General features: G+C 40.1%; 1 protein-coding gene across 1 annotated transcript; it reads left to right on the top strand.

The window, feature by feature from the left end:
• The first annotated feature begins 17524 nt into the window (after positions 1 to 17524).
• Positions 17525 to 46366, top strand: smad3a (SMAD family member 3a). The gene is made up of 9 exons (XM_014998651.2): positions 17525 to 18019; positions 18112 to 18382; positions 36505 to 36698; positions 36834 to 36968; positions 37626 to 37751; positions 38820 to 39032; positions 39120 to 39257; positions 40705 to 40849; positions 43878 to 46366. The coding sequence occupies exons 2-9, from the start codon at positions 18180 to 18182 to the stop codon at positions 43999 to 44001; spliced, it is 1278 nt and encodes a 425-aa protein (XP_014854137.1). The 5' UTR covers positions 17525 to 18019; positions 18112 to 18179; the 3' UTR covers positions 44002 to 46366.
• The last annotated feature ends 14052 nt before the right edge of the window (positions 46367 to 60418 follow it).

Genomic DNA, 60418 nt, shown 5'->3' with positions numbered 1-60418 from the left:
TTCACTCACTTCATCATTTGTAAGCCGACCCTGATGTTTATCCGGCGGGCAGGGGGGTTGTTTGTGATATATCTAACATTTAATGCATGAAATTAGGGCTAACTAATTACAAACCCGCGTAAACATCGCTTGTTTGCGACTCGCGAAACTAAGTAGCAATTTTAGCAGGGTTGTCGCCTCCTGCGACCTCATTAATTCATGGAAACGTGCAATATCATGACAAAACGCCGTCGTTATGGCTTCCAAGGAGCCGGCTTGGGTTTCGCTGGAGACCATTTTCTGTCTGCATTAAGCTGTTAGGAGGAAACTCAGCACTGTACACATCTCAGGCTCGCCCTTTCAGCAAATGACTGAGGTGCTGTTTATTTTCCAGCCTGTCTTTGTTTTGTTACTTTAAGCACCATGTCTGTCAGCCGTAGTGTAATTATATGGAGACAGAGGCGCAGGAGGGGAGGGGGACGGAGACAGCCTTCCTTTTCAGTGGCTGTGAGCCACAACCAGCACAGCCTGAAGCTGCTTGCCTTTTTGAAAAGCAGCCAAGAGACTCTTCAGCTCCCATTAAACCCTTTAGATCACCCAAAGAGTTTTCTTTTCTTCTAATTCACCTCGCAGTTTTCATAAGAACCGATCTGAACTGAGAGGAAGAGGATAAAGTGCGCATGGCAAACACAAGAGCTATAGCCGGCGTGTGATTTATGAGAGAAATCAGGCTCTCGCGCGAAGCTTGGCTTCAATAATTACCTGTCAGGTCTTAAATTGTCCATCACTGAACTTTTTAATAACTTGTGAAACATTTACAAACATTTCTGGCAATTATGCAGATCCGCCTTAAGGCACGTTAGTCCAGTCCGGCTCCAACACACTGCCAGTCTCTGAAAAAATAAAAAATAAAATATGTATATGTAACGCTCAACCACAAAAATGAGAGATGGTATCTACTGCACATCAAGCAGTTGTTGCTAATTACTGCCCCTAAAAAAGAGAGCTGTGAACCGCGTTGCTGCCGCGTCTGAAGCTGAGGACCTTTGAGTACTGAATCGCTGTAAATAAATGGTTTTGTTTAAATAGAAAATGTCATTTTTGTTAGATGAGAGATTATGAAATTGTTTGCTGCATAAAATACGATTTCAAAGCAGGTTTACAAGGATCTGGACTGACAGAATGTGCATGTGTAAATGTGCTCGATTAACTCATCACCAACAAGTGTGACTTCCTCTATAAAAGCAGGAGCTTAGACATTTTGCTGACGTGGAACATAATTTATGAGTTTGTTCAATTGTAAAATCAGGTCCGTGGAAAGCTTCACATACCACACTCATAACTTTCACATCATTTTATAACCACAAAGTTCAAAATGCCAGTCTGTGTTGGCATTTTGCAACGTCAGACCAAAAATTGATACAAGAGGAGACAGATGCACATTTTTACTGGATTCAGGTCTCGGCTTTGAGAGGCTAATTCTAATCCGGCAGTATGTTTTGGGTCATTGTCCTGCTGCTTTCTTGTAAAGTTAAAATGAGCCTCTTGGTTGCTTTTCTGATAATGAAATAACATTTTGTACAGCTTTGATCTATTCACCCATCACTTGTCTGAAAAAGGCAGCTATTTTCACTTAATTTCATGTAGGGGGATCAGAGTAAAATGTGTAAAAAAAAATATAATATGTATATATATATATATATATATATATATATATATATATATATATATATATATATATATATATATATATATATATATATATATATATATATGCATTGAAAAGTATTGTTTCAATATGAAACGAGTGCCTCCCGTTCTGTCTGCCAGGGCGAACATGGCACACAACGCGATGGGAACAAACTCAACTAGCTTTTCTTTAGAACCGTTTCCATTTTCCATGTAGTTTAGTAAACTTATGTCTCCTCTAAAACCTTTTTTATTTTTTTTTCAAACAGTTGTTTGAGACACTTGCGACGCTTTCTAAATTAACCTGCCAAGTCAAAGAGTTGTGAAGTTCAGTAGTGCATAGCCGGTGGCTCATTCCTTCAGATGATTCCTGTCAGTTTAAAATGCTGCACCAGTAATTTAACGCTGTGGACCCAGATCAGCGCACGGTATTAGCAATCCAAAACAACATCCAAAGCACTGTAGGCCTCGCTTGCCTCAGCTAAGGTCAATATTCATAAATCAACAATAAGAAAGAGCAAATTTTATTATTTTAAAAGGGACAGTGTACGTTGACAGTGCCAAGGTAAAAGAACAAACAAAAACACTGAAAATATTCTGTGGACTGCCAAGACAAAAAAAATGGGATTTTAAAATAAGCTTAGCCGCATCAGGCATAAATCTGACACAGTACTTCAGAAAAAGGCCATCATATCAGCAGCTGAACAAGGTGGTGGCAGTGTGGCTACAGGATCCCACCGACTTTCCGTAGCTGATTGGATGAGGAACTCTGCTCTCTGGCAGAAACAGTTTGTGTCCTCAAGCTCACTTAGAAACACCTGAAAGTTCACCTCATAATGGCCCAAACTAATAAAAAAATAGAAATCCTCAGGGCTTTACTTAAAAGTCGTAATGTAAGTCTGATTGAGATGCTGCGGCATGACGCTAATGCTCAAAAGAGTGACGTTTTCCTTTGATAAATGAAGACATCAGCTGAAAACTACATTTTGATCTTACTCAGGTTGTGCTTGTCTGATGACAATTTTCTGAAACATGTAAGTCTGATGATAGTTTGAGCTGCTTGAGCTAACACCTGTGGTTCTGATCTCTGCTTCAGTCGCAGCTTGACCCTCAACGTTGTTTTTTAAGAGGACAGTGACACTAAGAGCAACTGTTCCTCTGAAGAAAAGACCGACAGCAGCGTTTAGAGGATCCTCCAGTGGCCACCCAGAAAACAAAAACAGCACTTTATGCATGTCACTTTTCTCTGAAACGAGCTGACAGGACGACAAACTGAGCACACATCTGAGTCTGGAGAACCAAGACGGGGCGGACACTCCTGAACTATCCCCCAACGAGAGGAAACCCAAGCAGGGTCAGTACCGCTCTGGGATCGACCGCACTGGCATCCACCAGAGCCAAAACCTCATTCTGGAAGTTTGGAAAGCGGAGCGGAGTGACAGCATTTCCTGCATCCATTTGGAGTCCCACAATATGGAAAACATTTCAGCCTCTGAGAGGAGAAAAGTCAAGTCATGCGTCGGTTAGGTTGTGATTGCTCGTGGTGGTATTTTCTGGGTAAATCGGAGTTTGAGAAAAGGAAGCCTTTTATCTGTAAACAATAACAAATTGAACACGGGAGGGGCTGCCGGCTTGAAACTTGATTGTGTGGTCTGAGGAGTAGAATTGTTCTTTGTCAAATAAATGGCATTTAGATTTCTGTGAAAAAAGAAAAGAAAAACTCAAACATTCTCTGTGTTTCTGGAAAAAAGAAAGAAAGAAAAAAGAGCAGCAGCTATTGTCTGGGTGGCGGGGCTCTGCGCCAGCATAACCAGGCTTGATATTTACACGGACCATTGCCGAACCGCTATTTAACCACTGTATGTTGTATACATTTCAGTGGTTTACAAAAACTGTAGCTACACCTATTTAAAAATATCCCGGGAGAACAAACAGAACATGTGAACTCTAAGCTTTTGTTTAACCTCTGAATCAGTCCTGATCCTCTGTGAGAACGATGGATAAACTAGACTAAACATTTCATCAGCTGCATATGAAGGCCTTGCAAAGTATTTGTGCCTTTTTTTTTTCTCCACAGGGATATTCAGTCAAAAAGCTCTTGGTGACTTTGGAGGAGCTGCACAGATCCACAGCTCAGGTGGGAGAATCTGAAAGCAGGACATGTTTCAGTATTGCACTCCTCAAATCTGGATGTTATGGAAGTGTGACCAGAAGAAAGCTGTTGTTGAACGAAAGCTCCTTGAAGTTCTTAGAAGGTGGTGGTGGTGGTGGCATCATGCTGTGGGAATGTTTGTCTTCAGCAAGAACCGACAGATGCAGCTACTCACAGGTTAGTACTGCAAGAAAAAGTATCAGAGGCGGGAAAAAAATCTGAGACTTGGGTGGAGGTTTACCTTCCAGCAGGAAAATGACCCAAACTACACAGCCAGAACTACCCTCGAGTTGTTTAAATCTGAGTATGGCCTAGTCAAAGCACAGATTCAAAAGTGTTCATGTTGTCCATTCAGTCTGACTGAGCTTGAACTATTTAGCAAAGCAGAATGGGCAAAATTTTCAGTCTGTGAATGAGTGAAGCTGATAGACGGTTCTGTCATGCAAGAACCCACTGTGGTGAAAAATGAAGAAGTTTAATTAAAATAAATGACTTAAGAGGAGCAAATACGGATAAGGCAGGGCATGGAAGCAGACTGACAGGAGCCAGAGACAAACACTGGACATCCAGGAGCCAAACTACTGAAGGGTGAGATTGTTAACAAGAAGCAGAAGCATTTTCCTTTCATTTCATAATTGTGTGAAATGCTTATTTTTTGCTGACCTGTCAAACAAAATAAAATAAATAAAAAACTTGAGGGGGTACTCATATCGTTGAAAGTCTAGATGCAACACATACAGTGCCAAAATATTCGAAAGTACCTGCAATTTCTCCTTCGCTGTCATGTTTTCTAGTTTGTCTAAACTACATGGTCAGACAATGCCAAACTGTTTCCCATTCTCCAGGAATTGTTTTCATTTTCTTTTATTTTAACTGTTTTCACAAAACAAATCCCAGATTAAGCCACAGCCTTCATATTTGTCTGGCAAGAGAAAAAAGGGGAAAATGTCAAGTGTTATAGTGCGGTGTGAATGACTCAACAGCAATTAGCTTGTTTTTGCTGCGTCTCAGTCATTTCTGTCTAGAGGTTTATCACATGGCAATTAGACTGGAAGAGACACATTTTCCATGGTGATAAATTCATTTTCCCCACAAGATGCTTGACTGCAAGGAGACCTATTATGCTTCCTTGAACAAGTTAGGATAGGTCCATGGGTTGCACAAAATATGTGCAATGCATTTTTTGCACAAAATCATTCTCAGATAATGAGATATCAGTCTGCTCAGTTCTGCCCATTTTAAGCTCCTTTCACAATTAAGTTTTAGTGTGTCTTGTCACTTTGAATCCAAACGAGCCGCTGCTGGCCATGCACCCCAATGCGATATTTACGCTCGCACTTTATACGTGTGAAAATGGATGGAAACAGACAGACAGTTCGCCTACAACCGTGCATATTTGACTTAGCAGCAGCAGTTTCTGAATGGTGAGTCAACAACAAAACACTCGTTGTTGACTTGTTTTCCAGACACTAAAAAACAAAACCAAAACATTAATTTATTGCCAGAACATGCCTCTGTTGTTGTTGTTGTTGTTGTTGTTTTTTAGCGCTTAGTTTGTTTCTGGAAACCCAAATGAGACCCAAATGGAAGGATGAAAACGGACAAAAAGTGATTTTTGAAAAATAGGTCTCAGTTAAGGGAAGTCAGGAAAACAGTATACCGACATTTTTATCAAATAGAGCCTTTGACTGTATATGCAGTCATGGGTAAACCTCAGCAACAACTGATTGTGGTCCGCTCTGCTATAAAATATTATTCTTTTTATTATTCTGTTCGTTTCTGCATAGATGCTTTCTCCACAAATGATTCCCTGCGTTGTAAACCTAAGTTGTGCCGCCATACTACAAGAGGCTTTTTCTTGGCAAATCTTTGAACAGTGTGGTCATTAACGTTGACTTTTGACAGGCAGGTCTGCAGCGTCTAAGATGGAGCTCTGTTTTTTTCTTTTTCGCTTGTTTTGCTTTTTACAGTTCCGCAGGTCATCTGTGATCAGAAGAGAGAACACCAATTGGAGCTCAAAACCAAAGATTTTCTTTCACGGCAACTTTGGCAAAGAGAAAGATCATATCGGCAGAACCAGAACCCAGGTTGAAATGTTTGAAAGTTGTGAGCAAGCTTTCTCTCTGTGGGAGGCTGGACCTCATATTTTGGAAATAGTCTTGCAATTCTTCCCAGAAGTTCTCTAAACATCTCAAAGCGTTTCTGATCCTTTTCCATTTTGGCATTTTATTAAACAATTTTTGTTCCCTTTGCTTGACACAGACAACTGTTGACCAACCAGAATGCATTCAAAGTACTGTGGTATTAGCTTTAAAACAGATCTGTTACACACAAGCACTGGGAGTTTTCACGTTTTGCATATTTCCAGACGTTGATGGGAAAATCCATCCACATTAGCATGAAAAGCGCTTCAAAATTCAATCGCACAATGAAAAGACAATTGGCAAGTGAGGACAACTTCTTTCTTTGCTGTAAAAAAGACCACATGCTTGATCCCTGCGACTTTATTTGGCGACATGATTAAACAGCCTCTTGACATAAAACGTGCAGGCTATCATTAGAAAACCCCAAACTATTGGAGACATTAAACGTGACTCTTTCATCTTTTTTCCTTTCTTCTTTTCTTTCTCTCTTTTACACACGCAGACATTATTCCTCATATCAAAGCGCTTTATTGAACTTTGGCGGCTGGCTGAGGCCACAAAGCCTCATTGTCCGACCTCATCTTTTACCAGTCTGAAGCGCAGGGCCGTTTCTCATCCCGCGCCTTTTTGTCTCTGGTATAAGGTGTTAAAAACAAAAATAAAAGGGTGGAACCGAGAGGTCTCGTCTCTGTATCACAAAAGCGGCGTTTCGAGGACAGTTTGCCGAGGCGACATGTTTGAAGTGAAAGAGCTGATTTTCCCCTCCTTCATCGTTTTGTTAAAAGACAACAAAACTCTCTTGTTTTTCTGCAGCAGTAACCAGATAGTTTTTTTTGTTTTTTTTTTCAATTGTGTATGGCTGTTGAACAGCAGCAGCGAGGGGGAAACTGCTGCATCTGAGTTCGGCTTCGTGCTGTCAAAGTGAATTAATGGGGAGTTTGTTTTCTTTTTTCTTCTCCCTGTCAGTCGAGCTGGGACTGAGGTGAGAAAAATGTGACGGCTTGTCAGTGTGGCGATGTTGCAGGTACCAGCCTGAGCCCCGAAGGGAGCATTATCACGTCTGCTGATGTTCTGAAGATAGCAGAAGATGCTGTCAGCGCAGGCCCTGCAGTGCTGCTGTCGGCCTTTACTTTTACCTTAGGACCTCCCCTCCCTCCTCCCCCCACAGCCCCTCCGCTACCACGCTCTTTGCTCTGTCATGTTTTTCGTGCTTTTTAATTCTGCTTCCCTGGAAAGTCCAGAAAACCTAGACAACCTTGACACTTTGCCAGGTTTTTAAAATAAACAACCTGCAAACCACATAAGTGGGTTTGCATTACACCTAAAGAATGAAGCCATGTTGTCCATATGACAGATGTTATTTCAGTTTTTGTGTGTAATTTGAAATATGAATCCTATCTAGATCTATGGAGATAAGCGCACCTTTTTGTGCCACAGGTCTGAAATGGTCTGACATAGCCTTATAATTTTTTTTTTTTAATTGGTACAGTGATTGACTTTACTTAAAATGTCCTGAACACTTGACACAAAGTGGTTAAAGTGAAAATAATTCTGACCGAAAGATAATTTTTTGTGTTTTTCAAACTTTCAGGGGTTCAGTTTTTGTGACCAAAAGTTGCATTATTTTTTAAATCACTTAATTGAAATGTGTTTTATTGGCTGAAATGGTTAACACTATATCTGAAACCCATTATCTTTTCTTCAGATGGAGGTTTTAGTCTTATGAAGAATTAGTCAGTTTTGGTTAAATAAAAAAAAAGAAGTGAATTCAAGCAAACATCAAGATAAGTAAAACATTACCAACAAAATACAATGAACACAGAACTAAATCTGCCAGGAAACAACAGCACTGTGGACAAGGGGAGGATTTCTCTCGTCTGTAACTGCACCCACTAATTGTAAAGTCGTGGTCTTTTGAACTAAAACCCATCTGAACTATGAAAATACCCACTCATGTCTGAAGCTGAAAAAAAGTCCACACACGTCTAAAAGAAAAAAAAAGGTGATGTGATAACACACTGCATATGCTTATCTAAACACCGATCTTATAACATGTTGGCGTCATGCAAGCAGAAATAACAGGGATTCAGACACAAGAAGCTGTTAGGTTAACACACCCACAGTAATCTGAACATTGGAAATCGCATTGTGGCTCAAATAAAGCATCTAACTTTTCCTTCTGCTTTACATTATTGAATAGAGAGACATGGACAGATAGATGGACAGACCAGCAGGCAGACTGTCTGGCTCCAAAGGATGGGAGGGACATACATTCAGGCCTTCTGCTGCTGCTTTACCCTTCTTTCTTCTGTAGAAACACATTATTCAGTGAAGATATGTAATATGATAATACAAACCAACAAGGACACATACAAAAATTATACTTTGCAGAAAAATATGCGCTTACGCAGAACATCCACCATCACATTTGATAAATTCAGAAAGACTTGTATGAGTTATGACTTTCATAAGCAAAGATAATTAATTTTTCCAGCTTCTGTCTTTAAGCAAAATAAAATTATAAAGGATTTCTTGTCACTGGAGTGTCAATTTTCTTTCCTGTCAATTCCGTAGTTTTTGCTGCCCTCTTGTGGCACAGGGTGGTATTTTATTTATTCCGGTCTGGTGAGGGAGTTTGAGAAGTGTTGAGAAGTGATGAGCTACATGACAAAGCTTTCCAGATAAAAAGCTTAAGACGACATCCCGTTAACCAAAAGTGTCCAACTTAAATGGATCTGTTGTCATTAAAACAGCTTAAAGGCTTACAGAGACAAAAAAAAAAAAAAAAAAAAACTTCTATATAAATCATTTTACATGCTTTACACTGCCAATTTATTTATTGTTGTGCATAAAATGTGGACACATATATCTAAAATCACATACCTCTCCTTCTAAACTTATTTTAAGTGAAAATGTATTTTTAAAATAAAAATTTCACTGCAATAGCAAAATCTCATTTTAAAAATATATCTGTTAAAATAAATGTATTTAGAGTAGGGAAAAAAATGTAGCAATAGAAAAATAATCCATTATAGTGCGAATCTGTTTTTCTTCAAAAGACCCTCAGTATCATGTTAGACAGTTTGGCATCATGGACTCCTGGAAATATACGGTTCAAATAACAATCTGATGCCTTCTAATTACAAATAAAAATACGAATAAAAATTGGTCATCATGGTGTCATAATCCGAACGAGTGGGTAGTTTGCTTTGTATTCTGTGCCTCGCCCTTCTCTGTGCAGAAGCTCTCCTTCATGGGTGGGGTCGTCTCCTGGGACCAGTCACACCTGAAGCTTGTTCTGTAATCCCCAGGTGGGTACTTGGGCTCACCACTCCTCTCCTTCAGATGCCTGAAAGTCTGTCACAGCCATGATAATCAAAGTGTCTTGTTTCTGTCCCTAAGTTGACCTCGCTGTTTCCAACTCTTAACTCTTAACCCAGTTCGCTCATCTGAATCTGTCACACTCGCTTGCTGCTAGAGAGATAGCGACGTCTTTGTCAAAGTATTTGCTTTCTGAAAAAAAAAAAGGACAGTCCAGACAGAGAAAAGTGTGCAATGATACAAGACTAGGTCAGATGGTTCAAAACTAATGATTGTGAGAAACAAAAACGGTTTGAAGTTTGGAGAATGTGGTGAGGTATAGCACAGGATTTAGTTTTCTGTGAAACAGGATACTACTTTCCCTCTGTGGTAGCCCAGGGATATAATATGTCAAAGGGTGAATGTGAATCAGCTTTGGAACAATGAGAAATTACATCTACCACAAGAAGGGCAATGGTCTGTGACCGACGCACAGTCTTCAATGCCGTTTTAGTGGATTTGTTGTCTCAGAAATGCAAATGACTCACTGTTAGTGTTGCAGATGATGAATTGTGCAATTACCATTAAAATACCCAGATTTTCTACTTCTCCTCAACGGTATTTCGAAAACCTTGAGGTCTGGCAGATGGGATCATAAGGAGATTTCAGATATGATTAAGGGAATGACTGGTAACCCAGAAGATCATGGGGATTTGTTGTGGTTTATTTTCCTCATTACAGAGAAAAAGAACTTAAATATTTTAATGCCATAATGAGCGCAGCTCCTACTCTGTTCCGCTTTACATTTTTTATGTCTTTTCCAAAAGCCCAGAGGTCTTTGTGATCATTGTCAGAGATCTTAATGAAGGTCTCTGACAAAGACTCTGAGAGACTGGAAGGGGCTTCAGTAGATTTTTGGTCAAGGCCCATCAATTTTTATGAGCATTGTTTTTTTTTTTTGTTTTTTTTTTTGTGATGAGCAACATAATTGTAAGACGTTACTTTAAAACACTGTTTATCTGCGGTAGATTTAGGACTAATATATTACCTGACACCACAGGTTCAAGTCCTTTAAGTTTTAAGACACATGTCAGCACAATTCCTTAAAAAATATAAAAATTTTCTATGGAATATCAGCAATACTTTATAATTTTGAGAAACTGATAAGTTGGATGAATACTTTAAATGTAAGGCCATTCTTTACTGGGAGATCTTCAGAAAACCATCAAGTGATGTTTAGTTTAGTTAGTAGAACAGATAACAGAATATAGTTAAAGCTTCTGTTGTCAAATGTAATCTTGAGAGATTTGACATCTTTAAAGCCCATTATACTCCTTCATTAAACACAAACAAAAAACATCCATGAAGGTTGCATTGAAAACATCGGAAAGCTGAATTATTCTTCAGTTGATCTACTATATAGCATATTTTCAAGTAGTTTGTGTTTAGTAATCACCTATTTGGCCTATTTGGAGATAACATATTTTATTTCTGCCAAACTCTTTGTTTTTGGGGTCTTTTTTTTTTTTTTTTTTTAAATACAGGTTCAACAAAACATGTGAGAACAAACTGAGTCACCACGAACGAAAGTAACTGGCTTTAAATGTAACTTTGCAAAAAGTTGTAATACAGCAATATTTACTCTAGAGGGTGCAGTCGATGTGCGTTTTGTTTAAAAGAAGCGTCTTGCCAATGAGGAAAAACGACTGGACTGTGAGTCACCAGTGATTTTGTCAAACAAAAATAAATTTTGCATTTGGAAATCAAAGTCCAGTATTCTGACAGCTCTTCATGTTTGTCGATGCCAGTTTTGCTGCATGGTGGTGACAGTGAGCCAGACTTTGAGCAACTGGTCAATCTTCCCAAGATCCTCCCAAAAGAGTCAAATAAAGAATAGTATGAAGTTAGAGAGAGAGATGGAGAGAGGCCTCTAGTCCCTTATTCTATTTGATATACTGACACTGATTTTACTGATGACACAGCTCATAACTCTAAGCAGTTTATTTCTTTGTTTTAATAAGTCATCTTAGGTTTTTTGTTGTTTCCTTAAGTCAACAGCTCTGTGGGCTTTGTTACAAGCTGTGGGTGTGTGAGACAGGAAGAAAACTGGAGAGGCACAGAACCCTGAGGTCCAGTGTTTCTACAGTCACTGATTATTTGAGGAGTCGTATCCTTTCCTCATCTTAGTCCACAGTATCGACTAAGATCGACTTTACAATGTAGTCCAATGTAAACGTAGCCGACTACCAGAAAGCTTTAGAGCATTTCATGCTTCCCTCTGCTAATTGTTCTTGGTGGTTCCTACAATGGCACTGCCTGTAGAAAAGGAGGGAACAAAGTGATGATCCAATGCCAGAGAGCGCTCGCGGATTTTTCCCAGTCATCTCGGGTCTTGTCCACATTGTAGGAGGCTCCAAAAATTGGTATCTGAAAGTCTTGTTGCATCGTTGTGGTTGATTTCGGGAAGCTCAGCCACAGCAATGGATTCCCTCCTGTCTTAAACTCTTGAGCCTGAGGAAATATTGCATAATACCGCACAAATGTGTTAGGCTGGCAGCAAGCAAGCAAACAAATGTAGTTGGTTTTGACCTTCAACTGCATTAACCTGGGGACAATCAAATGTTCTCTCAGTACTGTTTGATTTATCTGAGGTGTGCAGCGGTGTGGCAAATCACCTACAGTTGGAAACGAAGATAACAGGCAACTATTTCTTTGCGAAGCTGTCTTCAGTCCCCTAAGACTCCAATGTCTCCACCACCTACTCAGTTCTGTCCATCCATCCATTGTCCATACCCGCTTATCATTGCAGGGTTGCGACAAGGTGCTGCTTATCTCCAGCAGTCATTGGGCAAGAGGCGAGATACACCCTGGACAGGTTGGCAGTCTATCACAGACACATACAAGACAAACAACCACACACACACACACACACACACACACACACACACACACACACACACACACACACACACACTTACACTTTAGAGAGACCACTTCACTTGACCTAATAGACATGTTTTTGGACTGTGTGACAAACCTGGAGTACCATGCAAACTCCATGCAGAAAATCCAAGGACCTTCTTCTTGGGGCTGAAGAATGGCTGCTCCATTCTTCAGCCCCTCTATGATGAATCATTCATTCAAATTTAAAATCAGTGTCATCAGTGTAAAGGTAGAATTGTATTGTTTTCTAAGAAGATCACATAACATGTTTTTTTTTTTTTTTTAATCCAATAATAATAACTGTATGTCAGAAACCATTCTTGGTGCAAGAGTCCTCAGATGATGCTGACTGTCATGCCTTCAACAGGGAACTCTGCTCTCTCAGGGTTTGACCAGCAGTCATTTACAGTGACTAGTGACTCAGAGGTGGATCATTCCTCAGAGTGGGCTGTCAGACAAACCTGGGTTTTTCTAATCAGTCATAGCAGGAACAAGAGGTTATCACTGGGATTATCTTCTTGTGTGGTGAGTCAGCGCCTTGGAGGTGGGATAAACCAAAAGGTTTTTTTGTTTTGTTTTTTCAGATGAAGAGACCAAGTTCACTTTGACCATATAAGGGGAAAGGAAACACCTGCCTGAACCATGAGTCATGTGTTTAGTACGTTTTCAGCTCATGCTGTCTTAGGGAGAAGTGGCATCAGCAGAGTCACACATTGCTGATGAGCAACAAACACACGGCTCTGTTGTTTTGTACTATTTTAATGGTTACTTCTTCTTCTTCTTCTTCTTCTGTTTCTTCTCCTTTTTCATCTTCTTTTTCTTCTTCTTCAAAAGGGAAATTTCTGGGAACTATGACAGCTAAAAGGCGATTTGAGCTGCCGTTTTTATTAGGTTGTTTCCTGCTTTTGCTTTGTCCTCTCTGTTTACGGTCACTTCATCCTGGTTTTAATTCTGGGGTGGGGCTGGGTGCATATGCGAGGTCGAGTCTGTTACAGGGCCAGAAAATAAACATTTACATTTGGAAATGTCCAGCCTAAACAGATACAGACCATGATTAAATTCAAAGGCTGTTATGTAAACAAATAAATAGAAATTTGAATAATAAAAATTGTTTTACTTCAGCCTCGTGATCATAGTTTCTAACCCGTATCTCTGATAATATTGTTATTGCTGCTCCTGCTTACAGCTTTACAGTCAAATTCAGATTGAATGAAAGATCAAATGTTATAGTTTTCATTTTTTTTGTCACACCAAAAACACCTGGAATTTTGATTGATTTATATTGTCTGGGATTTATGCCATAGATCCACATAAAGTAGTGCATCAATGTATGTTGGAAGGAGGAAAAAATACACTTTGCTAACTTTTGCATCAGTTTAATATTTGTTCTTCCAGTTCTGGTCAAACTGATTAGGAAAATCAGTTTGACCAGTAAAAAAGAATAATCTTTGCTTTAATTTTTGAGCACTTTCTTCAGCAGTTGGCAACAACGGAGACGTGTTCTAGGCAAGTCCTTCTGCTGCTTGGTTGTCTGGAAATGTGAGAGATGTTCCTCCCCTCTCAAGATTAAATCTGTTTATCTGAAGAAAGTCAGTGATTCATTGGAATCTTCCTGAAAAGCTAAGTTCGTACTTGAACTATATTTATGCCTAAGGTAACATTGTGGTTGCAGCTTTTACTGTCTCAAAGCTTTGACTATTAAAAAAAAATCTCTCCCAAAAGACTTGAACCATCATAACTAGACATTTATTACGTTTTCCATCTTGAAGTGTGACATTTATCTTTAAAATGTTTCTGGATAAGCATTTTCGAGGTGATAGTTAAGGCTATGATGTCTCCAATGTAAAACTAACGCATCTGTTAGGAGTAAAATTGAAAGTGCAAAACCTCATTTGCACTTTTTCCAAATCTGCAAGATTGAACAGACATTTCCTCATAATTTCATTCACTCTGATAAAAACAAAAGAAAACAGAAAACACCAGTCCCTTCTGAAGAGAGAGAGAATATGACGCTGTCACTCCACATTGCACTCCACAGTGTTATTTTAGTGTTGTTTTCTTACATAGTTTCTTTTGTCCAGACACGAGGATAAAACAGGAGTTCTGTCACCTGTAAAACACAACCTGTACTTGTTTGAAATCGCTGCAGCTCCTTTGGTGTTGACATTGGCAAATATGGAAAGGGTTTTTGTTGCTGTTGTAAAAAAAAAAAAGAAAAGATAACTGTCTTGCTTTGGATGCTGGTGTGGTGACTAAAATAGTTACTTCACTGCAGGATGTCCTCAAAATCTCAGCTGTGCAAGCCTTTCAGTAACATCTCTTGGAAAAGCATGCACTGGTTTTCTGTGCGCTGGCTGTGATTCAGGTCCGGCTGCATGTGTTGTTCTTTGTCCCTCGCCTCCTGGGTTTCCCCCTTGGCTCTCGTGAAGCAGGACAAAAGCGTTGCGGAGGATTAAAAAACGGAGACGAGGATTTTTGAACATGCGCAGGACGGTGTGTAGTTTTTAGCAGAGTTCCCGTTCATGTGCCTTGCACTTGTGCAGGTTGCCTCTGTTGATCTAGCTGGGTGACAGGCAATTAAACTCAGAAGAAAAATTGCCGTCTTCCTGTTATTCATAGCGCAAAGAGTTGTGCAACGGCTTGAAGTTTCAAAAGGGTTGTCGCTGACGACATGAACCAAGAGCAGTTTCCTCTGCTCAAGTGGATTATCGCTAACTCTTTACCAGGAACGATAAGAAATTTGAGGAAAATGTGTTTGAGAAAGGAATGCAAAGAAATTTAAAAGACAGATAAAAGAAGAAAAACTGTACAGACTCAAAGTGAAAGAGGAGGGGCTGCATTTGCAGGAGTGTGTGTGTGATAGTGTGTGTGTGTGTGTGTGTGCGTGTGAGTGTGTGAAGGATGGTTATGATGTTGAGCCTGTAGTACACTGTGTACTCCAACATTGCTGGAGGAGCTTTCATGAGCTGTTGAGCGATTGATGGCTGTCTCAGCAAGAAAACACTGCGTCCTGTTATTTAAGCAGCTCTGTGAAAACACTTTTACATGGTGACAGAAGCAGGAGTTAAAATACACATAAGCAAAAGTATGCACATAATTACATCCACAGCAATCTGACAAGTTAGGAGCTGGCACAGCCTGAATTTTAGACTCTAGGTTGAGTAAAAACGTGAGGTTTGTACTCAAGCTGGCATCAAACCTGTCAATCAAATTTGTTTTTCCTCCTCCTCCCAATACAATGTTTAGAAGTGTTACTAATATGTTAAACTTTCTAAAACCAGTTCCGTTAAATCGATTATCCAATGTTGTTGTGTTGTTTAATCTGTTGGACCCTGTAATAAAAGATAAATTCACATTATGCTTTCCACCTGTGTAACATTTGGGCCATGTTAGAGATTATATTTGTGTCAATTTAAAATGTTTATTTACGTTTGCAAATATTAAATCAGTGCCAAATGCTGTGCCTGTTATTTAAAGATTTTATTGTCTGGATAGTTTTTCACAGTTCTAGTAAACTTTGCATTGAAAAACTTTGATTTTCTTCATGATTTTTTCTTTTTAAACAATTTTGTCAAACACCAACCATCTACTTTCTTATCGGTGTCGTCCAAGGACCCAGAGATTCTGTTCTTTGGAATGCTTCTTTTCCACTGGGACACCAGTTGACATGACACTCACACTCACACACACACACTGAGTCTCCTGAGGTTCAGGGCAGCACAATGTCATTATCATCCACCGGATCGTGCGTGGTCACTGCCCATTCAGCACTGCTGACGTGCCTTTTGTGCTCTGTAATTCTTCTCACTGCTGCTCCCTCCCACCACTAGAATCCCCCTTAAACTCTGTCCTACCACCCAAACACCAACCCACCCGCCCCCACCCCGCCATCCCCACTACAGCACATATGTAATCCCTTCCCCCAGCCCCGCACCCCTACATCCGCCCTGCCTCACTCCGCACTTCTTCAAAACAAACCAGCTGTCCTGGCCGGTCGGGTCCCCCTGGGGCGTAAACAGGTGTCGAGAGGGCCGCGGGGCCTTAGCATGTATGACACATGGCAGCACGCTCCACAGTCCTTCTCCTCCAACCTGCTGACACACCACTGACCCCAGAGAGACTGAGTTTTACAGCTGGAGACTAGACTGTTTGTATGGATGAGGGTCTGATGATAAATCCAAACTATTCGTGGCACAGAAGCCGTCGAGTGAAAACAAATGTGTTCCGTGTTGCATGTAGAATGTTCAAAATGTCAAAAGATTTCAAACATAAACCTCGGGATTCATTGTGAAAATACACACTGCTGGGTTACCGAAATAGATGAAAGGAAAGGCATCTGTCCTGGTGGCCCTGAAATATTTTTAGCACAAACTACACCCTGTGTGCTGTAGGGAAGGGGTGACTGCTGGACACAAGCGCATACCAAAGCCACAGACCTGCCCTGCTATTCTTGGTTAACCTGGAGGGTTTACCAGATATCTGACGATCACTTGCACCCTTTGTGAGTCTGCCGTGTTTCATTAGCCTCCAAGAGGTGCACACGGAGAGTGAGCTATCACAACTTCTTTTGCAACTCTTTCAAAAGCTCGCTAATACGATTCCTCCTACGTTTGCAGCAAAGACTAACTTTTTGAAGACAGGCGAACTAAAGCACCGTCCCACTACTATCACTCTCTCTCTCTGCATGGTGAGCCCATTGCTGCTGCGCTCTATTGTACATCTGGCACTTGACTTCTTGACACCTCGTCTGCATGAGTGCATGGAGGAGGAGGAGGAGGAGGGGGTGTACTTATGCACATGAGAGCATGTGTGTGTGTGTGTGTGTGTGTGTTTCTGTAATTTAGAGGCTGAACCAAACTATAAACTAAATTGGCACCTTGTCGAGGCAGAAGAGTCTCTGTTTGTACACCCGACAAGCCGAGGCAAGTTAACGTGTCATCTTCTGCCTTGTGTGCAGTGACTTCTATCAGCTTGCATCTGTGCTGCTTTTCACTCACATGGAGACAGACAATCAGGGAAAGAAAAATTCTTGGAAAGTTCTGTGCTCAGGTGTGTGTTTATACAACAAACACAGTTAATTGGGTGTCTTATAATGCAACACCAACAGTGTGAACGTCTAAATTGTGGTTTTAGACTTCTGGCCCTCATTTCGCCTATTGTCTTGAAAAAGAAAACCGGCATCCAAGAGAACTGCGTGTCCACGCTTTTTGGAGCAATAAAATAAACACTTTACTCAGTGTTATATAAGTGATTCAAGCGGTCTAGCTGTGAGTGATTGTGACCGCATATTTAGTCAGCCACATGGACATTCATCAGCATGAGAAGAAAAGGCATGGATTGTGCAACATCAGCACAGCCCATTTGGCCAGCTGCTGCTCAGACTGGGCTGCCACAGGTCTGCAGTGTGCAGTCTGAAGTCTGAATGGAGAGTCTCAGCAGCAGCTCCCGCATTTGCATTTGATGCAGACTTCAGTCGAGCGACCACAACACCCGCGGAGGCTTCTGAACTTCACAAAACTTTGCCGTCAGCAGATTTAAATTCCCAGAGACGAGGTAGTGGTGGCAGTACAGCTTTCATTTTTGATACTCGAGTCGTAGATGTAGTGTAGATGCGCTTTCAGTTCGTATTTGTTCCAAAAGCGTAGTGTCGAGCGAGTCCAGACGGACTACTTTTTCTGGCGGAGGAGCAGTAAGTCCAGGGCGCAACAGACTACCGGTGCACAGTCGGCTGTTTAGCTCGATTCAGGGCGAAGGAGTGTGCAGCAGCCGGGGAGTTTTAACTTAGAGATGCTCCACAGCTTCGCTTCATAAAGTAAAACTGCTTTTCTTTTTTTTCTTTTTTTTTTTTCTTTTTTCTTTCTTGCTAAGCAACGCATTAAACCTTCGCCGTTTGGACCGTTGTAGGGCCAGGTGGTTTTGGTCCAAACCGGCGGACTTCCCGACACTGGACGGACTTGACTGAACTCTGAAAGATGTCAATTTTGCCTTTCACTCCCCCCATCGTCAAAAGACTTCTGGGCTGGAAGAAGGGAGAGCAGAACGGCCAGGAGGAGAAATGGTGCGAGAAAGCGGTTAAAAGTCTTGTGAAGAAGCTGAAGAAGACGGGGCAGCTGGACGAGTTGGAGAAAGCCATCACCACGCAGAATATCAACACGAAATGCATCACTATACCGAGGTAAGAGGGGAGGTAAGGAGATGGGGTTGTGGGGATGTAGACCGTAAAGTTAGCAAGTCGGCTTTCAACATTTACTAACAGGCTCATTGCAAAACATGAAGGCTTTTTTCTCTTCAGGCTAAGCGAACTATTCCACTTTGAACGTCACTTCTTGTGAGAGAAGTTGACCTCTCCAGCTCCTTTCTCGAGTCGATATTTCAAACTCTTGCTTCCTCCATCAACATGGAGCCTGCAGAGGAGCTAACAGTGCTCTGTGTTTGCAGATCAGAGCCTAAATATCCTGCTTGTGGGCTCTTTGTGTATCAGTGTAATGCAATCATATGCACAGTGTATCTTCATTAAACTGAAACTGATTCCAGTTTTACCTTATGACATGAATCGTGTTGCCCAAACACGTTTTTGGTGTGTGCATAACCGGCCAATAGGACATGCAATGCAAAAGCACCGATGTAGTCCAAGTTATATAACTTGGCCTTAATCTGGGACGCTTTCTAGCGTTGCTAGTGCGTAGGCGAGTCTGTGGAGATGGTTTTATCTTCTCTCCTTTCAGCGTCTCCCTGCAGCTATTTGTCTGTCAATACATCATTTATAATAAATAATAGGTGAAGTCAAGTTACTGCTGCTGGTGGTTCAGTAACAGGTTATAAATCCCCTACTCCAAAAGCTGCCACAGCCATATATTATCGCTCAGAGTTATGCAAAGCATGACACATTATCTCCATGCCAAAATGTACAAATAATATATAGTTTTCATAATCAGACGGTTTTAGTTTAGTTACATGGGCCACATGGATTGGGGCAAATGCTGTTTTTTTGTTTTTTTTGCAATTACAGTGTAAGTTATAATAACAAACATAAGTCAGCAGAGTTTTTTTTTTTTTTGCGTGGCTATAATCACCACTGCAGACAGTGCACAGCCTCACAAACACTCCAATTAAAACTTCCCCATTAATTTACTTCACCAATTATGTTAAGTACTGCGACTGAGCAAACAGTACACAATAATCATTGTGTTCAGTGGTGTTTTTTTTTTTTTCCTGGAGCAGAGCGTGCCCAAGTAAATCAGCTATTCGTACTATAATTTTAGTGTTTCGGGTTTGCAGATATCATCAGTTAATTTATTGTTACTGCTGCAGGATGACAAATTGTTAGGTTGCATTCAGTATATTGCCATCAGTGCATTGTTGCTCACCTGTAGTTGCAACTGGATGAGCAACAACAAGTGAATAATTCGAATAATAATAATAAAATAATAAAAGTTGAAGGTCGCACCAGATGAGTTAAAAGAAAATTACAAATTGAGGCCAAAGCATAAGTCTTATTCATTTCAATTTCCATTTTGTTCACAGTGTTGAGGAAAGCAGAGTTTCTTTCAAGCTCAAGTTGTCCTAATGGCGGAAAACATTACTCTGCATTTTATAAGTATACGCTTTACTAAAACAGACACCCATAAAGTTTGGAATAACTGTTTCATTTTGTATGACAGCAAATACAGTATAGGGATCTATAGATGAAGGCCGAGAAGGGCACTAGTGCTGCGCAGAAAGTTACAGAAAGGCATGACCAGGCCTTTCTGCTGTGTTTACAGGCTGAGCAAATTTAGGGACTTTCACCACCCTTACAAGCTGAATAAAGCCCGTAAAGATGCTTCTAAAAGCATCCTAAGGTACAGGTTTTACCACATTGCTTATGTTTACGAAGGGAGTATTAAACAGTTAGAAAATACTTATTATACAAAACACATTTTATATTTTTGCTTTAAAATGAGACACCCATAAACACAAAATAACCATATATCTTGTGTCTTAATGTAATCTCAAACTTTGTTTCAAGCAGTGTTGAAATATAAAGTTGAACTGCAGCTAATTAAAACGAGAAAGTCAAGCTTTGACTCTAAACTACGTCTTCTCAAGGATTTTTGTTTCTTTTAAGGTCTCCTTGTAATTATTTTAATTATTGTAAAAAACAAAAAAAGTCCAAACCTTAGCTCGGGTCTATAAAATCTGGTTTGCCTGGGTGGGCCGCTCCTTCAGGATTAATAGCATACTGTGTCAGATGAAATCCGAAGCCCTAATAGGGCACTCCTACATTCTCGACCACCACAAGTGTGCATATCACAGCTACCAGCAGCTCGTGCCAGCATCCTGAGCTAAGCCTACCCAAAAAGTTAAACAACGTCCGCTATGGTCCAGGTTTCATGTTTCCCACTGCTAATGCGGAGAGGAAGAGGCAGAGTGCATTAAGATGACCTCAGACCAGAGCCGACTGTCACTTTGGGCCAACAGGGTCCCTGGAGAACTGCTGTTTCTATTAATTCCCCAAGCCGTGGCATGCTGACAGCAGCTGCCTGCGTGTTCAGGCCTGTCCGCGGGGAGGTCAGCTCCTATATCTATGACACATGAACTTTGTGTCGAGGCCAATGCGCTTTGTGATGGTTTCTCGGTGATGCTGAGTGCGGAAGTAAGCCGGCGCTGCGTATCGATTGGGTCAATAAGCTGTATCAGGTGGTGGAACAGCAGAGCACGTCTCGTATCACATATCATCACAGGGAAGTGAAACATTTAAAGGAACAAGATGTGGAATGCGACGGAAGATGTCTCGCTGACTTAGTCGTTTTATGTCGCACTCACCAAACGGTGATTAGTTTTAACTTTAACTTTTGACGTAATGACTCGTCTGTCTTCAACCAGCAACTGGAGCATCAATGTGGGTGGTTATTATGGTCAATGAGGGTAGTTTATGTAAAAATACATAGGCATATCGCAATGAGCAATAAACTAGTTAATAAAATTTCCATTTGCATCATTTATTGTGTTTCTCTTTTCTCTTGTTTTCTACCAAAGACTGCGTAACCAAAGTTTTCAGTCTGGTGCTTTGGTCACAGCTAGCTCTGTTTCTTTTGAAGGACAGTTTTGTTTACAGAGACTTAATAATTAATTTTATTTGTTGATTCTGTTGTTTTATTTATTTTGTATATTTAAAATGTTGTCAAATGTTCATTAGAATATAAAGTTTATCGATCTTTGAGAATGTGTTCTTGGATTATTATGCCATTACCATTATATTACTTTAAAATGGTCTCCAAACAACAACATTACTACAATAACGTCTGGGATAATTTATCATCCAGCTAATTTGTTACAGTGACAGAACTATTAATAGGTTTACATAAGAGATAAGGCACTCATGGTATCTCAGTGTTTTACTCTTACTTTCATTTAAAGCTGGAACACGGTGCTTCAGACTTTGACTGAATCTTGCACAGGGGAGCTTATTTTCTTGCTTTTTACATTATTTGAGTCTTGACAGTGAGCATTTTTACTTTTTTAAGACATCATAGGAAAAAAAGTGAAAGCCGAAGCTCTTAACAAGTTTGAGTCCTACTCATTGGGGATGGGGTAATGTTGGCATTGTGGCGCTTCCTACTCTCCCTCCCGCTTTACTCTGTTTCTCCTCTTGATTTCTCCTTTCCTCTGAGTTGAAAACATGTATGAGTAACAAAAATAAGTTTGTAAAATGTGTCAGTCTGTGGTAATCTGCTGCTTTATCACAATTTAGGATTAAACGTGACTAACGTCTTCCTCCTGCAGTTGATTAGCTAAAGCACTGATTCACAAACACAAGTTACACAAGCTGCTGAGTATTTGTAAATCGGAAGCAGATGGAAAATTGACCCAAACTTTGTTGGACTAGTCAGCAGCTGGTTGATGTTGATCCCGTACCTGCTTTATAAAATCTAAACGTGTTTGCTTCTTTTAGCTCTGGTTTTGATTTTTGTCTAAGTTTAAACTTGGAAGATGAGGATCGTTTAGCCTTAAGGAAGTCATTTTTTCTGTCCAAACCAAACCACAGTGTTTTCCTAACTTTGGCTGGGGAGTTGTTGTAGTTTTGACTTCTCACCTTTTCATAACCCTCGTGGTGTTACTTTTGGGCTTAAACCTGTCTAAACATCACCACTGTGAAATTACTGCTTTAGAGCAGTCAAACATTTGAATTCATCATACAGCGAAACAGCATCATCATATGCACTGTTTGGGTTTTATTACCTAACACAGATTTTTAAGGTTTTCTTTGAGGTCCTTTTTAGAAAATGTTAAAACTCATTTAAGTTTGATTTGCTTCAATAATAAACATTTACTAGTAACAAAAAAAGTGCTGCAAAATTGTGCTGGAAATGAAAGATTTCAAAAAGACGGAGCTATTAGTTTGGTTGAATTTAACCCAGAAGGGAAACAAATCCAACATGTCTAAGTTCAACTATTAAGAATGGCAGAAATGGACTTAAAATTTCTCTAATTTATTATTTTTTGCTACAAATGTATTTCTGCTTACAGGGGGAAAACAAACAAGGACTGAATGTTTTTGGGTGAATTCAGACATTTTATTCAGGTGTGTTGGGTTTAGAAATGGCCAGATACCACAGACGACTTGGACACCTCATTAAGTAATTCAGTTTTACTTTTATAAGGCATGCAATAATTTCATTTACTGAGTATGTCACATAACCAACAGAGGAAATAAAATGTTACTTAAGCCAAACTACACTGTTAATCTGGTCATTTTTACAATAGATCATAATTTTGTCATATTTTTCCCCCTGGTAACAATAAGTGATAGAATAATTTCTCACCCATGTCTATTCCACCTGATTTCTGTCACTGGTTCATCATTTATCATAACAATACATTATTCTATAAGGTTATAATGTTAAAATAGATATCTAGAGATATCTAGAAAGTTTGAAGTTTGCAGAAACTCATAATTACAAAGCACAGATCAGTCTCACAGTTGAAGTGGTTCTTTCTAAATCGTTTCACCCTGGTGCTAAATTGTTAATGGGGTGGGCAGTTTGGAGATCTAGCAGCAGCTTATTACAGCAGGACTGGTGTTTTAATCATTTTAAAGAAAGTTGTCCTTTCTCAAGTAGCCTGTGGGAGCAGATTCCTTACTTCTGCCTCGTTGAAGTTAGTTTGGGTTTAGCCCCTCAGGCTTCGCTGAGCATTTGTTGTGTTTGTATATATTTATCCTGGCAACAAGTGTGTGCAGTCTGATTCACATGGCTGCATGTCAGGACAGGAGGGAGATGAAGGGGGTGAAGACTAGAAAGAGTAAAGGAGTAAAACTGATGAGTACATCTACGAGAGAGATGAAAGTTGACCAGAGAAGTGAGAGACTTTTTCCATAAACAGGGTGTCTGTGCACCATTAAGAAGTCTTAAATATATATATAGCTAAAATTGAAACCTTAAAATTGTCTTAAATTTATATTTTAAAAAAATGTAAGTTGGCCTTGAATAAGTTAATCATAGATATTACATTTTGTCATGGAAAGACTATTTACTTTTGTGTATAGGTAAAAGTTTGAGTTGAGGCTATCGCTAGCTGTGCTGAAAAACCTTTGCTTACCAGCTAGCTTTTTTTGCGTCTATTATCATAATTATGGTTGTTTGTCTTTGCCACAGGCTCACATAAAATCTGGGCCCTTTTATATAAAATATGCAACTTGTTTTTGTACATTTTGCTGTAATAAAGGTCTTCAAAAGTCTTAAATTTGAGTTGGTGAAACCTGCAGAAACCCTGATGTCAGTGTTTACTGGTCAAGTGTGTCTCAGCCGCCATGTTTCTTTACTTGTTGGTCCACTTGTTAATTTCTTGATTTATGAATGACACTGTCTCTTTAAAAACAAGTTGGGGTTCCTAATTAGTCCTGATCGACCCAGAGAAAACTGTACAAATCTTGGGGATAAGTTGATTTTTCTGTGTCAAGGAATCATGTTGCAGAAAGCACCGTCTGCTATGTTTGTGGTTATTATCTTTGATGCTGATTCAGACGGGGAACGAGCGAAAGCATGTAAGCAATTAAGGTGGAATGCAGAGTCCTGACGAGCAGCTCGGGATTCCCATGGTTCTGAGTGGCGCTGGAGGGGCCTGTGCATCCTTAGAACTAGGAAAAAGTGCATTGAACTGACGGAGATGAGACAGTGGGGATCGTCAGATGAAAATAGTGCAAAGAACATGTGAGGAAAGGGTTGAGTTAGGAACATGAAAGAGAACTGTGGAGCATAAAGCCATGTGGGTTAGGATGAAGTAGACAGAAGCAGTCTGCCTGGCAGCAGGCAGTGCCTCGAATTTCCAGCTTATCAGACGGAGTCTGTGGCTGGAGCGGTTTGCGTGCAAAGAGAAATTAAGCTACTGATAGCCGAGGTAAAACTGGTTTGTTTTCCAACTAGACGGCAGGTTGACATGAAAAGAAGCGTGTCTGCGTGTGTCTGGGTGACTACCATTAAACACACACAGACACACACGCACACACACAAACGCGCACACTGTGGCTATTGAAACAAGGAGACAACACATATATACCTTCATAGTCTGGATGCCTGAATGGCTGATGCTTATTAACTGTGCAGCACTTGTCCTTTAAAAGTCTGCTGCCTTTGTCCACAAGGTAACTTTGTGATTTTCATTTGCACATCATGACGTTTGAAGAATGTGTTAGATATCCAATCGGAAGCAACGTTTAAGGAATGTTGTCGGGTCAAGCTTCTGCAGAGAAAACATTTCATTCAATCTCTATTTTATCACTTAAAACACGTTATTACCGTGCAATGTCTCATGACGTAGCAATCAATCCACAGCGTGACCTTTTTGGTTGCTTCAAGCCTCAGTCACTCGATAACAAGTCATTTTGGCATTGTGGTATTGACCCACAGTTCCTCTCTATTTCCTCTGTTTCTGCTTTCAGCATCCTCGCTTCTCGTCCCCTTTAATTTAAGGTCAACACAATGAAAAGGAGAAGTTACAAGCTGAAGAAAATAAGATGCTTTTTGACTTGAAAAAGAAGTAATTGACGGAATCCACTGAGTCAGCCATAAGCATAGTCCTCTTAAATTGCTTCTTAGGGTATTTCAGTGTTCACATACCTTTACAGTTGTAAAATCTGACTTTAAAATAAACATTATTGTTGTTGTTGTTGTCGTTATATAATGAATAATGTCGTTTGATTTATCAATTTACCTTACATCAAAATTGTCAAGCATAGGTTTGGTAAAAGTGGTCAGTTCGTCTACCTTTCCCAAGCACTTTCCGTCAACACTTGTCAAGGTTTCAGATCAAGTCTCACACCTGAGTCATCCAAGACGGTGATGTTCGATGTAGACGTAGTGTGCGACGGGTCACGGAGAGTTTACGTGTGTTTGTCTGCCTCGCCTGCGTGCGGCTCGCTGCTCTGATGATGACGGTGATCTGTTGGCCTTTTCAGTCTGATTTAGGATTTCTTCCATTGTTTGATTTGCTTGACAGCCGGCAGATATGGCTCTGAGTCAGAAGAGAAGCATAAACTGTCTGTGTTTTTGCTTCTAAAGTTTATTTCAAGTAATTAAATTGCACTTTAGCATCCTTGTGCAGCTGCTACAACTCCAATCTATTTTCTTGTGACTATTTTTTTGGTGCACTAATGTTTAAAAGTGGGTATATTTATTTTCTTATGTTATTTCAATACAGACAAAATTATCTGAAAAAACGTTTATTGGAAGCTGTTGGGTAAACATGTGTGAAATCTGATTTACTAACAACATTTAGATTTTTTTTTTGTGATTGTACATGCTTCTGTGTGTGTGTCTGTGTATGCGTGCGTGTGTTTGTGTGTATGTGTGTGTGTGTGCGTGCATGGGGTTAGTCAGCTCAGAGGAATGCTCTCTGTGCCTGCTGGGGCTTTGAGGAGGGCGTGGGCTGCTGTTTGGTTTGCGGCTTGAAACCATGGGTGGAGGGGTTAGAGACAACTCTGCCTCGACTTGGTCCTGGCCGTCTCACTATCTGCGGGGGAGTGCACATGCATGAGGCAGAAGCACGCACACACACACGTGCAGTCACAAACACACACAGACGCGTTCAGCAGACAACAAATGCGCCTTTGTGCTCCACTGGCTGCTACTGCAGCTGCAGAACCTGCAGGACTACAGCTGGATATGTGTTACAAAAACAAAGTTTAAAAGGAGGAAGAAAGTTTAGAATGGGTTGGACGATAAATTGATTTTGTTAATTAATCTTTTTTTTTTTTTTTTTTTTTGAAGATTTAATTTTTGAGAAATCTGGACACCCAGAGCTGCCATCTTGCTTAACAAGAGCTTTTAATATTAAATTATGTTACTATTACTTTGAGTTCAAGGCAACTTAATGACTTCTAAGACTATTTTGTCATAATTTTAAGACTTTTTTTTTTTCTTGTAAAATTGCGTCTTTTATTAGGACTGCATTCTCATAATTGAACAAAAATGTTCTGGCCCTAATATTCTTGTTGTACAACTCACAGAAGGGATGATTGAAATAGAAGCCACTTTGTGGACACTTCATTTTCAGAAGAGAAAGGAAGTGAGAAAGAAAAATCAGTTGAAATCGGATGTGCTATGAAAAAAAATCGTATTTTTTTTTAAGTCATATTGTACCGACCTTAGAAACGGATCAATTTAGGAATAGATTGTCGGAAAAGGCTCGTAAATGTCGCTGAGAGTCGACAATAGGAGCCATCTTTCACTGAAGATGAGATAGCGGGTCAACGCTAACCTAAACCCTCTTCAGACGGATCAATGCAGAACTGCTGGCATTAATATTTGATGGAAAGATGTTTAAAAAGCCCTGTTTTGTTAAACTGAAATGTATTTTTAAGGTGAGAGCAGCACTTATCTGTGAGTAAGAGACCTAGACGCGTAAGTAAAGCTGAGAGCTTCCTATGCACTTAACCATCAAGGACATCCATTAGCTGGAGAGAAGAATCGAAACGTGTATGAGTTTTAGTTGAGAGGAGGTCACCTGCGATTAGTTTGGTATTTCGGTGTAGAATTACTTTTTAGTGCAGCAGAAAGAATAGTCAGAATGAAGCAATTTGTTCTTTTAGTAGGTCAATACTAGACGTGTTTGGCTTATTTTTTCTGGACTTCTGGGAACCTGGGGCTGCTCTGGTTTCCTCCCACAGCTCTGCAGCCTGCAGGCTGGGTGGAGTAGGGTTTATTCTCAGAGGTCCGTGAAGGTGAACAGGCCGCTGTGTGTGTCATTCATATAATCAACATCGGCTGAGTGCTAGTTCCTTGCTTGTAATTAGATCAGTGTTAACTTTTACCCCACATTGAACAGATTAGAAATTTAATCTTATTTTGCCATCTAAAGGCAAATGTTCTTCTTTTATGCTTGACATGTAAGATCTGCACATCTTAGTGGCTGTATCAGAAAAAAATAAATATTAGCTGTTTGGATAAAGAATATGGAATATTTGAGAGATTGATTGACTGATGATGAGTTTCATTTACACTGGAAGTCGGATCTTGGATTGACATTACACTGTTGCAGTCCAGTCTGTCTCCTAAAGTCTCAGCATGCTCTAACCGGGCAAAAGCAGCAGAAGACCAAACTACCTGCCACCCCATCCGTAAATATTAAACTAAGGCTTTAGTATGCACAGGCTAAACAAAACTGTACAGTTACAGATTGGAAAGCCATTACCTGATCTAATGAAAGCTGATTTTCAGCAGCAACATTCAGTATTCGGTGTAAATAACATGACAGCTTTGCTTCATCAGTGGTTCATACTGGTGGTAGGGGTGTAATAATGTGAAATATGTTGTGAGCACTCTTTGGAACAAGCATTTGAATTCCCAAGTCACATTTCTAACTTCTGGCTTTCTGGGTAATTTGACCAATTTGAATCTTTAAAATCAGATAAATGGAGAACATTATTATACTAGTCCAAGAAGACTTATGATTTTCTTTTACTTATTGATTGTCAAAATTGTTCTTCTTTTGCTGTATAATTAACTGCTTCCTTCCTGATTCAGACTGACTAAGTCCTTCTGGCATTCGCTTCACATCTCTGTTAGCTCAGAAAATACTCTGTCTATGATGTAAGCTGTGCAGCAAAGTAAGAAAATGCTTGATTTTATCAGCAAATATTAAAACAAGTTAAAAATATGCATAATTCTCGATTTTAAATCACTATGTCAAGGGATAGTTGTGACAAGTCGTGGGAAAGCAAATATCAGCTGAGTAGTTACACTCATAATTTGCAACAAAGTCTTTTTTTTTAGAATGCATTCACACCAGCCCTTTTTAGTCCACTTTAGTCTAATGCCAGCTTGTTTGTCTGTAAACTCAGACTTGGACATGGGTAGGTGTGAATGCCCAATCAAACCAAAGCGGACCAAAAAAAGCTAACTCTGGTCCTCCTAAAAACTTAGGTCTTGGTTCAGTTGAAGTGAGCTGCGGCGCTTTTCGAATGCATATGTGGATGCAAGCGGACCGGAAACCGCTCCAAAAGCAGGAAGCAGACTGTAGCGCAGGGCATTCTGGGTAAATACAACCAAAACAAATGCAAGAGTCTAGTGCTAGAGAAATGGCTTGCGATCTTTTACCAAAGACAAAAGGGAAATCTTCCAACTGATAAAATCTGATGCCACTCCATTTTTGTTTAGATTTCATGAAGAAGGAAGTTGCTCTCCGCTCATGTCTTCTTCAAAGGTTTTCATGTCATTTCTTTCAGTAGTTCTTGGTGCAGCGCCACCACAGGCGAGGGGGTAAACAGGTTTTTTATAGTGTTTGGTTCGTTTGACCCAGTCTGAAAGCGAACCGCACCAGCTGAAAATGTAACAAAGGTTGCAATTTTGGTCCCCGACTGAACCGAGTCTACCGAACCATAAGGTGTAAAAACACCCATCAGTATTTCTGAACTTTTTTGTGCTGTGCTTCGCACTGGGAGTTGCTGACGGAGTGTGGATAACGCATCACTTCAAATGAATGAACAAACATTAATTACTGGGAACCAGTAGACACGGCTCCACCATTTCCAGCTGTAGGGATAAAACTTAATGTCTCTGCCATCTGTATGGAAAGATGTATGATTTGTATCCTCAATATAACTAAGTAATTTATCATTTTGTTCAGATATTCTGCTCAGCTCATTGACCGTTTGCAATAAAACGAATGGTTCCCTGCCCTCCTCTGCCTCCCCAGTTTTTGCGTCCAGACTGTTATTTGTAGTCTAGCCTTGCTGATCGTCTGTCTCCTGGTTTTGTGTTTCACATTTGGGCCTCCTTCACGAGTCCCAGCACACTATGATATCACCTATGTGCCACAGTCAAACTTTTCTCTCACAGTCTACAGTTGTCCCCCTTACTCCCCCCACCCAAATCCCCCTTTGTTAGAAAAAGAGAAGTCTGATGGGTTTTCCAGAGAGAGTGGGTGGTGTGTTTGGAATATGTTTCTCTGCTTTCGTCTCACTGCCGCTGGAATGCTTTCACCAGCCAAGGTTCCTGCACTTCCTTTTAGCAGTGATGCTGATTGCTGCGGGTTAGCGGTGACAAAAAGGCGTTTTCTCTAAACTTTCTAATTGGAAATGTGATTTGAAAAGGAAAGGCCTACATGTTGTTTCCAAAGCGCTCAGGTGACACTGGCGTTCTAGACAAAACATCTTTCAGATCGTATGTCTGTGCACGATGAAGGGAGAGGCTGCTGTAATACGAGTGTGTGTCTTATTTACCCAAAGACAGAAAGAGGGTCTGACTCATTGCTCTGGGATATACAGTGGCAGTCAGAAGTTTACATACAGTCATTATCTTCATGAATGCCATAGTAATTTGGGACTTTTACTGATTCTATTAAGCTATGTTTTTTTTTTTTTTTGTTTTTTTTTGTTTTTGGATGAGATGTTTGAGTTGAGATGAGTTTAAAAAAATAAATATATGTATAAATCTGTCTGTGCCAGGAAGCCAAAACGTTTAAAACTTAACTATTGTTACCAAACAGAGTCGTTGAATTTTCCTGTCAAAATTATGACCATCCACTGCTTTGTCAGAAACAACCAATCAGAACCAGGAGGTTCTGATTGTACACTTTTTAACAAATATGTATAAAAAAAAGAATTTTCTTTACATACTGCTGCATTAAATTCCATTTCCTTTTTTAAAAAATATTTTTATTACGTGTTGTATAGTTCCACCCAAACATAGGAAATGCATCATTAAAAAATATGAAAGTGATGTTGACTTCTTTATTGTGACAGATTATGCTACTGAATTATATGGTTTAAGATGGCTAAGTAATCATATTTCATAATGTTCATTAGTAGATCCTGCACATGATGAATCCAAGTTCCTCTACATGGTGAAGACGGTTCAAAAAGTTCTCTATGACGTTTGTAGAGATCCAGGTGGCATTACATGCACTGTATTAGTGAAAGGATTTTTTGTTTTAATCTCTGGCATTATTTGTTATTGTTGTGATCCTGCTTTGTGATGAAGTTGCCATTACTCATGTGCACACTTTGGAAAAACCTGTTTACACATCCACCACTTCTAATGGTTGCAAGATAGATATGATGCTAAAATACAATTAAAAGAATAACTTCAATTATCCCAGAAGAGTAAAGGAGAAGACTAACAATTTCAGAGATCCTCACAGTGGAGAGACTCTGCTAATTCTCATATTTAACATTTTGTGAAGGATGTTAATGAGTATATACTTCGGTTGAAGTTCTCTGAAGGATCGCGCTATGCAGGGTTAAACTTTCAGTCAAATAGGGGTCAGTTTATCTTCACTGACATCAGATTCAGGGTTTCCCCCAGTGTATAATAAGCCTGGTGGGCCACCAGGTTTTAAATGTTTGCATTTTTTAGGATGTTAGAGATGGTGTTCAGGTGTTGATCTTTCAATAACACATTGTTATCAAGTGATATTTTCAAATTTCCTGTCAACTACAAACATTTTTTAACTCAAAAACACAACGTGCCACTGGATGAATGACTGCTCAACCACCCAACCGTCGGGCTTCGCATATTTTCTGGGGGAAACGTGGAGATTGTTATTAGCAAATGGAGGTTCAGACGGAGAGACTTTTTAGAGAACACGAATGTTGCGAAATAGCCGCTGAAGTGCTTTGAACATCAGCGATGAGTTTAGTTTATCGGACCCAGACTGTCATTTCATGATTTATCTCTTCACATCTCTGAGAAAACCTCTCTGAATTGCAGCTCTGTGGGTCATAACTTGACCGACTAATCAAAGACACATAAAATTCACAAAAGACACTCCAGCTTTCTACCCCCACCCTCGTCCCTCAGTCGGGGGACAGACGGCGCGCTCTGGAGGTGGGGGTCAGTCACAGACACTCTGAGCTGCCCTGAGCTGTTCAGAGTTATTGTCCCTCACCCCCCCCCCCCCCATCCACCTCCTGCTGTTTCCCTTCACCCTTTTTGCTCTTATGGGGCAGAATGTGACTAGTAGTGATGTTGATGTGATTGTAACAGTTTTAAAAATCAATTTTACCCTTTGAATTACATACATTTTGTTCAGATTGAGCCCTGAAAGACTGCAGAAAAGTTGCGGATCAGAGTTTGTCACCGGATCCTCTGTGATCTTTCAGGGATCTGGGAATATGATTTGTGCATGAAGCTTGGCACAGTTGTAAAAAGAAAACCTATGTTAAAAGGTCCAAGCCCACGGGGAGGTGTGCGTTTCAGGCGACTGCCAACCCGAACCCACGAACGCCGTGTTTCTATGTTATGCCTCTGAGCACAACTGAGAAACACCCCCTCCCCTCCTACCCCTCCTGCCCCTCATTTCCAGCTTAGTGAAGCTCAATCTGCTCTGTCTGAGTCTGATCAGTGTGTCAGCCAAAAACATGAAAAATGCGTCCCTCCTCTAATCTTTATACGTCCACATATTTATTTTCTGTTTCATTTTTTAAGAAGTCATTGAAATTGACGAGTTTCATGTTTGTTAATTAATAAAAACAATCCTAGTTATTTCATGTCACTCTCACCATTCACTCAAATATGTAAATGTTGATGGACTGTGAGGTCAGGTTGACCCTCAGCTTCAGGTCATGAAGCACACAGACAATGGTTTAGTTTTCCCTCTGGCAACAAATCTATATCAATTTGCTGCTTTCTGCGTTTTGGGCATCAATTTTGCTCTCGCTCTGTCTCTTTTGACAGCAGCATCAGAGCTCCAGCTCTTGTTCTCTCAAAAAAAGGGAATCAGGATGCTCTAAAGGAGAAGTGACGCTTGTATGAGCTTCCGGGCTTCGTTTCTCATTTCAGCACAAGTATCTGTGCAGGGTACAAATTTAGAAGTTTTGAAAACTATGAAACTATGAATGAAAATTCTCCAAAGGGCATTTTTGGTTTCTTTAGTTGTTGTTTTGTTTTGTTTTTTTTCCTTAAACAGAATCTGAGTGCTCAACTCTAAGTCTAGAGAATTGTGCATTGTTTATATCTATTTGCAAGAGCTATGTTTAATATTTTTTATCATTTGCAGCTTTGTAGTTTTGTTAATTAGTCCAGTTTCTGAAGAGTCTTAAGACTCTGCAATTCTTAAACACAGTCAGTACAAAAGCATCAACATGTGCAAAACTTTTATTCAAGTCTAGAAATTGTTTGATAAAGCAAGTTAATGGATTCAGTGTTAACATCTTTAAGTTGGAGGTTGTTGCATGCAGTGATTCCTCTGTCTGATATCCTGAAAGCACATTTATGAATCATCTGGACTCCAGTCTCAGATTCTATCTCATTGTTTCTAAAGATATTATCTTATTGACAATTCCTTCACGAAGTCAGACCTGGCTAGCTCTCTGCATTTAATTACATAATATTCAGTCACTGGTGCTTCAGCTGCTCTCTCCTAAACCGAAAGCTGGTCTCATGACACCACAGACGGGAAACTGCAACAACCAACACAGTCTTTCATTTGAGTGTCAGTGCTACGGTTGAAAAGAAAAAGATTTTTAAGTAAAATCCAGATTTTTTAAGGTCAACAAAAATGTTCACAGCCTTGAATTTTTTCTTTTTCCAGGGTCAAATTACGACTGGGAGGATTGCTGAGTGTGTAAAATCACAGACGTGGCAACAGGAAGAATTGTTTTTCTTTTGAATCATTTCATGGCACGAGTGGATGTCATTGACAGCAATCAGACTGAGGATGGTCAGAGAGAGGAAGAGGGTAGACATGCAGAAAATGTCCCACGGTTGGGAATTGAACCCCAGGTGGTTGCCTTTGCACATGGGACGTCCCTGGAATAGAAAATTGATTTTGGTCAATGACCTCAATCATTTAAAAAGACAGCGATCAGGAAAAGCTGATTGGATTGGAACAATACATTCCTACAATGTCTGCTGCCTAACTTTGTTTCAACCATCTGGATCCCACGCAAATTATTATAAAGTGAATCGTCTCTTGATCTGATAACCTTGTTTTGTTTGTGTTTGGGGGCTTTATACCTTTGCCGTGGAAATCTTGAGTCTGAAAAACATACAAACACACACAACAGAGGGCAGCAGGGAATTTGGGCTCACAGCCACCCCCTCCCCTTTGCTTTCCCTTTTTGACATAGCTGGCAAACAGGGAGCCTTAAATCATCCTAAACTGTTTTGCAGGATCTGAATCTGTTTCGTTCTCTAAACAACAGAAGTGATTAATACTGTGCTGGAGGTGTTTCTCAACCAGGTCCCGTTCAGCCTGTAATTATATTGTTTTCTGTGGCTTCTGGTTGAATCCAACCAACCAACATATAAGAGGGTAAAGTGACTGTGCAGAGTAAGCAGCTGGACTCTTCAAGTTCATGGTTTCCTGTGTCGTCTGCTGGACATACCTGAGTTTACTCTGTTCATGCCTTCGAGGGGTTATAAAGACATCTCTGCTGATCAGTGCCGGCAGCTCAAATGCTAAATTTGAAAGACTGTCTGCACACAACTAATAAAAGTAAACAAAATGGGATATTGTTGTCTTTGTGTCCTGGAAACCTAACTACTGCTACTTAGCACTTCAGAAATGTGCAGCCTTTGTAACGCTGACTGTTTCAGGCCCACAAATCTCTCCTTGATCAGCACAGACCCAAGACATGTAGTAATGACAACAGATCAACACTGTGTGACTAATGTTTTTATCATAACAGAGCGAGAGCAGCTTAAAATATGACTTAATGCCTCTTCTTTCCCCTTTTGAACTTTCAGATGGTTTGAGTTTTTTGACTTAAATTTTTCGTCACTGCCTTTTATACGTGTTTGCTCTCATGTCACGGTGACATTTGAGGAGCCCTCCTCAAAGCCGTCTCATATCTGCATCTTCTGATTGAAGTAAATTATTTTCATAAGCTGTTACAGACTCGACTAACCACGTTTGTAGATATGGTTTGAAATAAACTTCCAGAGGTACGAAAAGGCCTGAAACTGTGTTGCAATCGGTCATAAACAACACAAGGTTATGAAATCTGGTGAAAGGAAGCAGACTCAATTATTCATCACAAAATATGCCAAACAGGATCACTGAAATAGAAAAGAGGAACAACAGTCACAAGAGGATTCAAATTAGCACTAAAAAAGTGTATTTTTTTTACAACATATTTTTTAACTTTAGATGTGTTACCACTTTCTTTTAGCAGTTTTGCAAAGGAAACTTTTATTGCAGAGTTTTGCACTTCAGCTCAGGTTGGGGGTATTTTACCAACTTGGTGAAAGTTTACAGATTGTACTTTGCGGAGCAAAGGAACAGCCACATTTATCACAACGTCTACCACAAACTGTAATCCAAAGCCAAACTCTGCATCGAGCTGAGTTGTTTGTCGTTAAGGTTCTGTGAGCAGAGAGCAGCCATATTGTCAGCCAGATTGTCTTATCTACCAAATCCTAGACAGAGGAAACTCCTGGTGTTGGTATCATGATCCCAGAAAACATTTTCTCGCTGCTTCCTCTGCTGCATCAAACACACAGCAGTGCTGGTACACAAGAGAGAGAGAGAGATAAATGAAGGTATTGTTGTGTTTTGGTGATGAATTAGTAAATTCATCACCAAGGTGACCAAGAAAGCAGCCATAGTTAATTTAGTGACTGCATGGTTTGATTCCTTTTTTTTTTTTTAAATTGCCTCTCATAATCTCCTACTCCAGGACTTGGTTGTAAAAATCAGATCTCATTCAGTTATATTTATTTGAGAGCATATTTTTTAGCTAAAGCTCCACAGACACACATCTTTTAAAGCATTTTTAAAAAACACGCAGTGTGAGTAAAAGCTTTTGCCATGAAAAATTTAAACTCAATTTTACAGCATGGATTAAGTAGAAGTTGCCAAGCTTGGCAGTAGAAACTCAGAAAATGTCCTGGTCTTTGTTTGGAGCTGATATTTGTCCCTATAAAAAGGTTTTAGTTAAGGCCGTTGACCCTTGGTCATAGTTAGTCTGCAGTGGGTGAGACAGTGACATGGATGCGGTCGTTGACTCTTGCATAACGTGACGAGCTTAGCGGCTATTTCATTTATTTATATTTTCTGCCACAGGTCATCGTGCTCAAAGAGGCTGTACGAACCCATTGTGTCAAACAACAGCCCGATGATATCTGCTGACCTAAATCCTTCTGCCAGTAGCTTTCTATCCCAGATGAGGGCAGATGTTTTACAAGACAATGAAATTCCTGTTGTCCATACTGTAATCTCATTTCCACTCTTTTATTATTAGACGTTACGTCACATCAAATGTACTGAGAGCCTGTGTTCTCATCAGGGGTAGGTCATTTTAGAGCGCTGAGCACCGATTCAAGACTGGTGTTTGTTTTGTTTAAAATGACAGACGTTTGCTTTATCTGGCACTTTAGTGGACTATACAAGCTTTATCTGCTAGATGGGAGGAAGAAATATATTTCAGTGCTCTGTGAGTAAGAGGGATAATTGTTATCTGAAGCAACTGCATTGATTTTTTTTTTGGGGGGGGGGGGAGGGTGGAGGGTTCAAAAATCATAATGCAGCAGAAGCAGCATCCAGTTTCTATACACCACTAATCTGGAACAAACTTCCAGAAAACTGCAAAACCGCCGAAACACTGAGTTTCTTTAAGTCGAGGCTGAAACCCCATCTGTTTAGATTTGCCTTTGATTAGTAGAATTGATCATCATATTTGATGTGTAGTTGCCTGATGACTTTGACAAAATGTAACATTTATTGCTTGTTTCAAACATGGTGGGAGTTCAATAGCGCTCCTTTTAGACCCCCAACAACAAAAGCAGCCAAAGTTTTGCTTTTCTCGTCAACGTTTTATCTGAATTTAGCTCTATGCAGGACGCGTCATTGACGGACTCCTTTTCCATCTCTCTGCAGGTCTCTGGATGGCCGCCTGCAGGTGTCCCACAGGAAGGGACTGCCTCACGTCATCTACTGCCGGCTGTGGCGCTGGCCCGACCTACAGTCTCACCACGAGCTGCGAGCCGTGGAGCTGTGCGAATACGCCTTCCACACGAAGAAGGACGAGGTGTGCGTCAACCCATACCACTACCAGAGAGTAGAGACGCCAGGTATGACTGCTAATCTTAAAACAGACCTGTGTTACAAAACCGTGCTATGCATCCACTTTATTTTTAAATTTTCGTATATTCTTAATGCAACTCTTGCTACGTTCTAATCCGCATGTTTCTCCTTTTACGTCTCAGTCCTCCCGCCGGTGCTGGTGCCCAGGCACACAGAAATCCCCAGCGAGTTCCCGCCACTGGACGACTACAGCCATTCAATCCCTGAAAACACCAATTTCCCTGCTGGCATTGAGCCCCAGAGCAACTACATACCAGGTATCAGCGAGCTTCCAAAGTTGACTCACACCAAAGGCGGGTTTATGGTCTGTCTACACAAGCTTGTAAGATTCAGTTTGAGACAATCTGAGGAATTTCTTGAGTAGCCGATTCCCGAAGAAGTCTTTTAGGACCTTTTACGCACACGAGACATTAGTAGTGTTTCCACCATAAATTTTTAGCACATTTGAAAAGCTGTGATTACAACACCTTGATGATATCTTTAATTTGAGACAGAAAAGTGCAAGGGAACCTTGGCGCAGGGAGAAACCTCCTTTAGTTTAATCTCTGTAAACATACTCTACAGGAAGTTGCTCGTTTAATTTTTAGAGGTTTAGTTAATTGAGATTAGCTCTGTTTGCTTCGGAGATTTTTTTTTTTCCCCTCTGTCGTAATTCACTTAGAAGATCTGTGCTGTTCATGATTGTCTGAGCGAAGAGGCAGAATGCATTAAGCTGTAGTTTCTTCACATCATCTCTGTTGAACTGTAGCTGCAAAGTTAACATAACTGTTAATTAAAAACTTAAATTAAATCTGTTTGTCTTGGTTTTTAAGGAATGATTATCCAGAAAAAAATGTTGCCTCCCCTGTTAACTTTTGAATGAAGTGCATTAATGCCTCTGCGTCCACACGTCAACCTTTTCTCCTGTGTCTCAGAAACGCCGCCGCCAGGCTACCTCAGTGAAGATGGAGAGACCAGTGATCACCAGATGACACACAGCATGGACACGAGCTCCCCAAACCTGTCACCTAACCCTGTTTCACCCACACACAGTAACCTCGGTGAGAACCGCCTGTCTGTGTGTGTGTGTGTGGGTGTGTGTGTGTTTGTGTTAGTGTTTCTTACCCCCCTGCAGGAATTGTCTGTTTGGTTTTGGTAAGAGGAAATGAGGTGATGAAAGAGTCCTTTGTCTTTCACGCCCAAGCAGTTGCACAGACCAAGGCAGTGTTCGGTCCGCAGTAAAGATACCCGATGTTTATTCTGTCGGGATGAGAAAACATCAGGGAGCCTGCCCTACTACTTGATTTGGCAGGACACATTGAAGCTTTCAGAGGCTGCTCCGCGTTGCAATTTTGCCAGAAATAGTTGACTTCACTGAAAACAATCAAGGATGAGCCTGTAATCTTACTTTTTTTTGTCTCTGGCATCCCATCTGTGAGGGTTGAGTTTCCTCGCTTTGTTTGGACAAAGTTTCTGGGAAGCAGCGTATGACTCCGAGGTTTTTTTTTCTTCTCCGTCTGCAGCCAGCTAGAGCCATTTTTCATTTCTCGGGATGGCCGCACATCCTTAAAAATTTTTAAATACATATATCTAAAATTAAGGCCTTAAAATGTCATGAATTGGTTAAAGAAAATGCAAGTTGGCCTGAAGTACATTAATCATAGGTCTTAAGTTTTGTCGTGGCTTTGTACTGTTTTTTCTTACGGAACTTTTCAATCAGGGAAAAGTTTGAGTTGCGTGCAGATCTCGTCACTCACTGTCTTGAGGTGGTTAAGGCCAACAATAACAAGCTACTAACGTTAGCTAGCTACCGTTTAGCGCCTGTCATGGGTGAATGTAATTTCATTGGCAGGTGGCTAAATGCTGGCCCAGCCTTAAAGCTTAGTAAGGCTTTAAGGCTGTGGAAAAAAGTTGCTGCCAAAAGTCACAAAAAGACCCCAGGAATATCAGTTTTAGGCCCCTAAAAATGCATTTCTTTTATACATTTATAGGTGTTTTATTTGTATAAACTCTTTAAATTTGAGTTGGCGGCCTGTTTCATTCGTCCACCTTCTTCTCTATCTCTAAATTTGTGTAGCCATCTTCCTGGCATTGCTTTACTAAGCGCTCTTCCTCTGCGTCTGTGTCAGACCTCCACCCTGTGACGTACTGTGAGCCGGCCTTCTGGTGCTCCATCTCGTACTACGAGCTGAACCAGCGGGTAGGAGAGACCTTCCACGCCTCGCAGCCCTCGCTGACGGTGGACGGATTCACAGACCCCTCCAACTCCGAACGTTTCTGCCTGGGACTGCTGTCCAACGTCAACCGCAATGCAGCAGTGGAGCTGACACGCCGACACATAGGTGGGCCTCATCGCTCCCCTCTAAATCAGTCCAACGTCTGCTGCCGCTGTTAATGTCGCCGTGACATCCGTCTCTGTTCCCTCTAAGGTCGTGGCGTGCGGCTGTACTACATCGGAGGAGAGGTGTTTGCAGAGTGTCTCAGCGACAGCGCTATCTTCGTCCAGAGCCCCAACTGTAATCAGCGTTACGGTTGGCACCCCGCCACAGTCTGCAAGATCCCCCCTGGTGTGTGACAACTCCACAGACTCTGTGGAAAAACTAAAGAGTGAATGGAGTGTGTTGAAGAAAACCAGGAGGAGGTGGATGGAAAAATTCACTCGTCACAGATTAGATCACAGACGCTGCTGCCCAGGCAGCCACGAACCTTTCACAGGCGCGCTCTGCGCTTTTAATTGTTCCCAAAAACTCTGCAAAGGCCTGGAATTTGATTTAAGTGTTTTTCAGATCTATTTAACAGATGTTTGGGAAGAATTTTAGATATGGAAACTTCTTTTGTTTTCTGGACCTCGTTACTGGTCCATTGTTTTGAAATTCCGTTTGGTCCGGAATTTTGTGTTTCAGGCACAAACAGACTGTTTGGTCCGTTTGTGCCTGAAACTAATGATTATTCTGACGATTAATTGATTATCGGATAAGACAACTGGCACATTTTGCAGATTTTTCATTTAACCTCTGAAACATTTTTATACAGTATTAAAACTGTAGTAATGATGCAATCAACAAATAATTAAAATCCTTTTTTTAAATGAAAAAAAAAATTGTTCCCAAATGCAATAACATAGAATTCCTTTACTGAAGCTAAGGCTATGCCACAAGTTCTCTGTAATACATATTTTCAGACAAATGTGTTTATACATCACATGCAGAATGTATTTGTATTTTGTACAGTTTTGTCTTAATTACTCCGATTATGTTGTTTTTTCCTAAAATAAACTTTTTAGAGTTTATTTGAACAATTAATCAACTAATAAATTAGTTGAAAATTCTTTCAGTAATCGATTCATTCTGATTAATCTATTAGTCATTTCAGCCCATCTTTACATCATGTTTGTTTTGCAGGTTCTCTATTCAAAGTCTTGACGACTGCAGAATTACTGGCCACAAATTTATAGTGAAGCTTTAACATTTCCAATTGAAACAGCAAGAAGTTTACACAGTTCTAATTGTAAATGTCCTTTTCTAAAACAGTTCTCAGTATCCATAGCAAAGCCGACAACACTGCAGCGTCTCATTAGTGAAACAGTGATTAATCTAATCTAATTGTGTAAACTGGATGATGCAGAACAGACGCGGTGTGTACACATCACCCCCACTATAAAAGTCCAAGTCCAGAGCAGCACTAATCCAAAAGACCCTCTCAGGTTTCCTCTCGTTAAACAACATTTTCCGTTTCACTAGTGCCTGGATTGAGCCTGGATTTTTAAGTGTTTCTTAATACGTCAAAGCTGAACTTACTAGTTATTTGTCTTACTGGTAAATAGAGCACAGTCAGGAAAAACAAAAGAATAAGTCAAAAGGAGAAACACTTGTCACTGCCAGTTTTATGCAAAGGGCGGCTTCCCACATACCAGCTTGTAATTATTTTCTGAATTTGAATCAAGCCAGCTGTAAGCGCTCGGGCTTTGGCTGCCTTTGGTTCCTCAACGTAACTCGGCTTGTTGTTTGTCTCCAGGATGCAACTTGAAGATCTTCAACAACCAGGAGTTTGCTGCCCTGCTGGCTCAGTCGGTCAACCAGGGATTCGAGGCCGTCTACCAGCTCACCAGGATGTGCACCATCCGCATGAGCTTCGTCAAAGGCTGGGGAGCCGAATACAGGTGAACCAGAGCTTAACCGGCTGTTAAAATTGTTTCTTGTCTGAAAAGCATTCATGAAAACATCAAAATCACAAGTTCAATTGTGCCGATTTTGCTAAAAACAGCTAAAACGTCTGAAAAAAGGTCAGTGAAACTCATCTGTAATATCTGCATTCTTGCTGAAAATGGAAAAATTACTATTAAGGTAAAAGTTGCCCAAATGTTTTGCATTTTCTACAATAGGCATTAAAGGTAGGAACAAAATACTTGGGTTTATTAAAAATGAATACATGGACCGAAACTGGATTTTTTTCATTTTTATTTTCTTGAGTTAGAAAAGTTGCAGTAAAACAAACATATTGTGTTAACAGTTTAATTTTCACAGATGTAAATATTAGACCGGTTTTAATTACATTTCCCACTTTATTCTAAACAAACCTCATCTTTGTCCCTGGAGTTTTGTTGATAGTTTTATGGCGATCGAGTTACTGAAGTGATAAATCATCTCTTATTTATTATCTCAGCTCTGTAAATGCTGCAGAGCGAGGATTAACTCCCTGTTAGAGCCAGCCTGTGTGTGTGTGTGTGTGTGTGTGTGTGTGTGTGTGTGTGTGTGTGTGTGTGTGTGTGTGTGAATGGAGACAATAGGAACAGACTGTGAATCACACCCCACAATCCAGCCACCCCCACTCACACACATCTGCTCACACTCTGGTGAATCCGGTGCATGACATCACTGAGGCCTCGTCAATACAGCCAGGCCCCTTGCTGGCACGCCCGACTATTTTTAAACACACAAGCACACACACACATGTGCTATGTCAAAAAGAGATGTCAGACTTTCCCCTCCTTCAGTCCCCTCTCGTTTTTCCACACACTCTGACTCATTGATAGTGGGACGGATTGGTTGGAAATTGGCGCCGACAGAGACGGTTTCCACCAGGGAAAGACCTTGGTGCTGCGAGCGACTGCTCACCACTCCTGTCCCGACCAAACGCTGACATGTGGAGACACTTAAAAACAGGATTCAGGTTACATGATCAAGCAGGCCTGCCTTTCTCTCTCTGCCTCCTACACACTCTCTGTTTTTACTGGTCATTCATTTTGAACCCTTCTGTCTCTTTTTGTTCCAGTTAAAAAAATTTTTTGAGGGGGTGAGGGGGGGAACAATTGAAATAAATATTGGAAGGAAATTAGGAAAAAAAAAACATGCAAAAATAATCCTTTTTAGCATAAAGATTGAAAAAGTATCGAACAGAACAAAGAGCTAAAGAAAAGCAATTCATAAAAACCAGAGCGAAATGCAAACGACAGGAAAAGGAAATGACACGTGTCAGAGTTGTCACATCTCTGCGGCGTCTTAACAGAGAGGCTTTTGGCTGAGTGAGGAAGCAGGTGTGGTTCTTCCAGCACTAATAGATCAAACTTTTATATAACACACACACACACACACACACAACAGATTATTGCAGGCGATCTTTTCTTTAAGCGTCTTCAATGCTGAAGTTTTCTCCCATCTAACTCCTCTTGTGCCACATTTTGGTTTGTGCTTTAAAACACTGGCTTAGTCTCTCCTCTCACACTAAGAAAACATTTATTACTCCAGCCTTTAAAAATGTGTGTAAATCTACCTGAAGTGATGACTGATGCCTCCTTTTGCTACTTTTTCTTTCTTCAGTCATTCAGAAAAAGATCTAAGCATCTGCACTGAGTTTCTTGTAGAGCATTTCCTGCTGTGATTCATAGCTGAAGATCTGCGTAGGCTTTTAAGAAAATCATGTCGAACAACAGAAGCAGAAACAAGAAAGCTGAAGCAAAGTAGCAAAGGAAGTTTTCCGCAACGTTATTGGACGTGTCATCGACTGTTAAGACGTAATCAGTGTGCATGGACTGTGGATCTGATTTTGAAGAGTGTTTGTCTGCAGGTCACAGCACATTAACACACTTTTCTATTATGTAAAAAAAAAAAAAAAAAAAAAAAAAATATATATATATATATATATATATATATATATATATATATATATATATATATATATATATATAATTAAATGATCGCAGGCAACCTCCCAACTGTAAGTGCAATAAGAACATTTATAGCTCAAAATCTTACTGCTTTAGGCTGGCCCAGCCTATGCAGGGCTATTCCATCATAAACAGGGATTCTTTTAAAACCTTCACACTATTTGTGAAGTAAATTAAGACCTTCTCAGTTGTCAGACTGGGACTAAAATGTTCAATGTGACAACAGATGTTTTAAATATCCATCTGGATCAAAAGGAGGATTCTCAGTTTTCTCAAACAGTACATTTAAAAAAACATTCATCCAGATCAGTTATATTTTTTAGTGCTTAGTGTGTCTGTGAAGTAACACAGTAAAAATGTTTTTTATATAGATGCTGGTTCATGTTTCTTACTTTTTCAGGTTTTAAAGTGTGAATTTAAACATTCATTAGTATTTTTTTTTCTCACTAACAGACTAAAAAAAATGTGGCCATGTGCTTCTCAACCTGGTTCTAAAATATCAAACATCACTTAAACAACTCTTTTGGGGTATTTTTACAAACAAAACGAAGCTATGAAACCCACAAGCATGCTTAAAATAATCAGTATTTAGTTTTTGACTCACCATTTCCGATTTGACAAAGTTATAGATGTTGAAATAGATCGGAGGTGTGCCACTTCTGTTGCTACAAAGGCAGCATACACGGTCTGGAAACACATTTTTGGTTATTGTGTTATTTCATAATTTGTGGAACCAACAAATAATAAGACTCAGGCACTATTTAAGCAGGCTTAAACTCAGCACTTTGTAAACTCGTCGTTCGGCCGTGTGTTGGGGGCTCGTCCAGAGCTCCGTTCATGCACTGATCCCAGCTTTGTGACTTTGGGAATATGCAGCCATTCACTGGGAGAATAGATCACGTGTCTCTCTTATCTCTGCGCAGAACTGAATAAAACTCTCTAGATTGTATTTGACTTGCCTCCAAACAGCTGGATCTCCAGGGCTAATATCTGTCCATCCTCTTCTTCCCTTTGTGTCCCGCAGGCGGCAGACAGTGACCAGCACCCCCTGCTGGATCGAGCTGCACCTGAACGGCCCGCTGCAGTGGCTCGACAAGGTGCTCACTCAAATGGGCTCCCCGAACATTCGATGCTCCAGCGTCTCTTAGGGACGTCCTTCGTCCACTCATTTCTTACACGCCACGTCCGCAACTCCCCCCAATCCCAACGTTTCATTCAGTCCCTCCCTTCATTCAGACACTCCTTGTTCCTCCCCCCCACCTCCACACCTGCTGTCAGAAGCACTTTTTTTGAAACACTTTTGTGTTAGTGGCAAAAAGGGGACGAAGTGCATTAAAGTCGTTAATAGGATCTCAACACATTGTCCGAGTTAATTTGATGGTAGTTTTCATCCGCAAGCCAGAAACTTTACATTTGTTTTTTTTTTTTCATTCTTTCTTGCTTGATTGAAATTTGCTGTTCATATTTTTGTACAGATTTTAAATTGAACAGTAGATTTGATAAATAATTTTTATTATTATTTTATTATTATTATTATTACTGTTGTGTCCCAAATAGGAAAAAAAAAAACGTGTAAGATCATGTTAAATACATTTCACTTGACTTTCTTGTTTTGGGGCATTTCTTAGATTATGAAGACTTCTATAGATGTAAAACAATGAGACAGACTGAACGTGATTTATTTAATACACAAGTTAGCACTGTCTGTAGGAATGTACTGCAAAGAGGGTAGAAATATTTGTTGCGGTTTTATACTTTCATTTTATGCTGCAGGTCTTACTTTGGGTAAAGAAACAAATGGATTTTTGGTGTAAACAGCATCAAAAATAAAATAAAAAGGAGTCAGCTTTGCTAGTTTGAAGATTTACACCAGCACAGAAAATGTCAGTCAGTCCAGCAACAAATAAGTCAGATTGTGAAGGATTCATGAGGAGAGAACAGGAAGTAAAGCTCTTTAAAACATTACAGGAGTACTAAGAGACAGCGAATCTCACTAAAGGTCACCAGGAGGAAAAATGCACTTGTGTTTGAAAAAAATATTTAAAAAAATAAAATCAATATTCCAGCATGTAGAATTAGAGATTAGATGTTTAACATGCGTTACTTTCAGGAAGCCTCTCCACGTTGCATAATGTTTGCATCATCTTCGATTGTACATGTAATGTGTACCGAAACGGGACTTGAAAACGACAGACATTGTGTTCTTCACACTTTTCAATGACAGAGCTGCACACTCGTAAGTGTGATGTGAATACTCTGCAGAAAGCTTTGATGTGTTCAGAGAGCAGGAAGAGGCCTCTGCTTTGTTGGCGATTTAACCTTTGGTCGTATTTTTAGCCACGCTGACTTTTTGCACATTCAGGACTGGAGAAAAACAGAAACATCTGGATCATAAATAACTGAAAGAGAAGTTAACCAACTCGTGAGAATTTCAATTTATTTTTGCAAATGTTATGTTTTTTTGTTTTTTTTTAGCCCAAGTCCAAGTTGTGTGTTGGAGGATAGAAAACACTGCAGGCAGGTCTGGGTTGTAGTTTTTGTTTTTATAAACATGTTAACATGAGGCAGATTCATTTTTAAGCTTTTTATAAAGGGAAACGTGTAGTTCAACAGCAGCGTGTAAATAACAGTAGTGTCTTAATTTTTTTTTTCATTATTATTATTATAATTTTCAGGTCTGTACATATACAACGTTAAGGTGTTTAATTGTGACCATTGACCTTCATAATTTTGATGGATTTAGAAGCAGGAGAACAAATAACGAAAGAAAAACAACAAAAAAGAAACCTTGGTAAAAGCTGTTGCTAAATTGTAAAAACAGTCACAGCTTTGAACCCATTTTCTTTCACCCACCCACTCAAGTGGAAGTGGATCAATTTCCTTCTGGTTCTATAACACTAGACAAAGACTCAGTGGGCGTGCATGAACAATATGTTGTTTTGTTTTTTCTGTCTTTATTTACATGAACCTGGCTCTTGATGTTAATGGCACCCCATTGGTGCTAACCTGCAACAGCAGAAAAAGCAGCGACATAGTGCCATTACACATACGCGGGCCGATCCTAAGCGATCATTTTTAATCGTGCAAACTTTCAAAGTGTTGGGTTGTTTCAGAAACAGTAGCATCTACCAGTCTGGAACAAGCCAGCTCTCCGTAGAGCTTCTCGTGTCCTTGAACGCAGCAGCCCTGATTCTGTTGGGATCTTAAAACCCTCGTGGTTGATGTAATTACCCTGTAGGGAAAGTTTTGAAAGCAAATTTGTCCTTTTTTTGTTTTTTTTAACACACTCTGAAGGTTATAGCTGTCATGTTTGTTTCTTCCATTTCAAAGTTTCTGTTGTAATCATTAGAGGCAATTTACGGTCCTGAATTGGTCTTTTTAGATTTCTTGTATAAATATTTCCTTTCCATTTTTTGCCCCCGCTTAAAAAAAAAAAAAGTAGATGTGATGCTTTGCATTTTTATGTATTTCTGTTGATCTACAAATAAAATCTCAAACCTGAGCTGAAACTTATTGCGGATGCAGCATATTTTATTTGTGTTTTTAGTTTATTTCTGAACTCAATCTAGAAATGAATTAAATATTAATAATCAGAGCTACCGACTAGATTGTATCACTCTATGTGCTGTGGGTAGATCCTGTTTGCTCATAAGGGCACAATAAGACGTTTACAGCCACTCATTATGGACTTGATGACTCATCAGCCCCACCAGCACCAGACAACAGCCTGGGTACAACAAACAGCGAATTACTTCAGGTCCAGATCGTCCTGTTAAAGATCACACTTGTCAAAAGCTCCAAAAGCAGCGTGTGTCCACCGTGAAGCTAGTTTTGCATCATTTACTGAGTTGCTGACCCCCCAAAAAAGACCCTTACTTCACAATGTACACATAAAAGCACAGTTGAAACCTTCAGCTGCTAACATGGACAAACCAAAAAGTCTAATGGAGAACGGTTTTATGGTCAGATGTAGCAAAGATTGAGCTCTTTGGTCACGACGAGGAGTGTGTTTGGTGGAGTCAAGGTTTTGCTGCCAGAGTTGTACAAAGTGGACAGAATAATGACAAAGAAGAGCCACCTAGAAAGTTCTTCAACTTTGCCTGAAATCAATGACGACGTTTTTGACTCAATCAGCGCACATGAACACTGAGTTTGGAATGGATAAAGTTTTATAAAAAAATATGTGGATTACGCTTAAAAGTCCAGGCTTTCCAGTTCTTACTTAAATTGTATCTTGTTTGATCCTGCCACCATGGAAACACAAAGGCTTGAAAAATGTAATCAAAGCCAAAAATATAATCTGGGAAGTCCTACCTTTAAACACAGTAAGTTAAAGACTGAGTACAATATTTCCTCATCTGTGGTGAATAATTTAGTCTCCAAGAATAAAAAAAACCCACTTATTACAAACCCACAGCAGACACTATTGTTTCTTATGTCTGTAGAGCTAGTCAGTTGAATGCATAATAGCTTGTGTCACAAAAAAAAAAGACTGACTTGATGTGGAACATAAAGGCTGGCTTTGTTTTGATGCCCTTCAGGTATAGACAGTGAAGTGCACTGCCAGACACGGTTTGAGCCAGTCCACCGTAGTCACAGTTTGTCTGCATGAGAAAATCAAATGAGAGAAAATAAATGAATGCATTCCTTTATAAAAAAAAAAAAAACATCAGACCATGTTGTCTCCATTAGTCACGAACACTGACAAATCCGTTGGTGCCTTTCCACAGCAAAAACAGATGCAGCATTGAGGGCCTACCCCTGCAGCCCATGTCTCACGTTCTTTGAATCGTGTTCAGGTATCAAGTTCTTTCCTTTGAAAAGTTTTTATTTTATTATTTTTATTGTGACACGCCAACAAGCACCCACTTCGTGTCATCCACACTCACCCAGAAACACTGCAGTTTGACAGAATGTGTTTTTGGTCAATTTCGGTGTTGCTTTCTGACACTGATGATGTGTGGTGCAATCAGAAAGTAATAAACATGGCTTTTTTTTTTACTGTACTTACTAGGACTGGGCAATAAATCAATAAATATATATCGGGATAGACGCATGATCAATATCACATGTCTATGAGCATGTGGGTGAGTATAATGACTTAATACGAGCTTGTGAAAATCTGCCTTTAGGAAAATGCCGAACAATAAATTTAAGCATAAAGTGCTTATCATCTTCATCTATCGTGTTTTTCCTGCGTTGAGCATTGTATCGACCATTTTGTTGTACTCGTTTGTTACCAATTTTCTTGAACTCAACCGTTGACTTAAAAGCCTTGAGGACTTGCTGCAGGAAGTACCAAACCACATTTCCTGGTGTCAGCGTCAGAATCCAGTCCCATTTCCCAATTTATTAAAACTCATCAATCTCCGTAGATTCTGGTTCTTTTGATCCATCTTTAAATAATATATTTATTTTTGATTATTTTATGCAAAGATAAGCCATTAGAGCTCCATGAAATGTTCGGTTTGGATTTCATTTCAATGTAAATCGTGAACTTCCTGTTGTTCTGATGTTTCTGCTGCACAAAGCTGAGCCAAAGCTCTATTTCCTCCTCAGCATTCAGAAACCTGCAGATCATTACCAACTTCAGCTGTAATCTTCAGAGAAACGGGGACTATTGGAACGTTTTTTGTTTTATCACATTTTTTTTAAACTTTTAAATCATTTTTTAATTCGTTTTGCACAAGTGCTGCCTCACACCGTCTGTTTTTAGTTCTCAGGGCTTTTTGCAGCAGGTTTCTCCATAGCAGGCCTGCTGTACGGTTCTTTCTGTCCTCATGCTAGTACTTTCAATAGCTACTAAGGTTAGCTATCGAAGCTAACATTAGCATTGTTGCTAATTTGCAGCGTTAAAAACCCCGATTCGAGTCAGATCAGGACGCTGTATTCCAAAAGACATACACACTTTTGCAAGCCACTTTTACACCTCTTCAAAAATGTTGTAGTTAAAATTTTAATTTTCCGTGCATTAATTTTAAGTTAGAACTAAATCATAAGGAATATGCAGACTTCTTTTATTGTGCTCTGAATAGCCCTTCTCAGACAGCTTTGCCTTTTTACTTAGCAGCTTTTCAGAAGAAAGTTTGTGTTAAGGGCTGTTAGTGTGCCTATGAATGTATCTGCTCTCTTTTTATTTCTTACCTTTTTTTGCAGCCGCAGCAGCTTTGCCTGCACTTTCCGCCTGCACCACAGATTCCTGCAGGATTTCTAGCTCGAGCGTCAGACAGTCCTTCAATAATTAACTCCAGTTTGTGGAGGTCAAATGCAGGGCAATTATGAAAGATTGACTCAGACTGTAAGTGTGCAATGCAGAGCTTTTTTAACAGAAACAGACTGACGGTCTTGGCTGTTAATATTTTACATTCCAGTAGCTCTCAATTATAAATGGGTATCAAGTATTTATTTAAATCACACTAAAGCTGTTTGACTTTGGGGATTATTCAGGACCCCTTTTATGTTTTTTGTATTTTAATAAGCAATTTATCTAAGAAGTATATGAATGTGACTGTTTTATGAACACTTTAGTCAAATAAAATAGCAGCATAAATATGCACATAATTTACTAAATGCACAAATAAATTTGTAAAGCTATACATTAAACTTCAGTTGACGGTATTTCTAATATGGGTTGGTATTTTATATTTTCTGTTCTACAATGGATCATAAAATAACTTAAAATACTCTTTGAGTTCTTATGCTGCTAAGCAGTTTGCCTGCAGACATGGAACATATGTACCACAAACGTATAAATTTAATGTGTGTATGTCAGTTTCTTTAAATGATTCATTATTATGTAAAAACACATTTATTAAACAAATTGATTGGCGAAATTGAGGCTGCTCTGGTCCTAAAACTTAGCATTACTAATATAAATGTTTCCAGTTGTTAGCAGCTTATTCAAACTAACTGGACCCGGTTTGTTCTCTCATGCAGTCGGTGATATGAGTCCTTTGATAATTAGGAACCTCACAGATTTAGTCGATTACATTTAGGCACACGCTATTTTAAATGTAAAAAAAATTGAAAAAAAGAAAAAAGTCTTCAGTCAACTTAATTTGTATACCACATATTTCAGCAACAAGGCCATTCAAAGTGCTTCACATCATAAAAACACAAAGTCATAGTCAAGGTTATAAATTGCAAACCCTTTTTATTTTATCTGTCAACATCTTTATGAAATCATTTCTCTACTGAGGCTGTGAAGAAACTGTTTAGTTGTCTTAGCTCAACACTGCCATCTGTTGGCTGGTGTCAGATATATTCAATTACAAGATTTTTTTTTGCTGATTGTAACATTCAGGCCTACATATATAATATAATATAATATAATATATCAGAAAACTCCAAGCTGAAGTTTTTTTTCACTGATGCCATTTCATGAACTTCATTTCATCACCACACGTGTTGGTTATTGAAAAAAAAAGTCAATGATTACATTTCCCCAAAGGGTTTTTGGTCAACATAACTAATATATATGTAAAAACATAATCTTTCACCATAATCTTGCTTTAAAACTGTTGAACTGTCTCTTTAAAGTGACCGTCTTTATTAAATCAGACATTTTGGTCTACTTGTTGTTGAGCCTTTGTTTTCTGAAAAACTTTCACATTTTTTGAAAGATTTTTAAAATGTAATGAGAGAAAAACTGTCCCCCAATCAAAGTTTTAAATGATTTCTTACGGTAAAGACTCACCGTGTTTCATTTAAAAGGGTTCTGAGAAAGTCATTCCTGCTTGTGTCTCTACATATATAGACAGGATCACGTATCAGACATCTCTTTATTGTCTGCAGCTTGTATTTGCTGCTGCTGCTGCTATAGACCTTTGACAGGAACTATAAAAACAAGCTTGTAACTCCACCCTCCATCTGTTGGTTTCCTGTCCGTTACTGGGTGGGTTTTAAAACTTCATCGTGTGGTTTTTAGTTTCTTTTTCTTTTTTTTTTTTTTTTAATGGCTTGGCTCACCTTATCTAAAAAATCTTTCATGACGCCAAGATACTTCTCGATCCTAAACAGATGCTTTTAAATGTTCAGACATCAAAGCTGGAAAGTAGGAGGTCTTTGCAGTTGCTGCTCCTGTTTTGTGGACGGACCAACACCCCGGACACAAACTACTCTGGGCTTAACGACTTTTAAACTTCCTTTAGTATCAACTGTGCTTTATTGCATTTAATGCTCTAACTTCTTTTTTTTTTTTTGCTAAGTTAGTTCTACTTATTCCCACTAATTTCTCACTTTGTGGTTGGATTGTTTTGCGAGGTGTTTAATCATAATTGTATTAAATCAGTGTTTGTTTGGTTGCCATATTATTTCTTAAAACAGACGTTGATTAAACGACTCAGAAAAACTCTCAGCTTGTAGTTCAGTGAGAACATTCTGACCAATTCAACTTTCGGGAGGATCAAACTTCCTTTTTTTCACTACTATTATCAGTTTATTAGGTTTTAACAAAAATCAAACAGAATACTTTTAATTGCTTAGCATTTAAAACTAAGATCCAAAGAATGATCGTTGTTGTTTGGTTGTTGTGTTACCACGGTTACAGTCTGACGCTACGAGTTCAATCCTGACGTGGTTTGCGTTTGAGCTCGGTATGTTCACAAATACATCTCGGCGAATAATAACCTGCTATCCACAGGTGCTGTTAAGCTCAACCAGTTAGCCTTTGACCCCCTCATCCCAGAATCCACCAAGTCTACAGTGAAACATTGCGGGTGGCGGCGATGTTCTCAACAGGAAGAGGAGCCCCAATCTCAACTTCAGGGAGAAAATGTAACAGGAAGCAAACAAATAATCTGAAAAGTTTTCCACCACAAAACACTACAATGAAATGTTGGTAAAGAATGACGCAACTTTACTGCATGCAGTTCGAAACCCTCCTTTCTTTTTTTCTCCATCAGTGTTTCCACTTAGCACAGCAGTTAATGGTAGTAAGGCTGTTGACGTGGAGCAGTTTAGGTAGTAAGGCTGTTGACGTGGAGCAGTTTGGTCATTTGTTCATGACTAAATGAACATGCGCCGCTAAACTGATGTGATAGGGTTCCATCTATTGACAAGACGGAGAGAAACATTCCTCGGCGGAGGTGGAGGGAGCAGACGCGTGGGCAAGAAGATGAAACGACGAGAGCCGTCAGCTCCGGCTTCCTGTGAAGGTCAACTCAGAGTAGCCGTTTCTTGTTGGTAAACAAATCCATCTCCGCAAAAGGTCACCAGTCGTTTCGCGGCGTTTCCTCTCACTTTATCTCCTCGTCGGTTCCCCGCGCTGCCTCCTCCAGTCGTTTGGCTCCGTCTCTCACTTACTTTCCCCCAGAAACGCCTCGTGTTTTTTTTTTTTTGTTTTGTTTTGTTTTTTTTTTTGTTTTGTGTTGTTTGACTGTCAGGGGGCGCAGACTGCAGCATTATCAGCAATCTGTAGCCTCCAACCTGATTGCACGGCCGCGGGTGGCTACGCTGCAGCTGTCTCTGGGTTTGCCAACCAAGATGGGCGCCCAGTTCCTCCAACTGGCTGCTGTTGGCCCCGCGCCCGCGTGTCACCCTCTCTCACACACACGTAAAGGAGCCACAGAGCTGGCCACAGCCCATCCGCCTGTCAGCCGCACAGGCGCAGGAGAGGAAATGTCACGTTGTGAGAAAACATTTTGTGTCGACAAGATTCATAAGCACCTGGCCAGCGCTTATGTTCACCACAAAATATGCATTTAAAGCGTCGAAATGTAAGGGAGGACGAGGGAATTTTTGCCCCTTGGGTAGTTGGCGTCTCCCGTTTCGACAATATGCTGCAAAGCGAGCTTTCCAACTATACTTTCTATATCTGCTTGCTTCTCTATCACTTCCGTTTGCCAAAGCCCTGAAGAACAAGGAGACCGAGTGTAGGGGCTCTGAAAGCACAGAAAGTGTGAAAGAAAAGTGGAGGAAGAAAGAGGCAGCGAAGGAAACATATTTACTGACATCCATGGGCTGTCACCACTCTGATTAATGGCGGCTGGAATACCTGGCTGGTGAAAAGGTGTTGTTGGGGTGTGGAGAAAGCCCGGGCGCTGACCCAGAACTAATAGCATTCGACTTGAACAAGCTGTCCAACCTGAGAGAGTTGGAGCTCCTGCTGGCGCCCGAGCTGCACCGGGCTGGAAACAAGAGAAATAAGAAAACTTTCAAATGGGGAAACAAAGTAGGCGTTCGGGACCGACCTTTGAACTTCAAACACTTAGCCTGAGTTGACGGCTTAAATCACTTTGTTCACCCATCACACTACGCACCTGCACATGCAATACTTACTCAACTTTTGAGCTTTAAATTACCATGAAGTGTTGGCATCTTTAACAGGCAGGGAGCATGGAGGAGTGGGAAGCTGTGGGCCCAAACAAGATTCACCTCGCTTCCCGTGCTGCGGGTATAAACACCGGATGTTTGGATGTTACAAATACACTTTGTTATCATTCTGGTTTTCAACAAAAGGGAAATAAATATAACTTTAATTAAACATTTTAGCCCATCAAGGGTCAAAGGTCTATCTATTCAGTTATCCATTCATCTACAGATGCTGATCGTTTCAGGTTTGCAGGGAAGTCGGTTCGTTTCTCCAGCGGTCGTTGGACATCCTGGACAGGTTGCCACCCTCCTGCCCCAAATGCCCCACTGCTCCATCCGTTTATTTATTTTAATTTTATTAAAATCTCTTTTTAACTGCTTAAAGTATTTGTTGGGAAAATAAAACAAACTTTTGCCTTTGCTGTTTCCGTCATGCTTCCCCGTTTCATGGATCATATATGAATATTAAGTCAAAGTGTTGACTGGCTCGTGCCGGTTCTGTGTCAGGCCGCTGATCTGTTCGTGGTGCCGTCACTTCCAGAGCGCTAGAACAAACTCCAGCTTTTTATTCAGAGGGTTTTGTTCCTCTCTCTCTCTCTAACTCCCATGTTCCACACTTCTGTTTATCTTACCTTTCCCAACAATTTCCATGCAGCGTTTCAATGTATTTAAAAATGCAATGAACATATCTGTCCCCCCCTCCCCCCCACTTCCCACTGTGATGATCACTAAGAGGCTCCCACAAGCTCCTCCTCACATTTCCCCACTAAAAAACAACAAAAAAACAAAAAAGAAAGAAGAAGCCTGGGTCTTGCATGAAATAATCTGCAGAGTGCTTGCCAGGAACATCATCCTGCCGAGGCTGTTTTTGCTGAGGGCAACAGAAAGCCCAACAGCTGGGACATAATGAAGCTTTCAGGCACTTGTTCTCCCATCATGTAGCGCCAGCCCCTGTCTGCTTCCACCAGATGTTCCGTGTTTTCCCTCCAAAAGCCTCTCCTGCCAGAATCACGGGGACAATCACGAGCATTGCGGGAACTAGCTAACTCCACAGTCAGTTCATGATCATAGGGTAATAGCTGGGTTAATTGCTTGTTTCGTGTTTACTGGGTGAGGCCCTGTCACTCGCTTGTCATATTTTGTGCTGTTGAGTTTGACACAAATCAGAGGTGTTTTTCCTCAGCCCCCGGTCTGGAGTCGGAGCGGTATAAACAGGAGGTTTCTTTGAATGTTGCACCTGTGACGATGGAGGACTGCATTTTTAAAAGCCATCTTAGATTAGGATGTCATCCCAGATTGTTAGGGAGCAGATTATTAGCTAATCAGAAATGACCTAATTCAATTGAGCGGAACCCCATGCTAGGCACTTGAATTTATCACTTTAAAACTTATAATTAAGAAATAAATACCAACAAGCTACAAATTGGGAAACAGGACGGCGACTCTAAAGATGCTTATCCAGTGTTTTTCTCGTTAATCCGTGCACACTGGCAGTGGAAGCACAGCTGGATAATGAAGAGTGGATTTCCACTGCACCGTTTCCCAAAGCAAGTTTTAGGAAAGTATGAAGGCTGAAGGCAAAATAAAAACTGCTTGCGTGAGTTTGGGTCGATGACATCACAAGAGGCTCAAGGACGGAGTCGACCAGCCGGCGTCGGCCGAGTTGATGCGTTTGGGTTGAAACGGTTTTTATTCTGATAACTGTAGCGGACAAGAATCGGTTCGTGTTTCCGCTTGAATATTTCCATCTGAGTAGCATGAGGAGCGGATGGCACAGCCCTACGGGTAAAAGATGCTAATGGAACTCATCAACACCTTGTTAATTTTTTATTTTACGACTTTCTCAAGATCAAGAATGAAATACTGCCACTTCACTTTGCTGTCTGTGTTTCACTGTTGCCATATTTTCCTGAAGTCCATTCTGTTTTCTCTGGCTAACACTGTTTTTTTGCAACCGTACAGAACACCAGTGGACACCTTTGAAGGAAGATCAGAAACGTGCAAACATGGAGGAAAATCTTCACGAAAGACACAAACAGACGCCCTCAAATGAATCTGGTCTATTGTGATGACACAAGAGGCAGCAGAAGCTCGTTATTTACGGGGCAGCTTTTATCTTGATTAAATAATGACATCGCACTGTGTAAAGAAAACTGATTATCACATGTCGTTGCGTATGTGATCAACTTTATTTAACGTGAGCTTGACTGACTCTACAAACGAGACTGCAAAGTTGGAGATTTACAGCTGGGATAGAAGAACTCAAGTCAGTTTGTTCTCCAATCCGGCATATTATATCTTCTACCTGTTTGAAACAGCTGATATGAAACGAACAGATTTTACGTTGTTGGGATATTTAGGGGATCACGCCAAAATTGAAACATCCTCATAAAGACATTCTCCAATATTTAGGTTTTAGGTCCGGTTGTGTTAATTCATGACTGAATTATTTATATGTTAAAGTTAAGTGTCCGGTGAAAATATTTGTGTCTTGGACTGAAAATAAGGGAATAATGAGGGGAAAAAGTCCAAATCATTATTTTTGAAGGATCTTCAGAAAGCCTGAAAATCCCCTGATCCACATCACCTTTAGAGGTCCTACTAAAATCTGACTCTTTAAGTAAAAAAATATAGTTTCTAAAATGGAAGGATGACTTTTTCTGTTTGTTTTAAAATGTACTTTCCATCTAACCAAATTGGCCAGACTCTTCTATTCCTGTGTTGCAGACTGAATTAATTGAAACTTTTACATGTGTAATTAAATCATATCATTTATGTTTCTCCCCAGTCCTGCAAAACTGATCATAGTCAAACCTTGTTTTTCTCCCAGGGAAATAAAAAAAATAAATAAAAAATATCACTTTGGGCCATCCTGTCACTGATCAATGCACTATTAGCTGTTTAACATCTGGCGAGCCACTGGAAACTGGCTTATATGGCAACACTGTGTTGCCATCATCCTCCCGTCATTAGCTTCCTCCATTGCCCCGGGGTTCATGATGTCGTTAGCTTACATAGAGACGCAGTAAAGTGGCGTTACATGACGTTTCGGAGCCTCTTTTATTGGAGTAGCCTGCTATGCAGCCGGCTTGTCCTATTTCATGGACACCACAGGGAAATAAGACCTGATGGGAGTGAGGGCTTGATGACATTAGGGTTTAAATTTCTTGCTAACTTAATTTGGGGATTTGAAAAATAAAAATAATTAAAAAAAACAATAAAAAATGATGATCAAGCTTGCAAAATCTTTCCTGCTGGTGGTCTAATGTTTGTGTTTATGAGTGGATATGCTAAAACCAACTTGTTTGTTAACTTAATTAGTCTGAAAATGTGTGTTGCGCACATGGCAGATGAGCCATATTTTTGTTTTTTTGCAGCATTGACCCCCAACGCCTCCCCTCCAATGTGACACAGAAAGTTTAAATGAGAAGTGGAAACTTGCACCGTTGCTGCAGTAGTTTTAATCAAATGTGCAGTCAAAATAATTAGACTCAATGACGGAAATTATGTAGTTGTAATTACAAACAGATGGGCGCCTTTATTTGCACTTAAGGCGACAGTGTGCATGGGAAATGCGGTGTGAACAAGAATAATTAAGAAGTTTAAAGTCCTGTTTTCCCAACTTGTGGTTTAAATAATCAAGAGTATGATGTACATTTGTTTCAAATTAATTATACAAACGCTTTGCCAAGAGCGGCCACCGCCTTTAAAAGTGTGAGGACAGAGGAAGGCAAACTTTTTTTTTCTTTTTTGTTCTTGTTGTTGTTGTTTGCTTAAATGTATAGAGACTTTGTTTGTTTTCCGGAGGGAGGCAGAGTGTAAAGGCTGCACCGCCTCATGCTGGGACGTTTCACAACACCCGAGGGCTCACTGGGGAGACGGTAACTCATCAACCGAGTCGGACGCTACTGTCAGCCGTTCTGCTGGTGTTCACACAGGAAAACATTCTGCGTTTATGAGCATTTTAAGGCGATTTTGTTTGTAATTTGTTGGTAATGACAGACGTATGATACGATTAGTAGAATTTCTCCAAATAGAACCAAATTTTTATCTGATGAGCATTACCTGGGATGAGACAAAAAGATTTATGTAGGGTAGAAGCATGCTTTAATGCCATTCTAGATATGCACAGGCACTGAAACAAAGGCAGGGTTAGAGGTGCAGAGGTGGGGTGCTCTCAGTCAACACAGGTGAACGTGTGCGCAGTTCCTTCGGTGACCAACAGAGGGCACCAGGAGCTGCTGTTGTGTGAAGGTATCCCATCCTCTGCATCTGAGCCCTGCTGAGACCTGTGAGCGTTGGTTCCCAAAAATATGCTGTGGTTTGAGAAAGTCTCTCTTTAAGCAACCACCATCAAACAGCTTGTGTCTTATTTCCATCCTCTGTGATTCAGCAAACCTGCAAGCGCCGCTGTGCTTTATTTATGCTGCTGGATGACAGTTTCGCTGATGGGATGAAAAAAATAAAAAAAACAAGAAGAAGAAAAAAGAAAAGTTATTCCTCCTCATCATCCCCACGTTTCCTCCATTGGTTTTGGCGTTTGTTTGCTTTTTTTTTTTTTTTTTTTCAGAATGAATGTGTGCCAGAAGAGCAGCTTAGATGAATCACTGTTAGTGGAAGCTGCTGTGGGCTGGCGCCGCAGACAGAAGGGAGAATTCCACGTGGATCAAATAAATACAGATGTGAAGTAATTAGTCGTATTCCCAAGGAGCCGATTGTGAGCATGTTAAAGATGTTTGGGATCAGCTGGCTTTCCCACAGGCAGCTTCGGGGTCGGTTCTAATGGGCACAGGGAGGAGGCGGGTCGCGCGGCCCACAAGACTTTTTTGATGAGTCACGTGTCCAACATATGCAGGCCGAGAGGTCGGGCACCTGCAGAATTAACATGACTTTTTTGGACTCTAATTTGAAATATTTACTACAAAATGTCGACGCCAGCAATGCAGATATATCATATTTCCACATCTGTCTGCAGTATTACATTTTTTATGTACAGCCGGTAAGTTTGACGAGATGATGAAGGTCGTTGGTTATGACAAAGAAGAAGAAGAAGAGCACAGAGCTTATAGTTTAAAGCACAAAACAAAATGACATGAGAATAAGTGAATAAATGAATAATGCAGGTCATAGAAGTGTGTCATTTTCTTTTTAAAATTGATATTAAATTAAATTGTCTGGCTGGGTGCTGATGTCCTTTATGGTGGAAAAGTGCAGAGTTGTCCTCATTTATTTGTATTTTGCTTTCTAGAATTCAGAATTTGTTGTTATTTTTTTTGTTTTGTTGCTGTTTTGAGGTTTGTTTATTCTGTATTTGTTTTATTAGATAACTCCTTTTTTCTGTTTTACTTTTGCTCAGTCCTTTCTTTGTGATTCTAATTTGCTATGTTTATTTCTTGTGTTTAGTTGTTCTTTGCTAAAATAGTTTAATTATGTTTCTTAGATCTAGTTATTCTTTAGTGTTAGATTTACACACCTGCAACCCATTTCTAATCAGCCATCTGTTCCCTGTTCAGTAATCAACATCTCCAGTATGTATGCATTTCATTCTCAGTTCCACCTTGCTGGTTCCTCCAGTTTAATCCTGTCAGATCCCATCATACCTCATTAGTTCTTGTTTCCTTTTCAAGGAAACAATATGTTTTGATGTTTTTTGTTCTCCTCCGGCTCCCTGCATTCCCTCTGGTTTTTTCAAGTCTTTTTTTTTTTTAGTTATTAAAAGTTTCAACATGATCCGTGCTCCCAGCTCCTGTCTGCATTTTGGTCCATCCATAAATTCACAATTCATGACATTTTTAAAGTTGTCCCGAAGCAGTAAAAGACGGTGTGAGTACATACAGTTTTCTGAAAGATGTGTACATACTAAAAAACAGAAAATTAATTTAAAAAAACGGAAAGCAGCTAAACAAAATTAGGAAACTATGGATCAAGACTAAAATATCTCGAGACCTTTTTGCACATTACGAAGGCCAACCAACCAATCAGTTTAAAAATTAACAGGCAGCCAATGAAATAGCAACACAACTCTAACTCAACTAATTAGAGTTGTGTAGCGCACACTGCGTATGACGTCACCAGCATTTACGCCCAGGCAAGATATTTCATAAATCAAATTATTATATGCAGAATCAGGATCACATAAAAACAGTGGTCCAAGCTTTGGTCTCAATGTTTGCACCAAGCTGAAGCAGACTTCTTTCATTCAGCGCCTTACAACTAATCTCACAATGGAGAGGTGCAGATTTATGTACTACAAAGAGAACTATCAACACTGCTATCTAAGCGCATTCCCACATCAGCCTCTGACCAATCAGACAACACTTTGCATAGAGCTCTGCTGAAATAATTTGAGCCTGCTGAACTGGTGTCGAGTTCAGCAGGCACAAGCCTTTCTACTAACAAAATGAAGCAGTTTTTGTCATAAAATTGGCTCAATAAGCACCAGTTTTGGCATCTCACATGAAGTATGTCAGACCTTTAAGGAGTTTTTCCACTGGGAATTTGTGCACTAACCACTTAATATTTGGTTCAGGTCTACCCCAAGTAGTGAGCTTTTCCATTATCTGCTCTGTTCCTCACTGGGCGGGACGTGAGCAGCAGCAGCTGTGGCGAACTCTCTACTGATCTGCAGTGAACAGCTGACCACAGTTGCAAGGCACACTCAACAATGAGAACCTTGAAGTTCTGGTTCTGATGAACCAAAATAAACCCAAATATTTAATTTTGTCTAACAGAGATTAAGTCATTTGACTCCATTGCGCACCCTAGGTTATTCCATCAGCTACATCTCCATCCATCCATCCATCCATCCATCCATCCATCCATCCATCCATCCATCCATCCAAGTTTAAACCATTATTATCCAATAATAATACAGTTCAATGAATTCAGATTCAAATCAAATCTAAAGTAAAAAAAAGAAACCGAATTTCCAACAACAGATGCTCTTGTTTTGAATTTCCAATTCATCACATCTGCCTTCATTAAAAAACATTAAAATAATAAAATAAAATCAGCTTTAATCTTTACCCGAGAAACAGATTTGAAAGGAAAAATGACTGCTGAATGTGTCATCTTGTAGCGAAAGCATGGTTTATTTCCCACATGATGGAGCCATTACCATTAATGCCACTTCCTTGAGATAGTGAAACCCACTTTTTTCTACTCTCGCAATTACAGCCCCCTTCAGTGGGGGGTTTATTTATGTCCAGCAGTTAGCAATGCATTGATTTAATATGTTTCTAATCAGGACATACA

The sequence above is a fragment of the Poecilia mexicana genome, unplaced genomic scaffold (assembly GCF_051168715.1).
Source record: "Poecilia mexicana isolate PSO_F unplaced genomic scaffold, ASM5116871v1 scaffold_3, whole genome shotgun sequence".
Taxonomy (NCBI): Eukaryota; Metazoa; Chordata; class Actinopteri; order Cyprinodontiformes; family Poeciliidae; genus Poecilia; species Poecilia mexicana.
The sequence above is the reverse complement of the archived record's forward strand: the minus strand, read 5'-3'. Positions and strand labels throughout refer to the sequence as shown.

What these genes read in the sequence shown, in the direction of transcription:
- smad3a (XM_014998651.2), top strand. Translation starts at nt 18,180, where the DNA reads ATGTCAATTTTGCCTTTCACTCCCCCCATCGTCAAAAGACTTCTGGGC. An exon ending in GCTGACACGCCGACACATAG is followed by an intron (nt 39,033 to 39,119) that starts GTGGGCCTCATC and finishes GTTCCCTCTAAG; the next exon opens with GTCGTGGCGTGCGGCTGTAC. An exon ending in GGCTGGGGAGCCGAATACAG is followed by an intron (nt 40,850 to 43,877) that starts GTGAACCAGAGC and finishes TGTGTCCCGCAG; the next exon opens with GCGGCAGACAGTGACCAGCA.